General features: G+C 41.0%; 1 protein-coding gene and 2 long non-coding RNA genes across 4 annotated transcripts in view; 1 reads left to right on the plus strand and 2 right to left on the minus strand.

The window, feature by feature from the left end:
- Window positions 1-307: 307 nt before the first annotated feature.
- Window positions 308-26,204, minus strand: LOC137574558 (uncharacterized). The gene is made up of 4 exons (XR_011032052.1): window positions 26,134-26,204; window positions 25,907-26,078; window positions 13,280-13,402; window positions 308-513 (listed from the first exon to the last, which is right to left on the minus strand). It is a non-coding gene; the product is annotated as an uncharacterized lncRNA (long non-coding RNA).
- A 19,770-nt stretch (window positions 26,205-45,974) lies between these two features.
- On the plus strand, window positions 45,975-55,422 carry LOC137571860 (uncharacterized). The gene is made up of 2 exons (XM_068283888.1): window positions 45,975-46,352; window positions 54,060-55,422. Exon 2 carries the CDS (start codon window positions 54,088-54,090, stop codon window positions 54,982-54,984), a length of 897 nt encoding a protein of 298 aa, XP_068139989.1. The 5' UTR covers window positions 45,975-46,352; window positions 54,060-54,087; the 3' UTR covers window positions 54,985-55,422.
- Window positions 46,219-72,089, minus strand: part of LOC137572593 (uncharacterized) — a 38,526-nt gene continuing 12,655 nt past the window's right edge. The window contains exons 1-3 of one of the 2 annotated variants that reach the window (XR_011031752.1): window positions 47,203-47,312; window positions 46,457-46,626; window positions 46,219-46,345 (exon numbers count right to left, since the gene is read on the minus strand). This is a non-coding gene — a long non-coding RNA (uncharacterized lncRNA). Of the gene's footprint in view, window positions 46,346-46,456; window positions 46,627-47,202; window positions 47,313-72,089 lie in introns of those variants that run through there. The other variant, XR_011031836.1, reaches the window with a different exon arrangement.

The following is a 72,089-nucleotide window of genomic DNA, read 5'->3' on the forward strand; positions in this document are numbered from 1 at the left end:
GGTTATATTTTGGACATTTTTTATTTACGAGTGTAAATATAAAAGTTTTTAATACAAACATAAAAACTTTTTAAAACGTACTGTAGCTATTAACAATCTTTTATCATCTGGAATAAAGCCAAGTCTGTCTGATCATTCGATAGTTAGGTAAAATCAGCTGTCGGAAACCAGTCGGAATACATTCAACATACACAAAAAGCGAAACAAAAGTGAAGCTTAAAAATTTGTTTTATCTTTTCAAAAAATTTTTAAAAGCATTATTATTATGTAAAAAGGTGTCAAGATAGATACTGATTAATAGTTTAGAATGTTGGATTAATTTATTACATATATTAAAGACTGTTGGATACATTTATTGTACATATACATATATTATAGACTAGGAATACAGATTATATATGTATAAGTATCATATGCACATCTTGAGTTATTCCAAAGTTCAAAATCGTTGTGGTTTTATCGACAAGACTAACTGCTCTCTCTCTCTTGTCTCATTATTAAATGCATCGTATCCTGTTTTAAAACAAGAAATAACACATTAGCCATCCCATTTATTTTTTTTAATAAATATATTCAATTTTGATCAATTATTAAGAAGTGTATTTTTGACATGTTGATCAGGGTCTGATTTTTATGAACTTGCGGGAGGTAAATATTATGGTAAGGTATTTGCAACACATTTGTGCAGACGTTTCCTACGTTAAAGTTCAATATACATTCTTGAAAACCATGAAAAGAAAAACGATGACGCCATTTCCATCCGTTATTCTTCCCTTCCTAGCCATCAAGCTGGAAAAATGTTTTATCTAAAAAGTCTAATGTTGGCAATTTAACGGCTTACAATTTTGGGCAGAAGCAATCCGCTGCATGTATAATGCTATTTTATAGTCTGTTTATAAATATAACAACTATATAATATTGTTATCCGATTTCAATTAAATTTGACGCTGTTATTAACAGCTATGTTAATCTCACAAATGTACAAAATTGAGTAAAAAGTTTTTTTTATATATATATGTATTTATACCCTTGCAAAAAGGGTATATTAATTGTTATTGGTAATTGTTATTGGTCAGAAGTGTGCAACGTATAGAACAAAGTATCTCCGACCATACAAAGTATATATATTCTTGATCAGCACGACGAGACGAGTTCAACTAGCCATGTCCGTCTGTCCGTCCGTCCGTCTGGATCAACGCAAACTCCTCCTAGACCGTAAGAGCTACAGAGCTGAAATTTTGCACGTAGGCTTGTATATACTGCAGGGGTTGTATATCTCGGATTCAGCCGGATCGTTTTATATCATATAGCTCCCATACGAACCCCAAAGTCACGAACAGTGACTTTTCTCAATAACTTCGTTATTTTCTATGTTATTATCGTGAAACTACGTCATACAAATAATTATATGTGCATTATTTCTTTTGTCTTGTTTTACTGTTATAAGTTAGTTTTTGAAAGTTTGACGAATGCACAATTATCATGGTATTCTTTGTGCTTGCCATGCGTATAAAATTTTGTCATTCTAATCTCTTTCGTGGTACCGTTACTGTAAAATGATTTGGTTTATCGGGTTCTGCGAAGTAAATAATTATATGTGCAAAACACTTGTGGCTGATCATTCGTACGTAAAGTATTGCTGTTGAAGACTTATTTCTAAAAATTTGCTTAAATCTCTATTGTAAGTATATAATTTTTTTAAATTTATAAATAAAAAACCTTAATTAGTACATAATATATATTGTTGTCAGGCTAAAATGCCTCGTGGTACAAGTTTGTCCGACTACGAGCAGGGAATTATCCTCGGCATGCATGAAAGCGGCTCCAAGATCTCTGAGATAGCAACCAGACTTAACAGGCATAGAAACTGCATAAGTAGGTTCCTGAAAAACCCATCGAAATATGGTGCTACTCGACGCAGCGGACGCAAGACCAACATTGACGAACGATGTAAACGGCAGATTCGACGTCTTGCAGTCGAGGATTCGATGAGCAGCGGTCAAATAAGGGCTCAATTGGATCTTCAAATAACGAGGAGTAGAATCGTTCAGATTCTAAACGAAAATCGTTTAGTTAAACATACCTCAATGGTCCCTAAACCAAAGCTTCTGGAGCGGCATTTTAAGGCTCGTTTAGAATTTGCCAATAGATACCGATTCTGGGATAAGGAATGGCACAACATCATCTTTAGCGACGAAAAAAAATTTAATTTAGATGGCCCAGACAATTGCAAAAAATATTGGAGAGATACGCGCCAAGAACGACTATCTTGTTACAAGCGAGGTTTTGGCGGCGGCACCTTGATGGTATGGGCCGCGTTCTGCTATTTAGCAAAGACGCCTATGTGCTTCATATCTACTCGAATGAATGCCAATATGTATATAGAGCTTCTAGACGGTGTTTTGATAGACTTCGCTGGAAATCTTTATGGCGATAATTGGACTTATCAGCAAGACAATGCTTCAACCCACACGGCGCAGGTCACCAAAGACTTTTTTGAAGGAAGAATAATTCCTGTATTGAAGTGGCCCCCATTAAGTCCGGACCTTAATCCCATCGAGAATCTTTGGGGCATTCTGTCGGCTCGCGTTTTCAAAAATGGAAGACAGTTTGAGACTGTACGACACCTTAAATTGGCTATAGAACAGGAATGGGCTAATATTGACGCATCTGTTCTACAGTCGTTGGTCAATTCTATGCCAAATCGTATCAACTTAGTCTTAAATAATAAAGGAAAAAGTATTGATTATTAACATAGTTAATACTTCAAAATTACCAACGTTAATTACTTTTAAGAGACCAAAGTGAAAGAATGCACATATAATTATTTACTATGAATATAACTATAATTTAAAATTTTTTATTTTAGTTGAAATTAAGTTTAAATTTTTTTTTTATTTTTCTATCTTACATCATGCTATAAATAAAATCACATTCTCAGAAATAATTTAAAAATACTATACGACTTTTTATTTGCAAAAAATATGATGCACATATAATTATTTGTATGACATAATATTAGAGATTATTACGCGAGAGTTTATTACGCTTAAAAACGACTGTGCCAAATTTTATCAAGATCGGATGACTATATCATATAGCTGCCATAGGAACGATCGGTCGAAAACAGTGACTTTTGTAAATAACTTCGTTAATTTTACCGCGATTGCTTTCAACTTAAACATTTGTTAGTTTAGTATATCTGTTAATGACTGTGCCAAGTTTGATCAAGATCGGGTGACTATATCATATAACTCCCATAGGAACGATCGGGCGAAAACAGTGACTTTTGTAAATAACTTCGTTACTTTTAACGTGATTGTTTTCAAATTAAACATTTCTTAATTTAATATATCTGTTAATGACTGTGTCGAATTTGATAAAGATCGGGTGACTATATCATATAGCTCCCATAGGAACGATCGGTGGAAAACAGTGACTTTGATCAATATCTTCGTTATTTCCTATGATTGTAGGCCATTCTTTCGCAAACATAAGCTTTTTTAGATAAAACGTTCTTCCACATTGATAGCTAATAGGTAAGGAAAGAGTTACCAAAACAGTTGCAAGGGTATACAAACTTTGACGCGGTCGAAGTTAGCCCCGGCCCTCTGGTTTTATTTGCGATATATCCTAAAAGGACAATAAACAAATATTGTCAAAGGTTTTCATGAAAGAATCACTAGTCCAGTTAGAGAGTTTTAATCTTAACAAACTTCTATTGACCTTGATATTAGCTCTCCAAGTTAATCGCCTGTCAATGGTAAGGCCTAGGTATTTTACCTTATCCACACTCAGGAAAAATATCCCATTTAGGCTAACTTGGGGACAGTTGCGCGAATTGCGTCTGGGTCGAAGGCCTGTTTGATCCAGAATGACTGCGTAGGAGAACTGCTTATCTTCGATGGAGCAGAGCACGTTGTTGACTTAACGGTGACATTGCTTTGGGTTGCCATGATGCCGTCGAAAACTAAATTGATTTTCTGGAATCAATTATTTTGCCTTCGTCCAATAGGGGTAATAATCTAGCCAAAAGTATTGTATCGAACATTTTAGAGATGATTGCTAACAAACTAACTGAACGGTTCGAGGCGAGGTGATGCTCTTGTTTTCCGAATTTCGGAATCATTATTTAATCAGCGCACATCCATTGGGTTGGAAAGTAACACTCTTGTTGGTAAACATTTCATGGTAACTGCATTAACTCCGTCATAGTCAAGGCTCTCTCGATCGTTAGATATGACTCGTCTGATGGGAAGAGCCATTTGGCCTCAAAAAAGAACAAAGTGGCACCCGAGTCTTCGTTACTACATGTTATGAATGGGGTGAACGTGTTCGCCAGGTGCGTCGCAAATTTTTTAGCTGCCTCCTCGCTGGATCTGGATGGGGCCTTTTCTCACTGTCGGTCTCTTAAGGTGTTTGGTAGCTTGCCAGAGATTGTGATAAGGCTGCTTTTGCTTAAGTCTTGGTAAGTACTCTGCAGTGGCTTCGTTGCAAAGTTCGAAGTGCATCGCTTTCAGATTGAGGTCCCTTTTATCTAATGGATTGTGGCTACTCTGATATACACGTCTCCGGCGTTTTTTTTTCTTGTAGGGAGTAGTTGATCTCCTTAGACCAGGCTTTGAAGATGTCAAGCGATGACTTGTCCACCGTCTCGTCAATGTCCTCTCCACTGTTAAAACAGGTAATGGTTTCAGTGATCTCGTCAAGCATCGTTTAAATATGTTAATTGTGGAGTTTTTTCTGAGTAGCCTTGTGGTGCACATCATCGTCTCCACTGGGATGTTCACCCTGACCCTCACCGCACTGTGCACAGTGGTCGGTACTGTATGAAATTAGCTGCCAAAAATGTTTCCACTGACTACATCAAAGTCAAATTTTTATATTAGCTTTATAAAATTATAATAAGTAGTAAACAATTGTATTGTCATAAATTTTTTCTACATTAATTTTATAACCTGATGATAAGATTTGTAGTAAAATTGCACAATTTTCAATAAGGTGTTTTTCTATGCCATTTATTTCAGCAGACACTTGGGCTTCATTGAAAAATCTTCTTGCAGTGTCCCTATCATTTGAAGATCCACTCCCACCTGTTCTTGGTTTGTCGACAATTAAACCCATTTTGTTACAAAATTCGCACTGAATAATTTGTTTCCTTCGTAGAAATTGTTGTTTATTTTCTGTGCCCCTTACTTGCCACTGTTTTATTTCGAGTCTATATGAAACGTGAAGCATATATTAAAAAAATCGAATGTAGGCATGTAATGGAGATAATCCAAATTCGGAGCGATCTGTTTGAACTTGTTTTTGTAAGCAGTTGTCGATATCATTCATCTCTGTCGGCCTAGCTTGGCATATGTAGCATTTTGGAGATGAGGTTTCAGTAAGGGCATTGCACACTTTGCCATCTACCATAGTTAGCATAAGAATGTGATCGACAACAAATTTGCGGTTGGTAACTGTTTGGAATTCAGTAGGATCCAGTTCGTGAATTTTGTTTTTAATGTAAAGTTCTTCATTTTTTGTTAAAAGAACTGATTCCTTTTGAAATTGAATCCGTATACGGCGGCAAAAGCGGGTGGAGGAAGGTCGAGGGTTTTTCCAAATTATTTTGTGCTCCTCATCATCCTTTGATTTGGTAATTAATTGAAGAGGGACATATGATGTGATAAACAAATTGCTGTCTTCTGCATTATTATTTTCGAATGTTTGTTTATATTCGCTCTGCCCAGAGCTGCTATCAAAGCCCCATTTTCCTATTAATTTAAGATTATTTAAGCAATCACTGAGTTCATTAATAACCTCACTCTGCAATTCTAAAATCCGAGATGCAGTGTGGTCCAATAATTTTTGCAATTCAACTTCAGCAACAGATTCTGAAACTGTTATTTCCTCCGGATAGCTTTTCTGTTTTTCCTTCAAAATACTATCATAACAGGGTAAGAAGTTAATATCCAGTTTATTATTAACAAAGCTTCTAATAAGCAGATACTAATGTTTTGTTAAATTTGCTTCAGTTATAAGTGAAATTGCTTCACACGTCTTTGCAGGAAAGATCGATGAATTCGGTTGTCTACAAGCATTTCGCAAATCATCAGCTGCGGATTCATCAAATTCTGCTATATCTGCTAACCGTCGCCGCTTAGTTCTTGCTGAGCACTCAAAAAGACTTAAGATATAATCCAGTCTTGACACCTGAATTCATAAATATCAGATTCAAATGTATGTATGTTTAGCTTTATCAGCAAATGAACCTTTTTCCAAACAACACATATCAAAAATATATATGCGTGGGAGCTGACATTGATAATATGTTCCTGTATATACATATGTATGTATGTATGTATAAATTAAACGAATGCTTGATTAAAATTAAGAAAATAAAAATATTGAAACCAAAGAACAAACAATTGCAAATTTCAGTTTTTTTTTTTTTATTTTTGGCCTATGAAACCGACCACTGTGCGGCAGTTGAAAAAGTTATGTTTCAGGAGATCGATAGAATGTTAGAGCCAGGAGTTATTGAGAAGTCAACTAGTCCTTGGAGTTCGCCCATGCGTTTGGTTATAAAACCCGGAAAAGTTCGTTTATGCTTAGATGCACGACGTATTAACGAGGTTACCAAGAAAGACGCATACCCACTACCCAGCATCAACGGAATTTTCGCAAGACTACCAAAAGCTAACATCATCTCGAAGATAGATTTGAAGGATGCCTTTTGGCAAATAGGTTTGAGTGACGAATCAAAAGCAATAACAGCATTTACAGTAACAGGTCGTCCATTGTATCATTTTGTGGTCATGCCATTTGGTTTGTATAATGCCGCGCAAACAATGTGTAGACTAATGGATGAAATAATACCCCCTGAATTAAAATATTGTACGATTTATGTGTAGTGTCAGAAAGCTTTGAGGAACATCTTATTGTTTTAGCCAAGCTAGCTGAGCGATTTCGAATAGCGAACGTGACTTTATGGCAATGGAGGAATTTCAACTGACTCATCAAAAACAGACGCGATTCAGTGATGGCCAATTCCGAAAACAGTTAAACAAGTAAGAGCGTTTATGGGATGGTATAGACGATTTATACCTAACTTTTCAGATATTAGTTTTCCAATCACCGAGCTTCTGTCGTCGAAAAGAAATTTGTCTGGAACGAGCAAGCTCAGAAATCCTTTGAAAAGCTTAAATCTGCATTGCTACGTTAGTTCAGATGTCAGATGAAGGAGAAGAAAAACCAATTGTATTTATGTCCAAGAAACTGAGTTCAGCTCAACGAAACTACAGTGTAACTGAGCGGGAATGTTTAACAGCACTTGAAGCAATCGATAGGTTCAGATGCTATATTGAGATGCAGGAATTTGAATCGATTACTGATCATGCGAGTCTTTTATGGCTAATGAAGCAACCTAATTTGAAGGAACGGTTGGCTAGATGGGCCATGAAATTGCAAAGTTACAAGTTCACAATAAGCCATAAAAGAGGTCGGGACAATGTCGTACCTGATGTGCTTTCGAGAATGTATTCAGATGAAAAAAGCGCACTAGAAGAAGTTTATCCTGGTGTTGATTTAACCAACTGTTTTAGTGATAGTGAATATCACAATTAGAAAAAGAAGTTTTTAGGTAGTCTGGGAGAGTATCCAGATATACGAGTAGAAGATGGTTTTGTCTATATACGAACTGAACATGATAATGGAAATTCAGAAAATCAAGAATCGAGATGGAAACTGTGGATTCCATCTGGTTTGACGACTGAAGTCATATCCAGTGCCCATAATAGTGTTATATCAGCACATGGAGGAATGGCTAAGACCCTATAATTAATAAGGAGGTTTTTTTTATTGGCCAGGCATGGTGTCACAAGAGAGAGATTATGTATGTAACTGTGATGTTTGCAAGTCTACCAAATCCCCGAATTACATTTTAAGACCGCCGTTGGGAAAGCCAGCAGTTTCAATGCGTCCTTTTCAAAGGTTTTACATAGACCTGCTCGGGTCATATCCACGCAGTAAACGAGGGCATATTGGGTTGGTAATAGTTTTGGATCACTTTTTCAAATTTCATTGGCTGTGTCCGTTGAAGAAATTGACATCTCGTTTAATACAGGAGTTTCTTAAGGATCACATTTTCTTTATGTTTGGTATTCCGGAAATCCTAGTGAGTGATAACGGAGCATAATTCAAAGCGGTCGAATTTAACGCGTGGCTAACGAAGCTTGGTATTAAGCATGTTTATACAGCCCTATGTTCACCTCAAGCCAACGCTTCAGAACGGGTGAATCGATCAATCATAGCAGCGATTAGATGTTATCTTAATAATGATCAATACGATCAATTGCAGTTGTTGAGAAAAGGAATAAAACAGCAAATTGCATCAGCAGCAGATAAAAACGCCAAGCAATATAACTTGCCAAGAAGTATTCAGAAGAAACTTCAGCCAAAGTAATTTTCAGAAAAATTCGAATGCGAAATTCAATCCGCAATGGGTAAAGTCTAGAGTCAGGGAATGTTTAGGGAATTGATATTATGTTTTAGAAGACCTTCAAGGGTAATTGCAAGGAACATATCATGCCAAGGATATTAAACAATGAGGGTTTTCAGACTGATTCCCCTGATGTGGTTGTGGAGGTGCCTTGATTAGAACTTGCAGCTGGAAAAAAAACAAAGGATGGCCGAATTTAAATGATCCGCGAATGCACTGATTGATTGCAGAAAGAAAGTTCACCACAGTGGTACATTTCCTTTTTCCCATTATGGCAATAGCGGATAATGTCACTTTGACAATTGACTTCGGGTCTAAACAACGATCAAAGCGAGGCCTAGAGCATAGGCGAACCATCTTGATAAATTCTTTTGAAATTGGCAACCGAGCGGAACAGTCCTTTGCAAGAAGTGAAAAAAATTAATATTTCATTTCTTTATGTGTTAAAAATAACACAAGTAAATTTAAATCCGAATAAATACAAGCTATCCTTCATGGACTTGAATCGGCAATAAGAAGAAACCAACCATTGGTGTTATCTATATCGAGAAATAGTTCTTGAGTAAGTGCAAAATTTTTCTTTGGTGGATTAAAGTTTGATAATTTCGCAAATAAAATGGTCCGATCCGGCTGAATCCGAGATATACAACCACAAGATATACAACCCCTGCACTATATCAATATCGGGTGACTATCATATAGCTCCGATAGGAACGATCGGTCGAAAACAATGACTTTTGTAAACAACTTCGTTACTATTAACGCGATTGCTTTCAAATTAAACATTTCTTAATTTAATATATCTATTAAGCACTGTGCCGAATTTGATAAACATCGGGTGACTATATCATAGCTCCCATAGGAACGATCGGTGGAAAACAGTAACTAAGATCAATATCTTCGTTATTTTCTATGATTGTAGGCCATTCTTTCGCAAACAAAAGCATTTTTAGATAAAACGTTCTTCCACATTGATGGCTAATAGGTAAGGAAAGAGTTACCTTGATTAGAACTTGCAGCTGAAAAAAAAAAACAAAGGAAGGCAGCATTTAAAAGACCCGCGAATGCACTGCTTGATTGCAGAAAGAAAGTTCACCACAGTGGTACATTTCTTTTTCCCATTATGCCAATAGCGGATAATGTCACTTTGTCAATTGACTTCGGGTCTAAACGAAGATCAAAGGCATAGAGCATAGGCGAACTATCTTGATAAATTCTTTTCAAATTGGCAACCGAGCGGAACAGTCCTTTGCAGGAAGTGGAAAAAAAAATTAATATTTCATTTTTTTTTGTGGTTAAAATAACCCAAGTAAATTTTAAATCCGAGTAAATACAAGCCATCCTTCATGGGCTTGAATCAAAAAAAAAAAAAAAGAAACCATTGATGTTGGTGTTCTCTATCTCAAGATATACTTCTTGAGTAAGTGCTAATTTTTCTTTGAATCATTAAAATTTGGTAATTTTTGCAAATAAAATTTTGCACGCAGATTTTCAAAGTCTCGGTATGTTCGTTCATGATGGAAAAGAAAAAGGGAAATTAAAATGTATTGGTTTGATTAAGAAGAAGGTAATTATACAGCTTTAAAGAAGAGAGAAAAAAACGCATTAACGACATTCACATTTTATCATGTATGTGTATATAATTTTTTTTTGTTAGACAAACGTAAAGCCCAAATTTTGGTGTCAATGATTTCCAAAGCCAGAATTCCAAGACATTTACATATGTTGGATAGTGCAAGCAGCGAAGAAGTTATTCACCAAAGGGGACGATGCAATTACATTGGCAACCATCTGATCAGTCAAATTTCGATACGACACGCGGCAAGCGGTGAAAAGTGAAAACAGCGAAAACACGCAGCCCAAATAATAAATTGTATCCGAGTTAAAAAGTGAAAAAGTCTAGCCAGAGTGAAAATCAAGTAAAAAAGGGTTTACGCCAGAAAGCCATAGTGAAAACGAAAATTTTTAACTTCTTCTTTTGTTTAAAACTAGGTAATATACTATAATCGAAAGCTAGTTAGTGTACAAGTAATAATTGGTAATAAGAAAAAAAAAAAAAAGCAAAGGGAGTTAAGCAAGTGAAAAAAAAGTATACAAAGAAGGAAACGCAAAGCAACATTTCGAGCCACATTGTGGAAAACCAAAATTTTTTTTTTTAGTCGCGAGGTAACATACACTAATGGAAAAATGAAATCTAATGCAAAATTGAAAGGTCAAAAAAATCTATAACAGAGGAAGAAGAAAGTGAAAATTTAAAAAAAAAAAAAAAAAATTTTAAAAAACAAGCATGAGCAATTGCTTTACTTGGTAACGAAACGAAAAAATGTGAACATAATTAATACAAAAAAAAAAATTAAATTAAATATATAGCCTCTACAGCAATTCCTCGAAGGCCTTCGTCGGACGCTATAAGGGTGAGTTTTTTCTACTACATTTTTTTGTTACCAAAATATAAAGCGAAGTCGGAGACGTTAAGCAAGAGTATTCAATGCAAAGACAAAAGCGAAAACAATTGCCGTTGCTTATCTCCACTCCGTTTGCCCCTCTATATATTTTTATATGCTTCTAATGTGTTTCAAATAAAATCATGCGTAAAGAAAAGAAAAAAGAGAATGCACTGAAAAGTGAAAAGTATCAAAAGAGAAAAAGGCAAGAGTGAATAAATATGCATAATTGTTTATTGAAACATTTTGTATGTGAAGAGTTAAAAAAATTGAACGGTTAATTTTTATACGCTGCATATGTAAGCGTTGCGTTTTGCTTTTGACCAGTGGGTCGAAGTTTAAAAAAAAAAAAAAAGAGAAGTTAATGTTCATGAAATTATGCCGAGTATTTAGAATATTTTTTTTGGATATTGATTTAATTATCTTTGAATATAAATCGATATGCGTTAAAGTTTCGAGCTATATATATTATTTTAGTAATTACAAATTAATTTGTTGATCATTTATGAAATTGTAAATTTTCTTATATATATATTATGGAATGGTTTTGGTTTTTTTAATGTGAGTTAACTTTGTTCTCAGAATACTACAGAATGAAACATTAGATTCTAAGAAATGAATGATTGTGAGAATACATTAATTTAAGTGAATAATAATGATTTTTATAATGAGGTAATTTTCTGAACTTTCTTTTTGGGCAATCTAATGTGAATAAGGATGTTTGTTCTGGGATTTTCCCCTAGCGCTGAAAGGAAAATCATGGTAGGGTGGGTAGAGAGCGCGGCTGTAAATACACCTATACAGCCAACACTAGGACTATTTTCTTTTATTCTTCTCTCTCTATTCTATTTTGAGTTTCAGCACAGGGACTTTATTTAAAGTTGCTGACGTGTGAGTGTGTGAAACACATTCATCAAAGAACCACCCCAGCCGATTGTCTTGCTAGCCGCATTGAGAATCCCACAGATGAATCGTGTTAACACCAAGATAGGCCTCACACAATAACGTATAGTTGCCGAATGCAATGGTTGGTAAGCCTTTGTGGTGTCGTGGTTATAGATATTTAGTTACAGAAATTTTTGCCGCCCAACCATGGGACACATTCTAATTAGATACAATAATTTTTGCTGCCCATCGGCTACGTGAAGGCTTTGTACGTTACACGCCGCCACTAGCCAACGGCCAATTCTGGCCTTGTGGACCGCTTAGTAAAATACTTTCATACGCATATTTTGCATGTTTCTAGTCCGATTTCAATGAAATTTGGTAGTTTGGTAGAAATGGATAAGAATAATTAGTTTGCCGAATTTGAATGCGATAGTCAAAAAACTACAGGAGGCAATCGGTTTTTTCTTAATTATGGAGGCGAAAGTGGTCATGGCAAAATATGAAAAGATGTATACTCTGCGCGCATACTAAGCCAGTGTACATACTAAATTTGGTGACTTAAGCTTTGTTAGTTTTTAGTAAAATCAGTTTTGTTTAATTTGCGGAGTTGAAAGTGGGCGCAGCAAAATTTTTAAATAGCCAATAGCTGCGCGTCTATTAAGCTAGTCTACATACCAAGTTTAATGTCGGTAGCTTTCATGGTTTTTAAGGAAATAATTTTTTTTTTTTTAATTCCGGGGGCGGAAGGGGGCGTGGCAAAACGTTTGAAGAATCAGTTTCTGCACGCTAACTAAACGAGTATATAAACCAAATTTGATGTCCCTATCTATTATACTTTTTAAGAAAAACAGTTTGATGTGATTCCTGGGGGGGCGTGGCAAAAAGTTTGAACAATTAGTTTCTGCCTGCTAACTAAACGGGTATATAAACCAAATTTGATGTCTCTAGCTGTTATACTTTTTAAGAAAAATAGTTTTATGTGATTCCTTGGGGCGTAAGGGGGCGTAGCCAAAATACCAATTAACTCTATACATTTACAACTACACGAGTATACATATTAAATTTGGTGGCTCTAGCTCTTATAGCCTCCGAGATCTGCGTGTTCATACAGACGGACGGACGGACAGACGGACATGGCAAATCGACTCGGCTGTTGATCCTGATCAAAAATATATATACTTTATGGGGTCGGAAAAGCTTCCTTCTGCCTTTAACATACATTTTGGCGACTTTAATATACCATTTCACCCTATGGGTGTATGGTATAAAAAAATAAAAAAATTTTGTTTAATCGTAGCTAAATTGAATAATACCATTTTCACAAGATTTTTTTGAAAATACAAATTTTCTGCGAGCTACATAAAAAAAGATGAAGCCAAGTTCAGAAGTTGAATAATTTTTTTAGGAGTGACTGTTATTGGTGCGGGATTCATAATTATTATCGGTCCCGTAGAATCACTACCTAACGTATATGTAGGGACACATTTCCAAATTGGTTTAAATTTTTGATAAGTCCATGAGCGTTTGCATTAGATGTCGTTGATATGTTGACATGTTATAGAGGGGCCAGATAAAATCCACTCATCTGCAAGTATATTGGAATAAAATTATTAAAGTTTATGAACATTTCTATAATTATAATGTGCAATTTAAAATCGTTTTTACCAGAATCTTAGCAACAATTAAGGTTCTAGGTTTTAAACATTTTTTACTAGCATATTTGTACTTTACTCTGCCAATCTGATCGAATTAGATCACTAATTCTTAAGTGCTTTACAGAAAACAAAAAAGAAAATATATCAAAGAAGTTAAATTCGGCTAGGCCGAAGTTTATATACTCTTGCAGTCCTTGACAATAATAATTTTACATGTTCAAAAAAAAAATTCATCAATATAGAAACAAAACAATTTTACACTTCATACTACAATTTGTTCTTCTTCTTCTCTCATTTCCTAAGCAAAGCAACGCACGCATACACATACAGTTTATATAGCGTTGCTTCTGTGTGTGTATGCATGTGCTCTGTTGATTTGATGATGACGTAGTAGGCAGGAAGCAGCGCTGCTGGCAGCGATTGAACCGATTTATATTGACTGTAACTTGTGTTTTATTTATCCGATCGGAAATTTTGGAATCTGAGTTTTTATATCCAATACTATCATCGTAGTAAATTTCATGGGGATACTCCAATTTTTATAAAAATGTTTCTGCTTTTAAGATGGCTGAGTATTTGCACTTTATAGGTTCGGAAACGTCTCCTTCTGTGTATTACAAACATCTGACCAATTGTATAATACCCTCTGCAAGGGTATAAAAAAAGTGGAAGGAGTAAGAGTATCCTTATACAATTTACTAATGAGATAGTCTTCTTTTTAAAAGTCTCAAATTTCAACAAGATCAAAAAATTTCAATATTGCTCGAAATCATATTAGCGGACGTTGACGATACCATGCGCAGTACGTTCAAGTGGCCCCTACGACACCAGGACATAGCCTGTTACGAGCGAGCCCAAGCAGATAACTGCCCACCTCCCACCCGACCGACCGAGGGGTGCAGCCGTATAACGCACGGCACGAATCGCGTGGACAAATACACAATAGAAAAAACAGACAAACAAATAATACTATAGCTATCTATTAACTAAATGGTTCAGCATAGTTAGAAGAACAACGACTAAGGGATAAAGGTATCAAAGGATGTCTACTCCGTCTACATGGTACCGACAGATTCACCTGAGCTAATAACTCAGGCGAGTCGATATCACCAGGAGCTTGTGCATAAAAATGACACCAAGCATAATTCTACGGTTAGTTAGGGACGGAAGGTTAGTCAAGAGAAGTCTACTAGAATACGAAGGCAAATTGACATTGCGATCCAAGCTTAAGCCACGAAGAGCAAATAGCAAGAACTGCTTTTGAACGGATTCAAGTCTAATCTGGTGCGACTCATATTGAGGTGACCAAATGCATGATCCATACTCTAAAATAGGACGGACAAGTGAAGTAAAGCAAAGGCTTTTTCTAACCTACAAAAAGAGACTATTTTTTGTAGGTTAGAAAAGAAAAAATAGTCTCTTTTTGTAGGTTAGAAAAGCCTTTGTGAGGGGGTAAAAATTAGCATAAAACAAATTTGTATAAAAAATTTTCAAATGTTCCAAACTTTTTTTCTGTAAGTCAGCTCATTATTCCATAATGAATGTAAAAATAATTTAGACAATGAATAAATGAAAACAAAACCAAACGAGACGAAGTTATTAACTTGTACATGCATTGCTGCTGTAAGTGTGTCTGTCTGTGGGCCTACCAGAAGAGAAGCTGAGTCGAAATAGCCTTGTCTGTCTGTCCGTCGCGACGCACAGTTTTTTCATAATCGCAAAAATGATATATGCAGTCGATAGGGAATACTTCAGAGATTATGAATCCAAAAAAATTTAGAAATCGGTTGAGATTCGTGGGTGCTAGAGGCGCCCAAAGTTGAGACATTTTTAGTAAATAGGAAAAAATTATAATTTAAAAAAAAATCGCAACTTCAAAACTGAATATTGGTCGACTTGAACAATCGATCTTGGTTTGGTTTCATCTGAAAAGTATGTTCTTTATTAAAAGCATGTTTCATAAGTTTAAATAATTACTTAAATCGTTATTTAACTAAAAGCGTTTAAAAAATGTACTAAATATTGGCATTTTTTGAACTTTGGTGGAATACAACTAACAAGGATCAACTAGGATCAATGCCGGATTACTTACACTAGGTAGGTGAAATATTTACCAATCAGATATATAAGGTCCCAAAATCCGCTGCAGGTATAAGGAAGAAGAAGAGCGCATGCGTATTTGGTTGTGGCTTGTTTGTTATTAATTGATAACATTGCGTAATGCTGTTCTGCAAATACTACCTGTTTATATATACCTTTCTACAATGTTAGAATGCTATAATTAGCATTCTTCTTATTTATGGACCTGGGATTGACGAAGGAGAAGTACCAAGTTTAAAGGAGTTCCTTAAAAAGTCATCACGTGGTTGTTCTGATTTGGAAAAACTGACAAGGCAGGTAAATGTTATTTAAGTTGATGAAAAATTGGTCCTAGTTGCAGGTTGGTTGTTTTTATTTCCGTTTACCTTAAGCTGTGTATCCACATTCAAATTTGTATACACAGCTTAATTGGATGTAGTTATTAAATTTTTTACTTAATTAATACAAAAAGGGTAATACCGTTCTACCTAGTTAATTCAAAAAATATAACATGAGGAGCTAATTGTTCCTCTCGTTTCCGACAGTTTATTTTTAACTTCATAAGCGCAAACACCTTAAATACGGACTGAATAGTATTTGTCAATATAATTCAAGACAGTTTTATTTGTTTTTGTAAACATGTTTTTAAAGAATGAAAGAATTTTGAAAGTTTTCCAAGAGTGTGAAAACTTAAGTGATTTTGAAAAGGGATTGCTGAAGGAGATGGGCATTTCATTCGAAAACGCGAGTACGGAGCTCAAGGTAAAAATCAAATATACACATTGTAACTTAAGGCAAAAATGGATCGCAAGCGGCACAAATCTGGCAAATTTCGTGAAAAAACATGAAGTTTGGCTTGAGGAGTATACCGAATTCGGAGATTCGGGGGACGAAGATGTTCAACCATCAGCCGAGGAAGAGGAAGGCCGCATAAAGATGTGGAGGAAACGAAAGCTTCAGGGTGCTACTGAAAGCATTACAACGGAGCATTGTTCAGAAGCACTTTCTTCAAAGTATACAAAAAAACAAGAGAGGGCAAAGGCGAGCATTACGCAAGATGTGCAGATCGCCAGTCCTATTCGACTCAATAGGATTAAGGAAAGTATTCCAACCCCACCAAACTTAGTTCCCACTAAGTACACTGAGGAAGAAGCGTTCTTCTTATTTATGGACCTGGGATTGACGAAGGAGAAGTACCAAGATTAAAGGAGTTCCTTAAAAAATCATCACGTGGTTGTTCTTCCCGGATACAAAAAGATTGGATTTACCAATTTCGTTGCATTGCAGAATAAAGTGTATGGATTTTATTTTGAAGCTAGCTTACACACTTCCTCGGCCAGGAGAAACAAAAACGGATAAAACATCTCGTGAGGATATTCAGAGCAGGAAGAAGATTATACAAGCTGAATTTGTTTGGAAGCTGGGACTGAAAGTTGAAAGCCCAAATTACGGATACGGAAACAGGAATGATGGAAATACTTCAAGGAGATTTTTCGAAAATGATGAAATGACATCTTTTATAACAGGTGTTAGTCAAGAGATCATTGGCTGTTATCTTAAATGTTATAAATTGCAAGGAAATGGTAAATGGTGAAAAATTTTCCGAATATACTTCAAGGACTGCTCAACTTTTGAATAAATTGTATCCGCAAAAAAAACCCACGGTACATAGAATTTTGGCTCAGGGAAAGGATTTAATAGAATTTCAGTGTTTACCAATTGGAGAGTTATCCGAAGAAGCACAGGAATGTAAAAACAAGGACTACAAAAGGTATATATATAATATATAATAAGACGAAAATGGATCGAAAGCGGCTGTCTCGTACATTTTGGTGACTTTAGTATACCATGTCACCCTATGTGTTGATATAAAAATGGATTTTATTTTTCTCAGACTTCGGGAAATGTCAGGCGGTGTTCAGGCGTATCGGTCTGCAGAAGAACGCGATATAAAAGAGACCTACCGCTGGGGGAAGACAGCAATAATGCAGCATCAGACACCAAAGAAAAGTCGAGAGCCATAATTGACTCCCGCAAGTCTAAGCGTTAAAAATGTGCCGTCCAAGCAAGAGAGAGGCCAAATTAGCACTAGTAATTGTGGCTGCAAGAACTAAGTCAAAATAAAAGTCCTCCATGAAGATGTCAGCCTCTTTTTAGCTAGCCGAGATGCCGAACTTTTTGGCAGGGCGAGGCGAACAACAAACCTATAGGTACAGTCAAAGCTCTAGGTACAGTCAAAGTCGAAAAACTGATGCACCAAAAGCAAATCAAGATGGTCCGCAAGAGAATGACACGTTAGACAACCATAACAAAGAAAGCACCCAGACGCCATCCTAATAAAAAGCAAAGAAAGCATTTCCTACAGTGACTTGTTGAAGCTGACTACCACCCGCGCAAATGAGATAATTTTATGTTATTATTAAAACGGTATCTGGGGATCTACACCTCGAATTTGTTTTATAGAACTATAAACCTTCAGCAGCTAAAGAACGATATCAGGCTGGCACTGGGCAAGCAAGTCGACGCTGTGGATTGGAAAGCCACACCTGCGCTTCTAAATGCTCTTTCCAAAAAATAAGTGCCTTTGTAGAACCTGTAGCAATGAATAGCCTGCGGCCTACACTTAACAGCAAGCAATAAGCATCCCGGGACCATCGCTGCCAGAACGCCCACTTGAGCGACGAGACAGCTCTGGAGTCCCTTGGTGTGGCAGTGCCCTAATCGGCCCTCCGACCAACAGGTGCCCGGGTGTTATGGACCCGCCGTCGTTCGGGTCCTGGCTTATTGCCCCGAGTGGCCTGGAGTTTAATGTGGCTTCGACTGCCACTAGCACCGTCTCCATCTCCTCGCTGTTAGGCTGGCGTTGGCTACCGTCCGTAGGAGTAGGTGCTTTGCAGATTTGACACCTGCGCCCCAAAGACCCACGAAGTGAGGCGCCCATCCGCTTCTGCGTCGATCTTGTGACGAAGATCCAGCAGCTCCCTGCTCGCTCCGACAAAGTTCATCCCGTTGTGTCAGTGGACAACTCAGGGTACTCCTCTCCGGCCGTTAAACCTTTGGAAAGCCATAAGAAATGTGTTAGTACTTAAATCATACACTAATTCCAAATGAACCGCTTTAGAAGAAAAGCAAACTAACAGTGCAATATAAGCTTTGTATGGAGGTCTTCCTCTAATTCTCAAAGTTATGTGTACTGAACGACAAAAATCTACGCCGCAAATGTTGAGCTCAAGACGATAATTTATCTAAATAACCTAAGTCCACGGAGATTTGTTCTAACTACTTTTTGAATATGATATCGTAAATGACCGCCTCTGGCCTTGACCGCAAAATGTGTAGTTTAGCATGTGACGAATAAAGTATTAAAATGTTATTTGAAGCTGTTCGAAAAATCCGTGAAGGAGTTGGAAAGCCTTTACGAAATTTACTAGCTTTATAATTTGTAAGGTGAAAACAGTAGAAAAATAGTGCAGTTATATACAAAATAGATCGGCTCTGCATAAAGGCTGCCGTCAAATCAAATGTTAGCATTTAAACTAATGTGGTACTGTTCTTTTGGGTGTTCCAAATCCTAGCCTTCATCGTCCGAAGAACCTGTAATTTAAAATATGTGTTTAGAGGTGCCGTAGAGACCCGTTTGATGCTCCTGCTGCCCAATGTATGATCCGGAAGGCGCTACCTTTCTTTATTTTTTTCTTCCTTTTCGCATTTGCGAAAATTTGCATTTCTGTCTGTGTGGGTGCGTCAGACTTATCCCCAACCTTATTGCTGCAAGATATTTTGATATTCTTAGGTTCTTCCTTAGAGTGTAGAAAATGTGTAACTTGTATTTTAATAAAATAATGAAGTAAGTAAGGCGGCTTGCCGACTTCGGAATACCATGCACAAAGTGAACACAGTAAATTTAAAAAATCAAATGTATGTCTATTAAATTATTTCTACATGACTCACAGCTTCCGTGTTACAAGCAATTCCCCCATTTAGATTGCCTAACAAAATTAGTTTTTGCGAATATTTTGCGTGTTTCTAGTCGGATTTTAATCATTTAACTAAGTTGTGTGACGAATTTGATTACGATAGTCAAAAACTTGCAAGGCAATCGGTTTTATCTAAATTGACTTTTATTTAAAGTTTTTTTTTTTTTTTTTTTGGGAAAATCAGTTTTGTTTGATTTTCGGGGGCTGGAGTGGGCTTGGCAAAAGTTGTAAAGAAATGAAAAACCATTTTTAAAAATTCCGTGGGCGTGGCAAAAATTTTGAACAATTACTATCTGTGCACTAGCTAAGCCGGTATAATATGTATATACCAAATTTGATGTTTCAAGCTGTTATACTTTTTAAGAAAAAGAATTTTATGAAAAATTATGGGGGCGTGGACAAAATTCCAATTTACTCTTCATATTTTTGAATACTACACAAGTCTATAAACCAAATTTGGTGGCTCTATCACTTATAGTTTCCGAGACCGTGGTGCTCATACAGACGGATGGACGAACGGACGAGGGGACAAACGGACATGGCTAGATCGACTCGGCTATTGATCCTGATTAAGAATATAGGTATTTTATGGGGTCGGAAAAGCTTCCTTCTGTCTCGTACATTTTGGTGACTTTAGTATACCATGTCACCCTATGTGTTGATATAAAAATGGATAATATTTTTTTCAGACTTCGGGAAATGTCAGGCGGTGTTCAGGCGTATCGGTCTGCAGAAGAACGCGATATAAAAGAGACCTACCGCTGGGGGGAAGACAGCAATAATGCAGCATCAGACACCAAAGAAAAGTCGAGAGCCATAATTGACTCCCGCAAGTCTAAGCGTTAAAAATGTGCCGTCCAAGCAAGAGAGAGGCCAAATTAGCACTACTAATTGTGGCTGCAAGAACTAAGACAAAATAAAAGTCCTCCATGAAGATGTCAGCCTCATTGTAGCTAGCCGAGATGCCGAACTTTTTGGCAGGGCGAGGCGAACAACAAACCTATAGGTACAGTCAAAGCTCTAGGTACAGTCAAAGTCGAAAAACTGATGCACCAAAAGCAAATCAAGATGGTCCGCAAGAGAATGACACGCTAGACAACCATAACAAAGAAAGCACCCAGACGCCATCCTAATAAAAAGCAAAGAAAGCATTTCCTACAGTGACTTGTTGAAGCTGACGACCACCCGCGCAAATGAGATAATTTTATGTTATTATTAAAACGGTATCTGGGGATCTACACCTCAAATTTGTTTTATAGAACTATAAACCTTCAGCAGCTAAAGAACGATATCAGGCTGGCACTGGGCAAGCAAGTCGACGCTGTGCAGGAAGAAGTTAAAAACGAGCACAGAGATGTGCTAGGGTTAGGTTTTGCCGGTAGCAAAAATTGCTGCAAACTAACCAACTCCAAAAGGACAAACGTTACTCGATCTCGCAGATCTCGACATGGCTCTGATAACAAATGGTGATGATCACACACTCAGCCAAACCTAGTCGGTGGCTCAATGGAGACCTACTTAAACTACAATACTATTGTGCTCGAGTTCGAACCCCGACATAGGTGGGGTTTCCCCCCGATGAAGCAATACTGCAAGGTAGTTCCGTCGGGGAAAATGGAAACGATTGTGGATAAAGACACACTCAGCCAAGCTGAACGATACTCGATAATTAACCTGACAAATATAAACTTCAGTCCATTTCGTATGGCCTCGTAGAGACTGCGAATTGAGTATACCACCTGCGACGACAAATTTAAATATTTCCCGATCAATCAAGCGTCAGTATTGATCGATACTTCAGAGTTAAAATCTTAGTTATTCAAGCATTATCCACTTACTTGAGCCAGGCCATTAATGGGGTCGAATAGGTCGATAAGGTTTTCTTATAAATCTTGCAGCACAGCTGAGCTGTGGGTAGAACCCACAAAATTGTCGAATTAAAGCAAACAGCCGCGACACTCGCAGATGCGCCGTTGTAAATCGAGCACTAAAACTGACCACTGCATCCAGAAGCCTTTGTTGTTACCTACAACAAATGCTTTAGTGAATGCTTATTGGCATTGGCCTAGAACTATACGTACGAAAGGTATGCTCCCGCATCGACACGATCAAAAAGGTGATGGATATTGCATCTAACGTTACCAAAAGAAGCCGTATTGTCTGGTCGTCGCCCTGGATGTTAAAACGCATCCAACACAGCAAACTAAAGCTGAGTCCTGGACCCCATTTCCGCTCGACCTACATGCGATCACTTCAAGCTTTTTCACAAACAGACAACTGCGATTCAACACAACATGTGTGCGTGCCTAAAACGCAAAACACTTCAACGTGGCAGTTGCGTTGGGATGTATCGTGTCGGTAATAAATCAGCCTTTGAAAGGGCTAAGGCACGGCGAGATATATAAATATATAATATTTTTTATATCGGTGGTACATATTAACTATGAAAAATCAGAAGAGTTTTTATGATAAACTTTTATAAGTAATTAGTGGACAGTGAAATGACGTGAACTCGACAGAATATAGAATGCGCTCGCTTTCAATGATAATTTGCAAATATAATTTTGTTGAATAATTTTAAGTAACGAGGCAGCTCGAACTCGGTCCATGCGACAACACACACAGCGCTTATCTGCGCCAACACCGGCCTTCTTGGAGGGGCCTTCGAAAAATCGGCAAGAGTACCAACTTGTGGATCGCTCGCTTATAGGTAGACCCTTCCGATGTTCCAACGTCGATGACCCTGATTCCGATGTCCAGCCCGATGCTTGTGATTACAATTCGAGCCGTCAGCGCTGTCGGGCCTCTGCTCGTGCGTCTTGGCTCGTGTTTGGAGCCGTAGCACATACTCCCGGGACCATCGCTGCCAGAACGCCCACTTGAGCGACGAGACAGCTCTGGAGTCCCTTGGTGTGGCAGTGCCCTAATCGGCCCTCCGACCAACAGGTGCCCGAGTGTTATGGCCTCGCCGTCGTTCGGGTCCTGGCTTATTGCCCCGAGTGGCCTGGAGTTTAATGTGGCTTCGACTGCCACTAGCACCGTCTCCATCTCCTCTGCTGTTAAGCTGGCGTTGGCTACCGTCCGTAGGAGTAGGTGCTTTGCAGATTTGACACCTGCCTCCCAAAGACCCACGAAGTGAGGCGCCCATCCGCTTCTGAGTCGATCTTGTGACGAAGATCCAGCAGCTCCCTGCTCGCTCCGACAAAGTTCATCGCGTTGCGTCAGTGGACCACTCGGGGTACTCCTCTCCGGCCGTTAAACCTTTGGAAAGCCATAAGAAATGTGTTAGTACTTAAATCATACACTAATTCCAAATGAACCGCTTTAGAAGAAAAGCAAACTAACAGTGCAATATAAGCTTTGTATGGAGGTCTTTCTCTAATTCTCAATGTTATGTGTACTGTACCACAAAAATCTACGCCGCAAATGCTGAGCTCATTTGCCCACCATTTGCGTCATAAGACGTGGCTTGCATTTGAAACATAATAGAAAAGACATAACAGGACATAACTTTAAACAAATTGCGAGCGTTTTGATAAAATGAGTGGAAATTTCGCATCATATGCAATCAAACGCGGTCGATTTGTTTTTACAACTACGGATGAAACGGAACATATAATAAAACGTTCTAATTACAGCGTGGGCCATTAAAAATGAAAGGCTTTGTTTTTGAAATAGCAAAGTAAAAAGTGGAATTTTTAAATTCATTTATCTAAATAAGCTAACTCCACGGAGATTTGTTCTAACTACTTTTTGAATATGATATCGTAAATGACCGCCTCTGGCCTTGACCGCAAAATTTGTAGTTTAGCATGTGACGAATAAAGTATGTTGTTTGAAGCTGTTCGAAAAATCCGTGAAGGAGTTGGAAAGCCTTTACGAAATTTACTAGCTTTATAATTTGTAAGGTGAAAACAGTAGAAAAATAGTGCAGTTATATACAAAATAGATCGGCTCTGCATAAAGGCTGCCGTCAAATCAAATGTTAGCATTTAAACTAATGTGGTGCTGTCCTTGTGGGTGTTCCAAATCCTAGCCTTCATCGTCCGAAGAACCTGTAATTTAAAATATGTGTTTAGAGGTGCCGTAGAGACCCGTTTGATGCTCCTGCTGCCCAATGTATGATCCGGAGAGCGCTACCTTTCTTTCTTTTTTTCTTCCTTTTCGCATTTGCGAAAATTTGCATTTCAGTCTGTGTGGGTGCGTCAGACTTATCCCCAACCTTATTGCTGAAAGATATTTTGATATTCTTAGGTTTTTTCTTAGAGTGCAGAAAATGTGTACTTTGTATTTTAATAAAATAAGGAAGTAAGTAAGGCGGCTCGCCGACTTTGGAATACCATGTGAACACAGTAAATTTAAAAAACCAAATGTATGTCTATTAAATTATTTCTACATGACTCACAGCTTACAAGCAATTCCCCCATTTAGATTGCATAATAAAACTAGTTTTTGCGAATATTTTGCGTGTTTCTAGTCGGATTTTAATCATTGAACTAAGTTGTGTGACGAATTTGATTACGATAGTCAAAAACTTGCAAGGCAATCGGTTTTATCTAAATTGACTTTTATTTAAAGTTTTTTTTTTTTTTTTTTTTTGATAAAATCACTTTTGTTTGATTTTCGGGGGCTGGAGTGGGCTTGGCAAAAGTTGTAAAGAAATGAAAAACCATTTTTAAAAATTCCGTGGGCGTGGCAAAAATGTTGAACAATTACTATCTGTGCACTAGCTAAGCCGGTATAATATGTATATACCAAATTTGATGTTTCAAGCTGTTATACTTTTTAAGAAAAAGAGTTTTATGAAAAATTCTGGGGGCATGGACAAAATTCCAATTTACTCTTCATATTTTTGAATACTACACAAGTCTATAAACCAAATTTGGTGGCTCTATCACTTATAGTTTCCGAGACCGTGGTGCTCATACAGACGGACGAGGGGACAAACGGACATGGCTAGATCGACTCGGCTATTGATCCTGATTAAGAATATATGTATTTTATGGGGTCGGAAAAACTTCCTTCTGTCTCGTACATTTTGGTGACTTTAGTATACCATGTCACCCTATGTGTTGATATAAAAATGGATATTATTTTTCTCAGACTTCGGGAAATGTCAGGCGGTGTTCAGGCGTATCGGTCTGCAGAAGAACGCGATATAAAAGAGACCTACCGCTGGGGGAAGACAGCAATAATGCAGCATCAGACACCAAAGAAAAGTCGAGAGCCATAATTGACTCCCGCAAGTCTAAGCGTTAAAAATGTGCCGTCCAAGCAAGAGAGAGGCCAAATTAGCACTAGTAATTGTGGCTGCAAGAACTAAGACAAAATAAAAGTCCTCCATGAAGATGTCAGCCTCTTTGTAGCTAGCCGAGATGCCGAACTTTTTGGCAGGGCGAGGCGAACAACAAACCTATAGGTACAGTCAAAGCTCTAGGTACAGTCAAAGTCGAAAAACTGATGCACCAAAAGCAAATCAAGATGGTCCGAAAGAGAATGACATGCTAGACAAACATAACAAAGAAAGCACCCAGACGCCATCCTAATAAAAAGCAAAGAAAGCATTTCCTACAGTGACTTATTGAAGCTGACGACCACCAGCGCAAATGAGATAATTTTATGTTATTATTAAAACGGTATCTGGGGATCTACACCTCAAATTTGTTTTATAGAACTATAAACCTTCAGCAGCTAAAGAACGATATCAGGCTGGCACTGGGCAAGCAAGTCGACGCTGTGGATTGGAAAGCCACACCTGCGCTTCTAAATGCTCTTTCCAAAAAATAAGTGCCTTTGTAGAACCTGTAGCAATGAAGAGCCTGCGGCCTACATTTAACAGCAAGCAATAAGCAATATTCATGGTGCAGGAAAAAGTTAAAAAAAACGAGCACAGAGATGTGCTAGGGTTAGATTTTGCCGGTAGCAAAAATTGCTGCAAACTAACCAACTCCAAAAGGACAAACGTTACTCGATCTCGCAGATCTCGACATGGCCCTGATAACAAATGGTGATGATCACACACTCAGCCAAACCTAGTCGGTGGCTCAATGGAGACCTACTTAAACTACAATACTATTGTGCTCGAGTTCGAACCCCGACATAGGTGGGGTTTCCCCCGATGAAGCAATACTGCAAGGTAGTTCCGTCGGGGAAAATGGAAACGATTGTGGATAACGACACACTCAGCCAAGCTGAACGATACTCGATAATTAACCTGACAAATATAAACTTCAGTCCATTTCGTATGGCCTCGTAGAGACTGCGAATTGAGTATACCACCTGCGACGACAAAGTTATATATTTCCCGATCAATCAAGCGTCAGTATTGATCGATACTTCAGAGTTAAAATCTTAGTTATTCAAGCATTATCCACTTACTTGAGCCAGGCCATTAATAGGGTCGAATAGGTCGATAAGGTTTTCTTATAAATCTTGCAGCACAGCTGAGCTGTGTTGTCGAATTAAAGCAAACAGTCGCGACACTCGCAGATGCGCCGTTGTAAATCGAGCACTAAAACTGACCACTGCATCCAGAAGCCTTTGTTGTTATCTACAACAAATGCTTTAGTGAATGCTTATTGGCATTGGCCTAGAACTATACGTACGAAAGGTATGCTCCCGCATCGACACGATCAAAAAGGTGATGGATATTGCATCTAACGTTACCAAAAGAGGCCGTATTGCCTGGTCGTCACCCTGGATGTTAAAACGCATCCAACATATAATATTTTTTATATCGGTGGTACATATTAACTATGAAAAATCAGAAGAGTTTTTATGATAAACTTTTATAAGTAATTAGTGGACAGTGAAATGACGTGAACACGACAGAATATAGAATGCGCTCGCTTTCAATGATAATTTGCAAATATAATTTTGTTGAATAATTTTAAGTAACGAGGCAGCTCGAACTCGGTCCATGCGACAACACACACAGCGCTTATCTGCGCCAACACCGGCCTTCTTGGAGGGGCCTTCGAAAAATCGGCAAGAGTATTAACTTGTGGATCGCTCGCTTATAGGTAGACCCTTCCGATGTTCCAACGTCGATGACCCTGATTGCTATGTCCAGCCCGATGCTTGTGATTACCATTCGAGCCGTCATCCACTTCTTCAGCGCTGTCGGGCCTCTGCTCGTGCGTCTTGGCTCGTGTTTGGAGCCGTAGCACATACTCCCGGGACCATCGCTGCCAGAACGCCCACTTGAGCGACGAGACAGCTCTGGAGTCCCTTGGTGTGGCAGTGCCCTAATTGCCTACCGTCCGTAGGAGAGGTGCTTTGCAGATTTGACACCTGCCTCCCAAAGACCCACGAAGTGAGGTGCCCATCCGCTTCTGCGTCGATCTTGTGACGAACAAAGTTCATCGCGTTGTGTCAGTGGACCACTCGGGGTACTCCTCTCCGGCCGTTAAACCTTTGGAAAGCCATAAGAAATGTGTTAGTACTTAAATCATACACTAATTCCAAATGAACCGCTTTAGAAGAAAAGCAAACTAACAGTGCAATATAAGCTTTGTATGGAGGTCTTCCTCTAATTCTCAATGTTATGTGTACTGTACCACAAAAATCTACGCCGCAAATGCTGAGCTCATTTGCCCACCATTTGCGTCATAAGACGTGGCTTGCATTTGAAACATAATAGACAAGACATAACAGGACATAACTTTAAACAAATTGCGAGCGTTTTGATAAAATGAGTGGAAATTTCGCATCATATGCAATCAAACGCGGTCGATTTGTTTTTACAACTACGGATGAAACGGAACATATAATAAAACGTTCTAATTACAGCCATTTAAAATGGGTGGCTTTGTTTTTGAAATAGCAAAGTAAAAAGTGGAATTTTTAAATTCATTTATCTAAATAACCTAACTCCACGGAGATTTGTTCTAACTACTTTTTGAATATGATATCGTAAATGACCGCCTCTGGCCTTGACTGCAAAATGTGTAGTTTAGCATGTGACGAATAAAGTATGTTGTTTGAAGCTGTTCGAAAAATCCGTGAAGGAGTTGGAAAGCCTTTACGAAATTTACTAGCTTTATAATTTGTAAGGTGAAAACAGTAGAAAAATAGTGCAGTTATATACAAAATAGATCGGCTCTGCATAAAGGCTGCCGTCAAATCAAATGTTAGCATTTAAACTAATGTGGTGCTGTCCTTGTGGGTGTTCCAAATCCTAGCCTTCATCGTCCGAAGAACCTGTAATTTAAAATATGTGTTTAGAGGTGCCGTAGAGACCCGTTTGATGCTCCTGCTGCCCAATGTATGATCCGGAGAGCGCTACCTTTCTTTCTTTTTTTCTTCCTTTTCGCATTTGCGAAAATTTGCATTTCAGTCTGTGTGGGTGCGTCAGACTTATCCCCAACCTTATTGCTGAAAGATATTTTGATATTCTTAGGTTTTTTCTTAGAGTGCAGAAAATGTGTACTTTGTATTTTAATAAAATAAGGAAGTAAGTAAGGCGGCTCGCCGACTTTGGAATACCATGTGAACACAGTAAATTTAAAAAACCAAATGTGTGTCTATTAAATTATTTCTACATGACTCACAGCTTACAAGCAATTCCCCCATTTAGATTGCCTAATAAAACTAGTTTTTGCGAATATTTTGCGTGTTTCTAGTCGGATTTTAATCATTGAACTAAGTTGTGTGACGAATTTGATTACGATAGTCAAAAACTTGCAAGGCAATCGGTTTTATCTAAATTGACTTTTATTTAAAGTTTTTTTTTTTTTTTTTTTTGATAAAATCACTTTTGTTTGATTTTCGGGGGCTGGAGTGGGCTTGGCAAAAGTTGTAAAGAAATGAAAAACCATTTTTAAAAATTCCGTGGGCGTGGCAAAAATGTTGAACAATTACTATCTGTGCACTAGCTAAGAGTTTTATGAAAAATTCTGGGGGCATGGACAAAATTCCAATTTACTCTTCATATTTTTGAATACTACACAAGTCTATAAACCAAATTTGGTGGCTCTATCACTTATAGTTTCCGAGACCGTGGTGCTCATACAGACGGACGAGGGGACAAACGGACATGGCTAGATCGACTCGGCTATTGATCCTGATTAAGAATATATGTATTTTATGGGGTCGGAAAAACTTCCTTCTGTCTCGTACATTTTGGTGACTTTAGTATACCATGTCACCCTATGTGTTGATATAAAAATGGATATTATTTTTCTCAGACTTCGGGAAATGTCAGGCGGTGTTCAGGCGTATCGGTCTGCAGAAGAACGCGATATAAAAGAGACCTACCGCTGGGGGAAGACAGCAATAATGCAGCATCAGACACCAAAGAAAAGTCGAGAGCCATAATTGACTCCCGCAAGTCTAAGCGTTAAAAATGTGCCGTCCAAGAAGAGAGAGGCCAAATTAGCACTAGTAATTGTGGCTGCAAGAACTAAGACAAAATAAAAGTCCTCCATGAAGATGTCAGCCTCTTTGTAGCTAGCCGAGATGCCGAACTTTTTGGCAGGGCGAGGCGAACAACAAACCTATAGGTACAGTCAAAGCTCTAGGTACAGTCAAAGTCGAAAAACTGATGCACCAAAAGCAAATCAAGATGGTCCGCAAGAGAATGACATGCTAGACAAACATAACAAAGAAAGCACCCAGACGCCATCCTAATAAAAAGCAAAGAAAGCATTTCCTACAGTGACTTATTGAAGCTGACGACCACCAGCGCAAATGAGATAATTTTATGTTATTATTAAAACGGTATCTGGGGATCTACACCTCGAATTTGTTTTATAGAACTATAAACCTTCAGCAGCTAAAGAACGATATCAGGTAGGCACTGGGCAAGCAAGTCGACGCTGTGGATTGGAAAGCCACACCTGCGCTTCTAAGTGCCTTTGTAGAACCTGTAGCAATGAAGAGCCTGCGGCCTACATTTAACAGCAAGCAATAAGCAATATTCATGGTGCAGGAAAAAGTTAAAAGAAACGAGCACAGAGATGTGCTAGGGTTAGATTTTGCCGGTAGCAAAAATTGCTGCAAACTAACCAACTCCAAAAGGACAAACGTTACTCGATCTCGCAGATCTCGACATGGCCCTGATAATAAATGGTGATGATCACACATTCAGCCAAACCTAGTCGGTGGCTCAATGGAGACCTACTTAAACTACAATACTATTGTGCTCGAGTTCGAACCCCGACATAGGTGGGGTTTCCCCCCGATGAAGCAATACTGCAAGGTAGTTCCGTCGGGGAAAATGGAAACGATTGTGGATAACGACACACTCAGCCAAGCTGAACGATACTCGATAATTAACCTGACAAATATAAACTTCAGTCCATTTCCACAAAATTGTCGAATTAAAGCAAACAGCCGCGACACTCGCAGATGCGCCGTTGTAAATCGAGCACTAAAACTGACCACTGCATCCAGAAGCCTTTGTTGTTATCTACAACAAATGCTTTAGTGAATGCTTATTGGCATTGGCCTAGAACTATACGTACGAAAGGTATGCTCCCGCATCGACACGATCAAAAAGGTGATGGATATTGCATCTAACGTTACCAAAAGAAGCCGTATTGTCTGGTCGTCGCCCTGGATGTTAAAACGCATCCAACACAGCAAACTAAAGCTGAGTCCTGGACCCCATTTCCGCTCTACCTACATGCGATCACTTCAAGCTTTTTCACAAACAGACAACTGCGATTCAACACAACATGTGTGCGTGCCTAAAACGCAAAACACTTCAACGTGGCAGTTGCGTTGGGATGTATCGTGTCGGTAATAAATCAGCCTTTGAAAGGGCTAAGGCACGGCGAGATATATAAATATATAATATTTTTTATATCGGTGGTACATATTAACTATGAAAAATCAGAAGAGTTTTTATGATAAACTTTTATAATTAATTAGTGGACAGTGAAATGACGTGAACTCGACAGAATATAGAGTGCGCTCGCTTTCAATGATAATTTGCAAATATAATTTTGTTGAATACTTTTAAGTAACGAGGCAGCTCGAACTTGGTCCATGCGACAACACACACAGCGCTTATCTGCGCCAACACCGGCCCCCTTGGAGGGGCCTTTGAAAAAATCGGCAAGAGTACCAACTTGTGGATCGCTCGCTTATAGGTAGACCCTTCCGATGTTCCAACGTCGATGACCCTGATTGCGATGTCCAGCCCGATGCTTGTGATTACCCTTCGAGCCGTCATCCACTTCTTCAGCGCTGTCGGGCCTCTGCTCGTGCGTCTTGGCTCGTGTTTGGAGCCGTAGCACATACTCCCGGGACCATCGCTGCCAGAACGCCCACTTGAGCGACGAGACAGCTCTGGAGTCCCTTGGTGTGGCAGTGCCCTAATCGGCCCTCCGACCAACAGGTGCCCGAGTGTTATGGCCTCGCCGTCGTTCGGGTCCTGGCTTATTGCCCCGAGTGGCCTGGAGTTTAATGTGGCTTCGACTGCCACTAGCACCGTCTCCATCTCCTCTGCTGTTAGGCTGGCGTTGGCTACCGTCAGTAGGAGTAGGTGCTTTGCAGATTTGACACCTGCCTCCGAAAGACCCACGAAGTGAGGCGCCCATCCGCTTCTGCGTGACGAAGATCCAGCAGCTCCCTGCTCGCTCCGACAAAGTTCATCGCGTTGTGTCAGTGGACCACTCGGGGTACTCCTCTCCGGCCGTTAAACCTTTGGAAAGCCATAAGAAATGTGTTAGTACTTAAATCATACACTAATTCCAAATGAACCGCTTTCGAAGAAAAGCAAACTAACAGTGCAATATAAGCTTTGTATGGAGGTCTTCCTCTAATTCTCAATGTTATGTGTACTGGACCACAAAAATCTACGCCGCAAATGCTGAGCTCATTTGCCCATCATTTGCGTCATAAGACGTGGCTTGAATTTGAAACATAATAGACAAGACCTCACTGTCTGACGGCAGACTTCTAACGCGTTCACAACCCATAGCTATTCACGCAGCTATGCTCACTAAAGCTCTACGGCCAACATGACAATTCAATAAATGAAGATTACGGACATAACTTTAAACAAATTGCGAGCGTTTTGATAAAATGAGTGGAAATTTCGCATCATATGCAATCAAACGCGGTCAATTTGTTTTTACAACTACGGATGAAACGGAACATATAATAAAACGTTCTAATTACAGCGTGGGCCATTTAAAATGGATGGCTTTGTTTTTGAAATAGCAAAGTAAAAAGTGGAATTTTTAAATTCATTTATCTAAATAACCTAACTCCACGGAGATTTGTTCTAACTACTTTTTGAATATGATATCGTGAATGACCGCCTCTGGCCTTGACCGCAAAATGTGTAGTTTAGCATGTGACGAAGATGACTCGATGATCTCAACTAGAGGTTTCTCGTCAACCCTAAGAGTCAGCATGACAGCAGATTTTTTCATTTTCAGATTGAGACTAACTAAGAAATTCTAGACCTTTTAGCCAAATAGAGTTAACTAAATCGTTAACATCACAGCCTTGTAATACTATGGCTTTTATTTTGCTGGTACACGGTGCCAAACTACGTTCTCTGACCAGTCTTGAATTTCAGACACCGTGTTCGAGTCGAACATAGCCAGACTATCCAATGTGGAGTTGTTTCCGAATCCGACCAAAGGGATGCACGCTTAATTGGTACCTTTATGATATTACTGATTCGGTGACAGACATCTGCGAAATGGTGAGCGACGCTTCTTTAGTTATTGAAGTTAGCAATGAAGTTCTGAAACCTTCCGCAGTCTTGAATCGAACGTAGATACAATAGCCATATGCTCTTATTGAGGCATCCGCAAATCCATGAATCTCTATCGGTGATTGAGGTTCTTTATGGATTAGTTGTCGGTTTCTGACATATGTCACAAAAAGTTTAGATATATGTTTCTTTACTCCACATCTTTCGACAATCTTCTTTTGAGCGACAAAAACCGTGGTATAGTAACTTCAAATTAAAGCCTAAGTGAAAACGAACAGGCGGTCAAATTTTCAAATTATCAGCGCTGGAGATAGAATTTTGATGGTCTTGTCAATTGAACATAATATTTAGCTCAAATTGACTCTCCTCCTCTGAAGAGTACCGGCCTTATACAACCCATCCGAAGATTTGTGAATAGTTTAAAAGTCCTGGACCTTGTTATATTTGTCCTATTGATAAAGGGTCGTAAAAGGAATCTGCTTCAATAAGCAAATCTTTTTTTTGCGGCTCTTAAAACTGTGGGTCAGCTAATTGCAGGTTACTACGTATTTTCCACCCAGTGAAATTAACGGTTTGAGGTTGCTGATATGACGAAATGGACTTCAGAATTCCGAAATCTGACGAAACCTCACTGCGATTTACTCGCGACTGCACCACCGTGTGTACCAATTTCTTGACTTGTACATTGGAATCAGAAATCTCAAAGTCGATTGGACACTCTTCTCTGGGTAACTGCAATCGTTGAGCCATTTCTTCGGTTATCAAGTTGGTCATAGAACAACTATCGAGCAAAGCTCTATTCAGCACGAAATCACGAGCTTTTGTTCTAACGCCAACGAGTGCAGTAGCAATAACCACATTCTTCGGAGCCGCCACATGCATAATATGTGAGGTGGAAGGTTGTTCGTATTGTAAAGGTGGTGGTAACGCTAAACCACTGTTGATGTGCAGCAACGTATGATGCTACTTGTGCCCCTTCCGAAGAGAGTTAAGACAAAGCTGGGCGGATTTTGGAAATCAAACCGTTGTTTCACCGACAACGCTGAAAACGACGGACAACTAGTAATATTATGGTCTTCGCAAATGCAATAACATTTTGGGACTTATCGTCAAGTTTCTTATTTGCCACAAAACACGACAAGGTGCTACGATAAGGTGCGCCGATTTAGTGCGATTTAAAATGAGGCAGCCGTTGTCTTAAACTTTTTTAAGACTTAAGATCGCCCTATTGCACTTGTTCTCGGTGACTTGGAATGCTTTAATAGTTCCTAGAGCTTCACCGGAGAGACACAAGATCAAATAATTAAATTTCTCTATCTTAAGAATTGACCTGTCATTATGAAAATTCGTAAACTCTGAGTACTTCGCATGAAACTTTGGCAGTTCTAAATTCGGAAGATAAGATCGAGCCGGCGGTTCGACGTATATTCCTCATGCTCTTTGGTAACGGACGAATTTTTTAATGCTGACCTAAGTTGTGCTTTCGCCCAAATATCCAAAGCTTCTAGCGCTGACCTGTACTCATCTTCGGAGTCAAGTATCTCCATTCGAGTTTAATATCTCAGCGCGGTCTCGATATAAGTATTCAACATTTCTAATCTATGTTTAAACTCTACTGCTTGAAACGAAATACTTCTACCCTTTAATTGGTCACTGACGCGTTTTATCGTTTTTTATACTTTTTACGTATTGAGCTCTTCACCTGTTTGCATCATCGTAATCTTTGGGGATACTCCCAATTGGAGAAGCCATTTTCGCAAGATAAATAATTAAAATAGGGATTCCGGAGGAGAAGAATAACCCAATCTTCATTCGTTGAATTAAAAATATGAACTGATTTTATTAACAAAAGTATGGAGTTTATATAGGGAATCTTAGGCTCTAGGAGGTAACAAATGTTCTTAAAATATCTTATTCTAATGAGACTCAAACCCAAGATTTCGGGGGTTGAAAATTATTATTATTTTGGTCACGGCTTCGGCTACTTGACATCCTGCCGTTGTGATCTTTTGGGTTAGTTTAGAATTACAAGTGTTTTTCTACAATGTGTGTGGCTGATTGTAATTCTAGTCATATGCTAGATTACTTGTCTGTGACAAAAGTATGTTTTCTTTAGTGCATCTGATTTGGTGAAGCCGCGTCAGATGAACACGATGTTTATTCTTAAACAATGTTAAATGTTATACATATATCGATGTCAATATTTCTAAGTATCGTTTGTTAGTATTAAGTGAGTATGTGTAAATATCGGAATGTGGCCTAAGGTCACACTGGAAGTAAGCTCCTTCTTCTTCCGGTGACGCTTGAACGACCTAGACGCACCACCTACCATACCCTGCCGATAAAAATAAATCTTCCGACATCCGTGAATTGGATATCGTTTAGAATAAATAATTGGGTTTTTACAAAGGCTCCTTTTCTGACAGCAAAGGAACATCTCAATATGATAAAGAAAGTTTTTGACACAGCAGCATCGTTTCACTTTCTAAAAAACTCTGTTGATTTTATCTATACGTATATTTAGCATGTTTTCAGTATGATTTTTAATCAAATTTGGAAGGTTGGAACATATTAAAAGACTTAGCTATTGAATTCGAAAGTCAAAATAATAAAAATTTCTAGATTATTAAGGCGAAAGTAAGCGTGGCCAAATTTAAAAAAAAAAAAAAAATTATCTGCACGTATTCTAAACAAATCTAGTTCTAGTTTTGTTAGTATTCGTGAAAAAATTTGTATTTAATTTTTGGGGGCGGAGATGGATGTGGCATTGAAATTGGAATACGTCTTCCCCAGGTAACCAAAAAACACCAAGTGCCTTGGTTAAATCTGATTCTGAAGTTGTCATTGGATATAAAACCTCAGATCCCAAAATTTGAATCTGACGTAATAAATAGAACACACGTTATAGTCAATATAAATCGGGTCAATCGCTACCGGCAGCGCTGCTTGCTGCCTACTACCTCATCATCAAATCAACAGAGCACATCCATACACACACAGACGCAACGCTACATATGTAGCTACTTTGCTTAGGGAATGAGGGAAGAAGAAGGACAAATTGTAGTGTCGTCGAAACGTCTTAGTCGTTGTCTGGACAGATGACTGGCATTACCAGCACTACCAGACGATATAAATTTGGCATATAATCGACGTACAGTGTTGTCCCCAGGCGATGTTTTAACTTTATTTTTATTTTTCCAAGCACGTTTAGTTAACACAAATGAGAAGTTATTTTGAATGTACAGCTGAACAATTTCAGCGCGTTGTTTACACACGTATTCTGTAGTTAAAATTGTACTAAAATGACGCTTCCAACGCGGAATGACATTTGTTAATCTGACATCTCTGTAAAAATTTATGGGGTTACCAGACGCTTCCACTTTAAATGGCACATATAGTTGGGCTTGCTTCACTTTAGCTCTCCCTCTAATTTTTGGGCTTCGACCGCTCACACTTGACATTCGCCCAGCAGTCATACGTCACAGAGAGCGCATGAATTAGTCATCGGTATCCGCGCTGACTGATGCCCACGTACAGTGTCCGGTGCTCATTTTTCTGTGGCTCTTACGCATGCTAAACAAATGCATATGCCTCTCTTACTATTAATGACATTTTGGTTGGAATTATGCCTGCACTTATATTGGGTCGTGGTTCCAGTTTAATTAAAAAAATTGAAGAGACGAACACATAAGCGTCGTAAAAGTTCAGTTTTAAAATTGAATTTAATTCAATAATTATTATTTTGCTTAACCTATGTTAACATACATATTACTAATAAGATCTATTGCTAGTGGAAAATGACGTAATGATTTGCGATTTCTCTTCTAATTCTATTTGGTGAAAAACGGACATTAAATCTAGACATGAAAAATATTTGGCTCTGCCTAGCTGATCAAGAATATCGTCTATTCGTGGTAATGGGAATTTATCCGATAACAGTTTTTTGTTTGTTTGATGATAGTCTATTACTAATCGGCATCGTTTCTTTTCTGATCCTGGTAAGCTTTTTTTCGGCACCAGTAGTAACGGGCACTGAGGGTTCCACTATTTTGTCTTTAATGAGTTTATCGACTTGTCTTGATATTTCTTCCTTATAAGTGTGTGGTATTCTGTAATTTTTAGTGTATACTGGCTGTTTGTCATTCAAACTTAGTTTTCGTTTGTAAAAATTATTTTTTGTAAATGGTTCGTTTTCTACACCAAATATATCTGAATTTTTGGTGCAGTGCTCTTCAAGTGAGTTTTTGAACATACATAGGTGGGAAGTTTGGCTTCAGTTTTTGCATTACTGATTGACTTCTTTGGTCATAAGTTTTCTGTACTACTTCGTGTGGAATTATAAATTTTTGTTGGAGTTCTATAAGGGTTAGACCTTTGAAAATAATTGAACCTTCACCGATTCCTGATATTTCAATCGTGTTTTTGATATGTCTGCACCAGTATCTAACAAGAAAGTGTATATGTTGTCTGTATTTACATTTTTGATTATAATAAAAATACTAAGGCTAAGGTTGAATGTGTATACATTCACAGTTTCATCTGACTATCTGTAGGGACTTATTGGTTTTCCGAATTACTTTGGGTAATTCGTACACTACCATTTCCATTACTGGAATTACCTCGCTTGGAATTGTTTCTTCGTGGTTATTGTATCGTGAGTTGCCACGATATCCACCTGTATATTATTACCCCTATAACCATTATTTTGATAATTACCTTTGCCTCGGTAATTATTTTGTCCATTTCTGTTGTATTGATGCTGACGGTAGTGCAGCACTGAGTTCGTCTGTCCTGTTTCCGAAGTGCAACTGTCTACGAACTTTGTTGTAAGTTCGTTCATGTCACGGAATATGCCTGTTTTTAGTAGCAGTTCTTTGTTAGAGCATCTGTAGCGATTGAACGTGTATATTTTTTAGCCACTTCGACGGGTGTACTATCGTGTATAAAGGCTCCTTCCAGAGATTCAGTAAACTTTTCGACCTCTTGGGCGTACTGGCTTGCTCGGTCGAAAACAGTGACTTTTGTAAATAACTTCGTTACTTTTAACGCGGTTGCTTTTAAATTAAACATTTCTTAATTTAATATATATATTAATAACTGTAACAAATTTGATAAAGATCGGGTGACTATATCATATAGCTCCCATAGGAACGATCGGTGGAAAACAGTGACTTTGATCAATATCTTCGTTATTTCCTAAGATTGTAGGCCATTCTTTCGCAAACATAAGCCTTTTTTAGATAAAAAGTTCTTCCACATTGATGGGTTAGGAAAGAGTTACCAAAAAAGTTGCAAGGGTATTCAATCTTTGAATTATCCCCGGCCCTCTGGTTTGTTTTTAAACCTTTAACCACATTGTTAGTAAAAGTCTATCAAAGAGTTAGTAATTCACAAGCTGCACTTTCGTGCATCAACTTGCTGATAGAGGCTTATAATTATAATTATTAAATAAGGCAAGTTAAGGCTTACGCATTTCTGCGGCCCATTGTCTATTTGGCGAAGTTCAGCTTTCAGTTGATCAATACGCTCTATGCAGCGTAGTCGGTCCTCCTCCGTCTTTAAGGTGGCCAGTAAGTCTACTTCCAGTTTCTTCTGCAGCAGTAGCTTACGTACCTGGCCTCTTCTTTTTGTTTTCTTCTTGATTGGTGTTGGTTTTTCCTTTCGAGCCCTGTACTCAGCTCAATCGTTGGGAAACAACTCTAACGCTTCTTCTAGCGTTGGTGCGTCCGTTTCCGTCAGATTCCGAAACGGGAATGTCATCGATGTTGTTCTGCTTGTTGTTGCTTGCTTCTACATATTTAAGTGCACACTTATATTTTATTGCATACATATTTAATTGTTTATACTTGCAACAAAGTGTTACAAGTTGAACTCTTTGTATTAATTGATTTTAGATATGAATATACTACAACTAAACATTTGACTGTTTGAATAGTCAGAATAGAGCCTCCCCTCAGCCCATGAAAAGAACTTTAAACTTATTTATCGCAATCCAAATTCGGCATCAACACTCTACTAGTAAAATTTACTGGGCTTCCGGAATTTAATAAAGTAAAAATATTATTAACATCAGTACTTCCCCCTTTACAAGATATTCTTAAACTTACTAATGGAATAAATAACTTAACTTCAATGGTGTCCGGGTCTTCACTAGCGCTCATAGCGGCAATCTAGGTTCGCATTGGACAATTCCGATATTAATAGCCCAAAGTCATATCATTTTTCTTGCTAACTAGAAAGGGTTTACTTAAAGCTTCTGTTGCTGTCGCCTCGCTAAAACGGGAGATTCCCAAACTACAAAACATAGGCGACCAACAGCAACGCATATTAAAGATAATGCAACATCGGCATCTTCCTGGAATTACGATTCTTAAGAATATACTCGAAGATGCACCAATACACACTTAGTGCTACTCTTACACATTTTACCAACACCCGCCGAAACAGCGCCAGCGCACTTAAACCACTTAATCTTAGACTCGGCCATCACGACCATAACACAACCTCGTGTACTAGCATAAAAGTCGTTTATTTATTTATTACAACCAAATGATATATTACAAACAAAAACAATTTGTTTCCTTATTCGTATAACCTTATCATGTTAGCAATTTTAATACCCTTGCAGGGGGTATTAAAAAATTGGCACAGAACGAGAAAGTATACATATTCTTGATCAGCATGAGAAGCTGAGTCGATTTAGCCATGTCCGTCTTTCTGTCCGTCCGTCTGTTCGTATGAACACCTACAGATCTCGGAGACTGTAAAAGTTAGAGCCACCAAATTTGGTATGCAGACTTTTGTAGTATGTAAAGTGATCAAGTTTTATTTTTAAATTAATGATACACATACTGTTCATGTAGCGTTGCGTCTGTGTGTGTATGCATGTGCTCTGTTGATGACGTATGACGCAAGCAAGCAGCGCTGCCGGCAGAGCTGGGAGCAGCGCCGATTATTATATTGACTGTAACTTGTGTTATATTTATCCGATCCGATTCCAATTTTGGGATCTGGGGTTTTATATCTAATATTATCACATATGTAAATTTCATAGCGATACTCCAATTTTTATGAAAATGTTTGTTCTGGAGCTATATGATATAGTAGTCCGATTCTAATAATTCTCATACTTGATCTGCGCCAGATAATAAAAAGCACAGAAAAAAATTTCAGCCCGATATCTTTTAAGGTGGCTGAGTAAAACGCATACGCACGGACGGACAGACGGACATGGCTATGTCGACTCCGCTTCTCATGCTGATCAAGAATATATATACTTTATGGGGTCGGAAACGTCTCCTTCTGTTCGTTACTCCTTCTGTGCGTTACAAACATCTGACCAGTTTTATAATACCCTTTGCAAGGGTATAAAAACGTTTATCTCAAAGACTATTCTAGCTAGAGACTCCATACTTGATATGAATATTTGTTTTGTAAATGCGCTCATTTTGTATTCGTAAAGATTTTGCCACTCCCCTTACCGCCCCTGTAATTTGAAAAAACTCGATTATTTCCGATAATTTTCTACCTTATGCCAAATTGGGCACACTTAAATTTGATATTAATATTCAGCAACATACCAAAATTTATCCACATCGTACAAAATAGAGTCAAGTTATGCATACAAAAATTTTTCGAAAAGGATGGAGTTGGTCGTTGGCTGGTGGGGGTGCGCTAGAGCAAACGAAATCTACACTTTTCTGGATGCAGTTTGAGGTTGTATTTTCATATAATATCAAAAATATCCTTTAAGTTTTTAAGCACGTGTTTCTAAGAAAAACCGTGACTATTAAGTCATCCATTTAAAGGAATGCTTGTGACGGACTTAATCCAGAAAAAGCAATTGTCATCATTGGTGCTATTTTCAGACCATGTGGTAGTCTAGTAAACTAATAAGATCTATTGCTAGTGGAAAATGACGTAATGATTTGCGATTTCTCTTCTAATTCTATTTGGTGAAAAACGGACATTAAATCTAGACATGAAAAATATTTGGCTCTGCCTAGTTGATCAAGAATATCGTCTATTCGTGGTAATGGGAATTTATCCGACAACAGTTTTTTGTTTGTTTGATGATAGTCTATTACTAATCGGCATCGTTTCTTTTCTGATCCTGGTAAGCTTTTTTTCGGCACCAGTAGTAACGGGCACTGAGGGTTCCACTATTTTGTCTTTAATGAGTTTATCGACTTGTCTTGATATTTCTTCCTTATAAGTGTGTGGTATTCTGTAATTTTTAGTGTAAACTGGCTGTTTGTCATTCAAACTTAGTTTTCGTTTGTAAAAATTATTTGTTGTAATTGGTTCGTTTTCTAAACCAAATATATCTGAATTTTTGGTGCAGTGCTCTTCAAGTGAGTTTTTGAACATACATAGGTGGGAAGTTTGGCTTCAGTTTTTGCATTACTGATTGACTTCTTTGGTCATAAGTTTTCTGTACTACTTCGTGTGGAATTATAAATTTTTGTTGGAGTTCTATAAGGGTTAGACCTTTGAAAATAATTGAACCTTCACCGATTCCTGATATTTCAATCGTGTTTTTGATATGTCTGCACCAGTATCTAACAAGAAAGTGTATATGTTGTCTGTATTTTAATTTTTGATTATAATAAAAATACTAAGGCTAAGGTTGAATGTGTATACATTCACAGTTTCATCTGACTCTCTGTAGGGACTTATTGGTTTTCCGAATTACTTTGGGTAATTCGTACACTACCATTTCCATTACTGGAATTACCTCGCTTGGAATTGTTTCTTGGTGGTTATTGTATCGTGAGTTGCCACGATATCCACCTGTATTATTATTACCCCTATAACCATTATTTTGATAATTACCTTTGCCTCGGTAATTATTTTGTCCATTTCTGTTGTATTGATGCTGACGGTAGTGCAGGACTGAGTTCGTCTGTCCTGTTTCTGAAGTGCAACTGTCTACGAACTTTGTTGTAAGTTCGTTCATGTCACGGAATATGCCTGTTTTTAGTAGCAGTTCTTTGTTAGAGCATCTGTAGCGATTGAACGTGTATATTTTTTAGCCACTTCGACGGGTGTACTATCGTGTATAAAGGCTCCTTCCAGAGATTCAGTAAACTTTTCGACCTCTTGGGCGTACTGGCTTGCTCGGTCGAAAACAGTGACTTTTGTAAATAACTTCGTTACTTTTAACGCGGTTGCTTTTAAATTAAACATTTCTTAATTTAATATATATATATTAATGACTGTAACAAATTTGATAAAGATCGGGTGACTATATCATATAGCTCCCATAGAAACGATCGGTCGAAAACAGTGACTATGATCAATATCTTCGTTATTTCCTAAGATTGTAGGCCATTCTTTCGCAAACATAAGCCTTTTTATATAAAACGTTCTTCCACATTGATGGGTTAGGAAAGAGTTACCAAAAAAGTTGCAAGGGTATTCAATCTTTGAATTATCCCCGGCCCTCTGGTTTGTTTTTAAACCTTTAACCACATTGTTAGTAAAAGTCTATCAAAGAGTTAGTAATTCACAAGCTGCACTTTCGTGCATCAACTTACTGATAGAGGCTTATAATTATAATTATTAAATAAGGCAAGTTAAGGCTTACGCATTTCTGCGGCCCATTGTCTATTTGGCGAAGTTCAGCTTTCAGTTGATCAATACGCTCTATGCAGCGTAGTCGGTCCTCCTCCGTCTTTAAGGTGGCCAGTAAGTCTACTTCCAGTTTCTTCTGCAGCAGTAGCTTACGTACCTGGCCTCTTCTTTTTGTTTTCTTCTTGATTGGTGTTGGTTTTTTCCTTTCGAGCCCTGTACTCAGCTCAATCGTTGGGAAACAACTCTAACGCTTCATCTAGCGTTGGTGCGTCCGTTTCCGTCAGATTCCGAAACGGGAATGTCATCGATGTTGTTCTGCTTGTTGTTGCTTGCTTCTACATATTTAAGCACTTATATTTTATTGCATACATATTTAATTGTTTATACTTGCAACAAAGTGTTACAAGTTGAACTGTTTGTATTAATTAATTTTAGATATGAATATACTACAACTAAACATTTGACTGTTTGAATAGTCAGAATAGAGCCTCCCCTCAGCCCATGAAAAGAACTTTAAACTTATTTATCGCAATCCAAATTCGGCATCAACACTCTACTAGTAAAATTTACTGGGCTTCCGGAATTTAATAAAGTAAAAATATTATTAACATCAGTACTTCCCCCTTTACAAGATATTCTTAAACTTACTAATTGAATAAATAACTTAACTTCAATGGTGTCCGGGTCTTCACTAGCGCTCATAGCGGCAATCTAGGTTCGCATTGGACAATTCCGATATTAATAGCCCAAAGTCATATCATTTTTCTTGCTAACTATAAAGGGTTTAGTTAAAGCTTCTGTTGCTGTCGCCTCGCTAAAACGGGAGATTCCCAAACTACAAAACATAGGCGAACCAACAGCAACGCATATTAAAGATAATGCAACATCGGCATCTTCCTGGAATTACGATTCTTAAGAATATACTCGAAGATGCACCAATACACACTTAGTGCTACTCTTACACATTTTACCAACACCCGCCGAAACGGCGCCAGCGCACTTAAACCACTTAATCTTAGACTCGGCCATCACGACCATAACACAACCTCGTGTACTAGCATAAAAGTCGTTTATTTATTTATTACAACCAAATATATGATTACAAACAAAAAACAATTTTTCCTTATTCGTATAACCTTATCATGTTAGCAATTTTAATACCCTTGCAGGGGGTATTAAAAAAATTGGCACAGAACGAGAAAGTATACATATTCTTGATCAGCATGAGAAGCTGAGTCGATTTAGCCATGTCCGTCTTTCTGTCCGTCCGTCTGTTCGTATGAACACCTACAGATCTCGGAGACTGTAAAAGTTAGAGCCACCAAATTTGGTATGCAGACTTTTGTAGTATGTAAAGTGATCAAGTTTATTTTTAAATTAATGATACACATACTGTTCATGTAGCGTTGCGTCTGTGTGTGTATGCATGTGCTCTGTTGATGACGTATGACGCAAGCAAGCAGCGCTGCCGGCAGAGCTGGGAGCAGCGCCGATTATTATATTGACTGTAACTTGTGTTATATTTATCCGATCCGATTCCAATTTTGGGATCTGGGGTTTTATATCTAATATTATCACATATGTAAATTTCATAGCGATACTCCAATTTTTATGAAAATGTTTGTTCTGGAGCTATATGATATAGTAGTCCGATTCTAATAATTCTCATACTTGATCTGCGCCAGATAATAAAAAGCACAGAAAAAAATTTCAGCCCGATATCTTTTAAGGTGGCTGAGTAAAACGCATACGCACGGACGGACAGACGGACATGGCTATGTCGACTCCGCTTCTTATGCTGATCAAGAATATATATACTTTATGGGGTCGGAAACGTCTCCTTCTGTTCGTTACTCCTTCTGTGCGTTACAAACATCTGACCAGTTTTATAATACCCTTTGCAAGGGTATAAAAACGTTTATCTCAAAGACTATTCTAGCTAGAGACTCCATACTTGATATGAATATTTGTTTTGTAAATGCGCTCATTTTGTATTCGTAAAGATTTTGCCACTCCCCTTACCGCCCCTGTAATTTGAAAAAACTCGATTATTTCCGATAATTTTCTACCTTATGCCAAATTGGGCACACTTAAATTTGATATTAATATTCAGCAACATACCAAAATTTATCCACATCGTACAAAAAAGAGTCAAGTTATGCATACAAAAATTTTTCGAAAAGGATGGAGTTGGTCGTTGGCTGGTGGGGGTGCGCAAGGGTGCGCAAATGCTTATGTAAGCGATATACTGAGTTAAACTTGTAAAAAGCATTTGAACATTAAAATATATTTGTTTTACTGGTGCAAGGCATACTTAAGTCGGCGATATTAATATTATGACGTTTACTACACCTACAATTTTAAAGCTATTGTTGCTAATGAAATATTAATAAGTTTGTTACACCCATAAACGACTGTGCAAAATTTGATCAAGATCGAGTGACTAAATCATATAGCTCCCATAGGAACGACGCACAGTTGGGCCTCTGCTCGGATAGCGTTGCAAAAATACGTTTTTTCATGATCGCGTTTGGCAAAAATTATATATGCAATCGATAGGAAATACTTCAGAGATTATGAATCCGAAAAATTTTTTAAATCGGTTGAGATTTATGGGTGCTAGAGGCGCCCAAAGTTGAGACATTTTTAGTGAAAAGGAAAAAATGATAATTTTTAAAAAAAATCGCAACTTTAAAACTGAATATTGGGCGATTTCAACAATCGATCTTGGATTTTTTGGTTTTATCTGAAAAGTATGTTCTTTATTAATAGCATGTTTCATAAATTTTAATAATTACTTAAATAGTTATTGAACTAGAAGCGTTTAAAAAATGTACTAAATATTGGCATTTTTTGAACTTTGATGGAATAAAACTAGCAAGACTCAACGAGTATCAATACCGGACTACATACACTAGGTAGGTGAAATATTTACCTATCAGATGTATATAGTCCCAATATGCGGAGACCTGCGACAGCGATGCGTATCGAAACTATAGAAAATCAACACAAAAAAAAGAACGTCTTCCGTATATTACGAGCGTCGTCATAACCGTATTCTACTGTAGGTTTTACTCTTTGACGGCTATGGGTAGAAATATCAAAGGAGCTAACTTCGGCTATGCCGAAGTTTATATACCCTTACAGTCGTTGGCAATAATAATTTTACATGTTTAAAATTCAAACAAAACATTATTACTTTTTTTACTACAATTTTTTCTAATCAAAGAAACGCTCGCACGTACAGTTTATGTAGCGTTGTGTCTGTGTGTGTATGCATGTGCTCTGTTGATTTGATGACGACGTGGTAGGCAGCAAGAAGCGCTGCCGGCAGCGATTGACCCGATTTATATTGACTGTAACTTGTGTTCTATTTATCCGATCGGATTGAAATTTTGGGATCTTATGTTTTATATCCGAACCTATCACATTAGCAAATCATGGTAATACTTCAATTTTTATGAAATTTTTTTGAAAATGTTTACTCTAGAGCTATATGATATAGTGGTCCGATCCTGACAATTTTCATACTTTATCTGCCCCAGATAATAAAAAGCACACAAATAATGATGATGCTCAATCACCCAAATCAGTTATTTATTGATTGTTTAATAGTTTTAAGACCTGTCGATTCGTAGAGGCTAGCTGTTCTGGTGAAGTATGGTAGATCTAACAAGAGTTTTAGAAGCTTATTTTCGCACACCTGCAATTTACTGATGTGCATAGCAGCACAGATGCCCCAAGTGGAAGGACCAAACAGTAGAATGGGCATGAAAATATTTTTTAAGATGATTAATTTTATAGCTTAGACTTTCGGTTTATTGTTGAGTATAGAAGGCAAACTAATTTATTCATTTTGTTAATTGTAAGCCCGATGTTGAATTTGAATGTGAGCTTTTTATCAAACGTAATTCCCAGGTAGCTTACTGAATCTACCCATTGAATCGTGCTGTTGCAAATATTTAAAGAGTCATTGGGGAGAAAACAGGGTTTTTTTTTTTGGTAAAGAAAGATAAAGCGTTCGTTTTGATTGAATTGACTTTTATTTTCCATTTGTGGTAGTAAGATTCAAGTATATTGAGTGCTGTTGGAAGAGAAAACTTAATGTCAGCATACTGGGCATTAGCACAAAAAGTGGCTGTATCATCTGCGAACAGGGATAGCTCACAGTTTGAAGTTTTAGGTATGGTTTTTTGATCCTCGGCGTCTACGGTCACACCAGGAGGAGTGACTTGATTTTTTCCAATGGGCACCGCCATCACTAAGAATCGAGCCTTTCACCCGAACACCCGTTCTCTTGCATTTTTTACGATTTGTTAATCACTTTCAACCCGAATCATTTCCGTGTGTGCCGGGTTACCTGTGAATATTATAGAAATAATAAAACCTACGTTTATTTAACCGAAGTTTTTCGTGCGTTTTAATTCACCACTCGCTCACCACAAACTGAAGAAATTGGCACCCGCCAACTCCTTGTATTTCATTTGGATCCTTCCGCCCCCCACGAACATTGGTCCTTCGAGCCGGATATCCTTCCGCTCCTCCAGCTTGCATCGGCGGAATTCCTGATAAGTACAAAATTTCATTATTCATTTCATTTACATACTACTAAAAGTGTGAGGTTTTCCCGCTTCTCCATAGCGACCTACACACTTTTACATATTGTATGTACATACCTGACCTGTTCCAAGGTTTCATGGTAGTTCCTAATCCTTAGCGTGATTGTCCAACGTTCTCATTTTACATTCCACGATTATCCATTTTTATTTATGTTTTTTTTTTCCTCGCACTTGTCCAAATCCACCTTTTTTACATATGCATTCACATGTACATGTAATTTCCACAGCTGTTTGCCAAATCCGCGTAAAAGTTTAAAAAAAAAAAAAAAATTATTAAAGTGTTATAAAAAATAGGGAAAAATAAAAATCAAAGTGTTCACCGCGTTTTCTTATGTGTTGGAATAATTATCTTTAATGCCAAACTTATTTCCGCACGCGCGTATCTACGTACATACATACATCGTCACCTGTTGATGTACGCGCATATGTACATACATATCCATATACATACAATCCCTTCGCACATTTACCACGACACAAAAGGCAAAAAAAATATTCTTTTTTTTTAAATAGCACTTCACGTATGCACCGCGATTTCTTGCGCGTTCGAATTAGGTGCGAAATTAATTTCCTCACGCGCGTCTTTGGATACCGGTGCACTTGCTTACATACGTACATACATACATATGTATATGCTTACATAGTCATACATTGCACATACATATGTACATATCCACAACACATAATACATTTCGGTGTCGCGCATTGATTTAACACAACCCCACATCCAATTAAATTACAATTACTTACGTTTTTTTTTTTGTTGTTGTGAACAACGCGTGTGCATACATATCTATACTCACCTGTGTACTTATGCATGTACGTACACACATAGATCAAAGCATCTGTCCATATGCATTGATCGGTTGTTTTATTTGCGCACAACACTCGCGGTGTGTAAAAGCGTTCTTTTGTTCTTGGTTTTCCGCACAACCACAAAAAAAAAATTATTCACATACATAATTAAACAACAAAATCAAAAACCAAATATATAAACAGCGGCCGACAGCTGTTTTCGGAGTAGTGGTGACACGTGAGTCGAGTCGTGATATCGATAGGCGGCTCAAGCGCGCCAAATTTAAATCACATTATTTCCGATTCTCCTTTTTCGCCTAATTATATATCCGCCCATATTTATAAAACAATACATATATATTTTTCCAGCACTATCGTGCCCACATTTATATATCCGTCCATATTTATAAATTATTTATATAATTTTTCCGGCCAACTTTTTGCGCTCATATATATATATCCGCCCATATTTATAAATAAATACATATATATTTTTTCCAGCACTATCGGGTCCATATTTATATATCCGCCCATATTTATAAATGAATACATATATATTTTCCAGAACTATCGGGCCCATATTTATATATCCGTCCATATTTATAAATTATATATATAATTTTTCGGCCAGTATTTTGCGCTCATATATATATCCGCCCATATTTATAAATAAACACATATAAATTTGTTCCAGCACTATCGGGCCCATATTTATATATCCGTTCATATTTAAAAACTATATATATATTTTTTCCGGCCAGCCTTTTGCGCTCATATATATATCCGCCCATATTTCTAAATAAATACATATATATATATTTTTTCCAGCACTATCGGGCCCATATTTATATCTCCGTCCATATTTATAAATTATATATACAATTTTTTCCGGCCATTATTCTGCGCACACATATGTATCCAGATCCAGATTTATATAAAAACGTATTTTCCTTTTATCCTATACATCTTTATTTATATATTTCATCCGTGTTTTGTTTTATACGTACTCCCATCGGTAATTTTCAATCCCCATTCGTGCGTTCGTATATTATTCCGCATCTATCTCCATTAAAGGGGCTTCGTTTCCGAGCCACACGCGAGAAAATTCTCCCGCAATCCTGCGGTGCACAGTGAGGAAGTTCTTGCGTCCCCATACAGTCCACTTCTCACTTCCAAAACAAAAAAAAAGGGACGCGCACAAACGCGGTGTTCGTCGGTAAGGTCGTCCCCTGAGTATGTCAACGGAGCCGTCCAAGACTGCGCCGAAGTCCAACAGTCTTTCGTCTCCCTCTGCAACTCCGGAGAAGGTTCGGCCTCCGACAACTCCGGTGACCGTGAAGCGTACGGATATTTCGCGCAAGTTCTCGTCAGTTCGCAGCCGCAGCGAATCCCCAAGGTCCCGTCCGTCTTCGTCCAGCTTACCTGAGGGTCGCAGATTCTCGGTTAAAGACTCGAGGGAACACAAAGGTCGTTCCAAGCTTTCAACTCAGACCCAGATTCCGCACGTTGTTGTGACGCACTGTTCTGACGCTCCCGTCACCCGATCCGTATCACAACAGCGTAGAGAACACTCCAGAATGTCCCTTTCCGATTTCGTTATAGCGTGCGACGCATTGACTCTGTTTGAAGCTCGCGAGAGTGAAGCTCTAACTTCTGAAGTGCCCTTGTTTTCCATTAAAATGCACTTAGAGCAGCTCAAATCCCTTTGGTCAACTGTCGAGATGGAATACTCCCGTTGTCACAAGGCCTTGACAATCCAAGCCGACGAGGAAAGCTTGGCAAACATAAGCCACATCAAGGCGAAGCACGAATCCGCTTACGCGGCATATGTGCGATGCGGGACGTTGTTCGGAGAACGCATCGAACAGCTCTCGGCACAGATGACGACTCCTAGGCGTCAGCCAACCGCTCCGTCGGGGCCACCGGGGCATAGAGTTCCTCCGTGTGAGGTAGAGACATTTGATGGCGACAGCCTAGCATGGCCCACATTCCGCGATTTGTTCGCCGCCATTTATATCGCCAATCCGTATTTGTCACAAGTGGAGAAGCTCTATCACTTGAACGCCAAGACGCGAGGGGAAGCGAGAACCATCGTGGCTAAGTCCCCCTGACGAATGAGGGTTTCCAGGCCGGGTGGGAGAACCTCACCGCACGGTACGAAAACAGCCGTCTGCTGGTCATGACTCAAGCCAGACAACTCCTTCAGATTCCCGCGGTGGCACAAGAGTCGGGCAAATCCTTGCGAGAGCTGCAGACCGCGTTTCAAGGGTGTCTTACCGCACTTGAGCGTTCGGGTGTTAGTACTGAGAATTGGGATGTCCTACTTATCGCCATCTGCACTAGTAAATTGCCGAAGGCCACAATCCTCCTGTGGGAGCAATCAGTGCCCCATAAGACTGTCGTCTCAACGTGGTCCGATTTGAACCAATTTCTTACCGATCGGTATCGTGTCCTGGATGCCACCGAAGAACATAAGTCGGCCCCAAGTGTCCAAGCCATCCCCATTGGTCCCCGCAAATCCTCTGCAACGATGAAAGTCCAAGCGTTTCCAGCGAAAGCTCAGCTCAAATCGGCGTCTTGCAAGCTGTGCCATCGGGAAAATCACCCAATACGGCTCTGCCCTAGTTTCCTTGATATGCCTGTTCAGAGGCGGCTGGAAACCATTAGACAGCAGGGACTTTGTCTGAACTGTTTTGCCCGCGGTCATCAAGTGAAGGGCTGCTCCAGTGCGCATAATTGCCATACCTGCAAGGAACGTCATCATACGCTGTTGCATCCTAGTGATGTGTCCGTGCCCTCGCCATCCGCTGCGCAAGTCCCACCATCCAGCGCCACAGAGCGCCCGTCCGCGAGCGACCAGCTCACAAATGCTCAAAGTTATTTTGCATCTACCCCAGGCAGAGGCCTTTTAGGCACTGCGATTGTCACTCTGCACCATCGTGGTGTGGATCATCATATTCGGGCGTTGATCGACTCGGGAGCCGATTCAACTTTTCTCTCCGAACGTGTCTTCAGCATGGTCCAGCCCCCCTTCTACCCAGTAGACGCCGCGGTTACTGGCATGGGCCAGAGTGATGGAGGCTGCGCCGACAAGGTGTGTCTGCTAATGCTGTCTCCCCCGTGTGACAGATTGAACAAGATTGAGGTCTCCGCCCTGGTCGTATCCAAATTGTCAGGGGCCATTCCAACAGCTCCATTCCTTAATACGGTTCCGACGCAGTGCCTCGATCGCCCCCTGGCTGACCCGTACTACAACAAGCCCGCGCCTATTGACATGATCATCGGTGTAGACCTGTTTCCCCACATCCTCGGAGAACGGATCAAAAAGGATATTGGTGATTTTGTCGGGCTAGAAACCATCTTTGGATGGGTTCTGTGTGGGGCTATCACTCCTGACCCCCCCGGTGTCTAGATCCGTTTTCGCGGCACAGACGCGAGTTAGTCCCGAAGCAAAGCTTGATGTACTCCTCACCAAGTTTTGGGAGGTGGAAGACCTTCCCGCAAAGCCGGAAAAGGAGGATGACGCATTCTGCGAGCGGAACTTCCAGGAGACCACCCAAAGGGGAAAGGACGGCCGATATGTTGTGTCCCTACCGTTCAAAGATCCGAATAGCGTTGACTTGGGCCACTCAAGACCGATCGCGCTGGCTCAATTCCTGCGGAATGAAGCACGCCTTCTCAAGGATCCGGTTCTAAAAACGCAGTACGATGCCATTATTCAAGAGTACGAGGAATTGGGTCATATGATTCGGGTGACGCCGCCTCAAGATGGGAAAAACTTCTATCTCCCCCATCATGCGGTGTTTAAGCCCGATAGCACCACCACTAAGGTACGCGTGGTATTTAACGCGTCGAGCCCCTCCACACAAGGCATCAGCCTCAACGATGTCTTGCACACCGGTCCTACTCTTCAGGCCGACCTCACGCTTCAGGTACTGAAATGGCGGTTCTTTCAATTCGTTTTCAATGCCGACATAACGCAGATGTATCGACAAATCCGAGTCGATCCCAGGCATATCCCCTTTCAGCGGATCCTCTACCGAGACCGCTGCGGCAATATTCAGGATTACGAGTTACAAACTGTCACGTTTGGGGTTAACTGCGCGCCATTCTTGGCGATCCGAGTCCTTTTACAACTGGCACAAGACGTGCAAACGATGTATCCTCAGGCGAGCGAAATCCTTCGGAACTACATGTATGTTGGTGATGTCCTTGCCGGCGCTCACACTGAAGCCGACGCTCGTCTCGCCATACGAGAGCTTCAAGCGGTCCTCCAATCTGCGGGATTCCCGCTTCGGAAGTGGACTTCCAATAAGAAGGAAGTCCTTCAAGCCATTCCTAGAGAGCACCTGCTGCGAGAGGACTTTCTCGAGCTGGAAGACGCGAGCACCGCAAAAACCTTGGGTATTCGATGGCAAGCTGCTGAGGACGTCTTCTTCTTCACCACAGCGGACCCCCCCTTGAAGGAGTCGATCTCCAAGAGGCAGGTTCTGTCCCATATCGCTAAGCTCTTCGACCCCGCTGGGTGGCTAGCCCCATTTGTCATCCGAGCGAAGATATTCATGCAGCAAATCTGGCTTACCGAACTGGGCTGGGATGATGTTCTGCCGCCTCTCCTGCTGCAGCAATGGCATGAATTCCTGCAGGATTACCCAGGCCTCAGTCGACTCCGCATTCCCCGTTGGCTAAACACCAGCGATAAGCTCTCGTGGGAGCTTCATGGCTTCTGTGACGCGTCACAGAAAGCGTATGGAGCGGCCCTATATGTGCGGGTTCGGTACGGCAATCAAGTAGACGTCCATTTATTAACGGCTAAGACCCGTGTAGCTCCAGTCAAAACAGTCTCGCTGCCTCGGCTAGAGTTGTGCGGAGCGGTTCTGCTAGCCGATCTCTGGGCGTCGATCGTTCCTGAACTTCCAGTCCGACCTGCAACCTCCCAGTTTTGGACCGACTCTACCATCGTGTTGGCTTGGCTCAATAAACCTCCGTGCAGTTGGTCCACCTTCGTGGCCAATCGCGTATCCAGGATCTCCGAAAGCACTAGTGGCCAAAGCTGGTCACATGTGCGCTCCGAGGACAACCCCGCTGATCTGGCGAGCCGTGGAGTCTCCGCGGCCGAGCTATCGGCCAGCAGCCTCTGGTGGCATGGGCCGGACTGGCTCCAGAGAGCCCCCGAGTATTGGCCAACTCCCCATAACGAACTCCCAGACACCCAGCTGGAGCAACGGGTCCAGTGCCACACCACCGCGACCACCCTACTCGAGGACGTCAGCGAACGTTTCTCGAATTATGGTAGGGCTCTACGAGTCATCGCGTACATCCTACGCTTCGCCACCAAGAGGATTTCGACGCCTTCCACGGTTCGCCTCAACAATGACGAACTTCTTTCCGCCGAGCGCGCCTTGATTCGGACCTCTCAGCGGCGGGAATACCTCGCGGAGATACGGGCCCTGGGCGAAGGGCGACCCCTGCCATCATCCAGCACTCTACTCAATCTGAACCCATTTCTCGACCAGCATGGGTTACTCCGCTCCTGCGGACGACTCCGGGCCGCTGAGTCCCTCCGATATGATGAACGTCACCCTATTCTCCTCCCATATAGTACTCATTTCACTCGCCTGCTTGTCGCATTCGCCCACCGCATCACGTTGCATGGCGGCAATCAACTGATGGTGCGGTATTTGCGCACCAAATTCTGGATCCCACGGATAAAGAACATGGTAAAGTCCCACATCAAGGGGTGCAAGGTCTGCATCATTCATCGTCGACGACTACAGACCCAGATGATGGGTGATCTCCCTCGAGAACGCATCACGTATTCCAGGCCCTTCACCCACACGGGCATTGATTTCGCAGGGCCGTTCGAGATCAAAAATTACACCGGGCGTGCGTGTCTCATAACTAAGGGTTATGTCTGCGTCTTTGTGTGTTTCAGCACGAAGGCAATCCATCTCGAGGCTACCTCCGACCTCACCACTGAAAGATTTCTGGCAGCCTTCTCTCGGTTTGTCGCACGGAGACAATGCCCACAGCGCATTTACTCCGACAACGGCAAAACCTTCGTAGGGGCCTCAAAGGCGCTCGAAAAAGATTTCCTGAACGCCACCAAGCTTGAAATAATGAAGGCATTCCCCCAGCACATCCTATCCTGGCAGTTCATTCCGCCAAGCGCGCCCCATATGGGAGGACTGTGGGAAGCAGGGGTCAAAAGTTTTAAGACCCTGTTTTACAAGTCCTCGTCCACTGTCAAATACACCTTCGAGGAACTTTCCACTCTCCTGTGTAGGATCGAAGCGTGCCTAAACTCCAGGCCAATCTCTCCCATGAGTGAGGACCCAGAGGATCTACTGGCCCTAAGCCCGGGACATTTCCTGATTGGAGGACCACTCTTAGCCATTGCGGAACCGGAAATTCTGGTCGAGCCTATGTCGCTGATCAACCGATGGCAGCGACTAAAGGCAATCCAGCAGGCTTTCTGCCGCCGCTGGAAGAGTGAGTACCTCAAGGAGCTTCACAAACGAAACAAGTGGAAATCACCGACTCGCAGCATCCAGACCGGCGACCTCGTGATCGTGTCCGAAGATCATCTCCCCTCCAACGAGTGGCGCTTAGGGCGAATTGAGCGCACTCTGCCCGGGGCTGACGGCCTCGTCCGAGTGGCTGATGTCACCACCGCGCGTGGGTCTATCCGAAGACCCGTAGCGAAGCTCATTCTGTTGCAAGACAGCAGGAGTCCTGAGTCTAAAACCTTATCGTGACTCCTAATCCCTCTATGTTTCCTCCGAATGTCCTTGTCTCCGTGCATGTTTCTCGTTCCCGTGCATAGACTAATCCACTCCCCCATACGTAATTTCTTTCGTTACAGTTCATTCAGCTCGCCCTTTCATAGCGACATGGCCCCCACGCGTCTGCCGCACCACCGCAGCAAACGAGCTCCACAGGGCACGAACGTGTACCGATGCCGGGTCTGTCGGGGGGTTCATGCACTCCGGCAGTGTCAGCGCTTCCTAAACCTCCGAGGGGAAAAGCGGCTTCGGGCGGTGCTCATCAATAAATATTGTCCCAATTGCTTGGCACACGAGCATTCATCCGACGCGTGTCGGACTCGCCATGGTTGCCGACGATGCGGGCAAAGGCACCATACCCTGCTCCACATGGCCGACCAACCGCCGAGACGACGTGCCTCCGCCCGGCGTCGCAGCCGATCACCCCCCTCCGGGCGTGCTGCACCCCCGCTACAACCCCGTTCCCGATCATCGTCCGACCGCTCCGCTTCCCCAGAAGGCGCACCCGAGATTTCGTTATCCTCCCTGCTCCACGCCAGGACGACGACTGTCCTGCCAACCGCAGTCCTCCGGTTGGGCAATGGCTCGAAATCCTTCGAGACCCGCGTCCTTCTTGATGCGTGTGCGGCTGAGAGCCGCATCAATCTCTCCTTTGCCCGGTCCCTGGGGTTAGCTGTGACCAAGGTCGGGGTCGACCAAGCCTGTACGGCCGTCCTCGAGTCGAGGTCCGACAAGACGTTCCGACGGAACGTTATATTCCGGGTCGAAGAGGACTTGCTCATCCGCACTCCCATCCGGGAAGTGGCGGCGCCGGTCCGAGAGAAGTTCGCCACCCTGATCCTGGCCGACCCCTACTTCTATCGGCCGGCGTCGGTATCCGTGGTGCTCGGGGCAGACCTCTATCCTGAGGTCATCCAACCAGGCTGTGTGCCCGGTCATAGCGGTACTCCCGCAGCCCAGAGCACCGTGTTCGGATGGGTCGTCTCCGGCTCCTGTGGGATCTAGGCGCTCCAGGACGTTGCCGTCCCCCATCCTTTATATGTCCAGGGTGGCAATTGCAACATGTTGCAAGGGGGGCGGTATGTTCACGCCACCGGGTGAACAGCAGTGAGCGGCGAAGAGCAGTGAGCGGTGAGGAGTGAGGAGGGTTTTTTGATGCTCGGCGTCTACGGTCACACCAGGAGGAGTGACTTGATTTTTTCCAATGGGCACCGCCATCACTAAGAATCGAGCCTTTCACCCGAACACCCGTTCTCTTGCATTTTTTACGATTTGTTAATCACTTTCAACCCGAATCATTTCCGTGTGTGCCGGGTTACCTGTGAATATTATAGAAATAATAAAACCTACGTTTATTTAACCGAAGTTTTTCGTGCGTTTTAATTCACCACTCGCTCACCACAAACTGAAGAAATTGGCACCCGCCAACTCCTTGTATTTCATTTGGATCCTTCCGCCCCCCCACGAACAGTGGGTATAAACATTGAAGAGGATTGGCCGTAAAACAGAGCCCTGAGGGAAGCCAGAAGCCAGAACGCAATAATATAGCGTTGGATGGTAGGTTTTTAAGGCAAACGTGTAACGTGTGTAAGCCATCAGGCCCAGGAGATTTTTTAGTTTTGATGCCATTTAGAATGCTTTTCAGTTTGCTAGCTCTAATTTTCATAATTTGGGAATTTGAATTAGTGACGGAGGCGAGGCTATTTAGGGCACTGTTGACTTCATCGATTGTTCTCTGATTAGAAAATGAGGACGTAAGACTACGTAAGACTAGACAGAACAAACTGTTTTCTATTCTTGATTGCCTTAGTATTGTTCCAGAAAGGTTTGCTAGATTTGTCTAGTCTGCCAAGTTTTGAGTTCCACTTTTCATTATTGAATATAAAAAGTTATTTTCGGATAGAGTGGCATATGTGATTATAACGTGTTTTAAATTTCATGTTTCTAATTTTGAAGAGATTAGTTATGTGATCGGGAAGTTTAAGCTTTACATCTTCAACACATCTGTGAGAGTGTATCTTATGAAGGCTAGGTAAATGAGGTTGGTGAAGAAATCGACCATGGAGTCGATGGTACCGGTTGAGATTCGTGAACAATCGATGCTTGCAACTGAAATGGTCAGCTAATCATTGACTAGTTTCTGAAATAACGCCCGATTAGATTTGCTGAAGATTGGATTTTCTCACTGAGTACCACGTTGTCCGAGTATTTTACAACCACTGGAAGGTGGTCAGAAGAAAGGTTTTTCTGAGCGACTTGGTTACTTTAAAGATTAGGAATATTAGTTACGCAAAAGTCGAGAGTGGTGGGCTTACTTTTATGGCACGCCGGAATGTAGGTAGGGTCATTTGGATAGAGAATGTGATGTTTGCTAAAGTTTTAAGCTCGTTGAAAATGTTTCCCCAGCTGCTGGCTCGAGCACAGTTTCAGTTTATATGTCGTGAGTTTAGGCCGCCAAAGACAACATATTTAATATCTAGCTGTAGAAATTTGTTAAGGTCTTTTTTATATATTTGTTTCATATGACTAGAATCTCCTGTTGAGTTACAGGTTCTGGGTATGCATTTAGCTGTGTTGCCAGGAAAGTACACGGCAAACAAGTTAAGATATTTGTTAGTGCTTAAAGTAATTTGGATGCCTACGTTTTCAATGGGATGCGTGTTCATATTGGAGATCTGTTTGTGCTTCACATTCTTACTGACTATAACAGCGACTCCGCCACCTTTACTTCCAGTCCTATCACATCACGTTGCATGGCGGCAATCAACTGATGGTGCGGTATTTGCGCACCAAATTCTGGATCCCACGGATAAAGAACATGGTAAAGTCCCACATCAAGGGGTGCAAGGTCTGCATCATTCATCGTCGACGACTACAGACCCAGATGATGGGTGATCTCCCTCGAGAACGCATCACGTATTCCAGGCCCTTCACCCACACGGGCATTGATTTCGCAGGGCCGTTCGAGATCAAAAATTACACCGGGCGTGCGTGTCTCATAACTAAGGGTTATGTCTGCGTCTTTGTGTGTTTCAGCACGAAGGCAATCCATCTCGAGGCTACCTCCGACCTCACCACTGAAAGATTTCTGGCAGCCTTCTCTCGGTTTGTCGCACGGAGACAATGCCCACAGCGCATTTACTCCGACAACGGCAAAACCTTCGTAGGGGCCTCAAAGGCGCTCGAAAAAGATTTCCTGAACGCCACCAAGCTTGAAATAATGAAGGCATTCCCCCAGCACATCCTATCCTGGCAGTTCATTCCGCCAAGCGCGCCCCATATGGGAGGACTGTGGGAAGCAGGGGTCAAAAGTTTTAAGACCCTGTTTTACAAGTCCTCGTCCACTGTCAAATACACCTTCGAGGAACTTTCCACTCTCCTGTGTAGGATCGAAGCGTGCCTAAACTCCAGGCCAATCTCTCCCATGAGTGAGGACCCAGAGGATCTACTGGCCCTAAGCCCGGGACATTTCCTGATTGGAGGACCACTCTTAGCCATTGCGGAACCGGAAATTCTGGTCGAGCCTATGTCGCTGATCAACCGATGGCAGCGACTAAAGGCAATCCAGCAGGCTTTCTGCCGCCGCTGGAAGAGTGAGTACCTCAAGGAGCTTCACAAACGAAACAAGTGGAAATCACCGACTCGCAGCATCCAGACCGGCGACCTCGTGATCGTGTCCGAAGATCATCTCCCCTCCAACGAGTGGCGCTTAGGGCGAATTGAGCGCACTCTGCCCGGGGCTGACGGCCTCGTCCGAGTGGCTGATGTCACCACCGCGCGTGGGTCTATCCGAAGACCCGTAGCGAAGCTCATTCTGTTGCAAGACAGCAGGAGTCCTGAGTCTAAAACCTTATCGTGACTCCTAATCCCTCTATGTTTCCTCCGAATGTCCTTGTCTCCGTGCATGTTTCTCGTTCCCGTGCATAGACTAATCCACTCCCCCATACGTAATTTCTTTCGTTACAGTTCATTCAGCTCGCCCTTTCATAGCGACATGGCCCCCACGCGTCTGCCGCACCACCGCAGCAAACGAGCTCCACAGGGCACGAACGTGTACCGATGCCGGGTCTGTCGGGGGGTTCATGCACTCCGGCAGTGTCAGCGCTTCCTAAACCTCCGAGGGGAAAAGCGGCTTCGGGCGGTGCTCATCAATAAATATTGTCCCAATTGCTTGGCACACGAGCATTCATCCGACGCGTGTCGGACTCGCCATGGTTGCCGACGATGCGGGCAAAGGCACCATACCCTGCTCCACATGGCCGACCAACCGCCGAGACGACGTGCCTCCGCCCGGCGTCGCAGCCGATCACCCCCTCCGGGCGTGCTGCACCCCCGCTACAACCCCGTTCCCGATCATCGTCCGACCGCTCCGCTTCCCCAGAAGGCGCACCCGAGATTTCGTTATCCTCCCTGCTCCACGCCAGGACGACGACTGTCCTGCCAACCGCAGTCCTCCGGTTGGGCAATGGCTCGAAATCCTTCGAGACCCGCGTCCTTCTTGATGCGTGTGCGGCTGAGAGCCGCATCAATCTCTCCTTTGCCCGGTCCCTGGGGTTAGCTGTGACCAAGGTCGGGGTCGACCAAGCCTGTACGGCCGTCCTCGAGTCGAGGTCCGACAAGACGTTCCGACGGAACGTTATATTCCGGGTCGAAGAGGACTTGCTCATCCGCACTCCCATCCGGGAAGTGGCGGCGCCGGTCCGAGAGAAGTTCGCCACCCTGATCCTGGCCGACCCCTACTTCTATCGGCCGGCGTCGGTATCCGTGGTGCTCGGGGCAGACCTCTATCCTGAGGTCATCCAACCAGGCTGTGTGCCCGGTCATAGCGGTACTCCCGCAGCCCAGAGCACCGTGTTCGGATGGGTCGTCTCCGGCTCCTGTGGGATCTAGGCGCTCCAGGACGTTGCCGTCCCCCATCCTTTATATGTCCAGGGTGGCAATTGCAACATGTTGCAAGGGGGGCGGTATGTTCACGCCACCGGGTGAACAGCAGTGAGCGGCGAAGAGCAGTGAGCGGTGAGGAGTGAGGAGGGTTTTTTGATGCTCGGCGTCTACGGTCACACCAGGAGGAGTGACTTGATTTTTTCCAATGGGCACCGCCATCACTAAGAATCGAGCCTTTCACCCGAACACCCGTTCTCTTGCATTTTTTACGATTTGTTAATCACTTTCAACCCGAATCATTTCCGTGTGTGCCGGGTTACCTGTGAATATTATAGAAATAATAAAACCTACGTTTATTTAACCGAAGTTTTTCGTGCGTTTTAATTCACCACTCGCTCACCACAAACTGAAGAAATTGGCACCCGCCAACTCCTTGTATTTCATTTGGATCCTTCCGCCCCCCACGAACAGTGGGTATAAACATTGAAGAGGATTGGCCGTAAAACAGAGCCCTGAGGGAAGCCAGAAGCCAGAACGCAATAATATAGCGTTGGATGGTAGGTTTTTAAGGCAAACGTGTAACGTGTGTAAGCCATCAGGCCCAGGAGATTTTTTAGTTTTGATGCCATTTAGAATGCTTTTCAGTTTGCTAGCTCTAATTTTCATAATTTGGGAATTTGAATTAGTGACGGAGGCGAGGCTATTTAGGGCACTGTTGACTTCATCGATTGTTCTCTGATTAGAAAATGAGGACGTAAGACTACGTAAGACTAGACAGAACAAACTGTTTTCTATTCTTGATTGCCTTAGTATTGTTCCAGAAAGGTTTGCTAGATTTGTCTAGTCTGCCAAGTTTTGATTTCCACTTTTCATTATTGAATATAAAAAGTTATTTTCGGATAGAGTGGCATATGTGATTATAACGTGTTTTAAATTTCATGTTTCTAATTTTGAAGAGATTAGTTATGTGATCGGGAAGTTTAAGCTTTACATCTTCAACACATCTGTGAGAGTGTATCTTATGAAGGCTAGGTAAATGAGGTTGGTGAAGAAATCGACCATGGAGTCGATGGTACCGGTTGAGATTCGTGAACAATCGATGCTTGCAACTGAAATGGTCAGCTAATCATTGACTAGTTTCTGAAATAACGCCCGATTAGATTTGCTGAAGATTGGATTTTCTCACTGAGTACCACGTTGTCCGAGTATTTTACAACCACTGGAAGGTGGTCAGAAGAAAGGTTTTTCTGAGCGACTTGGTTACTTTAAAGATTAGGAATATTAGTTACGCAAAAGTCGAGAGTGGTGGGCTTACTTTTATGGCACGCCGGAATGTAGGTAGGGTCATTTGGATAGAGAATGTGATGTTTGCTAAAGTTTTAAGCTCGTTGAAAATGTTTCCCCAGCTGCTGGCTCGAGCACAGTTTCAGTTTATATGTCGTGAGTTTAGGCCGCCAAAGACAACATATTTAATATCTAGCTGTAGAAATTTGTTAAGGTCTTTTTTATATATTTGTTTCATATGACTAGAATCTCCTGTTGAGTTACAGGTTCTGGGTATGCATTTAGCTGTGTTGCCAGGAAAGTACACGGCAAACAAGTTAAGATATTTGTTAGTGCTTAAAGTAATTTGGATGCCTACGTTTTCAATGGGATGCGTGTTCATATTGGAGATCTGTTTGTGCTTCACATTCTTACTGACTATAACAGCGACTCCGCCACCTTTACTTCCAGTCCTATCACATCACGTTGCATGGCGGCAATCAACTGATGGTGCGGTATTTGCGCACCAAATTCTGGATCCCACGGATAAAGAACATGGTAAAGTCCCACATCAAGGGGTGCAAGGTCTGCATCATTCATCGTCGACGACTACAGACCCAGATGATGGGTGATCTCCCTCGAGAACGCATCACGTATTCCAGGCCCTTCACCCACACGGGCATTGATTTCGCAGGGCCGTTCGAGATCAAAAATTACACCGGGCGTGCGTGTCTCATAACTAAGGGTTATGTCTGCGTCTTTGTGTGTTTCAGCACGAAGGCAATCCATCTCGAGGCTACCTCCGACCTCACCACTGAAAGATTTCTGGCAGCCTTCTCTCGGTTTGTCGCACGGAGACAATGCCCACAGCGCATTTACTCCGACAACGGCAAAACCTTCGTAGGGGCCTCAAAGGCGCTCGAAAAAGATTTCCTGAACGCCACCAAGCTTGAAATAATGAAGGCATTCCCCCAGCACATCCTATCCTGGCAGTTCATTCCGCCAAGCGCGCCCCATATGGGAGGACTGTGGGAAGCAGGGGTCAAAAGTTTTAAGACCCTGTTTTACAAGTCCTCGTCCACTGTCAAATACACCTTCGAGGAACTTTCCACTCTCCTGTGTAGGATCGAAGCGTGCCTAAACTCCAGGCCAATCTCTCCCATGAGTGAGGACCCAGAGGATCTACTGGCCCTAAGCCCGGGACATTTCCTGATTGGAGGACCACTCTTAGCCATTGCGGAACCGGAAATTCTGGTCGAGCCTATGTCGCTGATCAACCGATGGCAGCGACTAAAGGCAATCCAGCAGGCTTTCTGCCGCCGCTGGAAGAGTGAGTACCTCAAGGAGCTTCACAAACGAAACAAGTGGAAATCACCGACTCGCAGCATCCAGACCGGCGACCTCGTGATCGTGTCCGAAGATCATCCCCTCCAACGAGTGGCGCTTAGGGCGAATTGAGCGCACTCTGCCCGGGGCTGACGGCCTCGTCCGAGTGGCTGATGTCACCACCGCGCGTGGGTCTATCCGAAGACCCGTAGCGAAGCTCATTCTGTTGCAAGACAGCAGGAGTCCTGAGTCTAAAACCTTATCGTGACTCCTAATCCCTCTATGTTTCCTCCGAATGTCCTCGTCTCCGTGCATGTTTCTCGTTCCCGTGCATAGACTAATCCACTCCCCCCATACGTAATTTCTTTCGTTACAGTTCATTCAGCTCGCCCTTTCATAGCGACATGGCCCCCACGCGTCTGCCGCACCACCGCAGCAAACGAGCTCCACAGGGCACGAACGTGTACCGATGCCGGGTCTGTCGGGGGGTTCATGCACTCCGGCAGTGTCAGCGCTTCCTAAACCTCCGAGGGGAAAAGCGGCTTCGGGCGGTGCTCATCAATAAATATTGTCCCAATTGCTTGGCACACGAGCATTCATCCGACGCGTGTCGGACTCGCCATGGTTGCCGACGATGCGGGCAAAGGCACCATACCCTGCTCCACATGGCCGACCAACCGCCGAGACGACGTGCCTCCGCCCGGCGTCGCAGCCGATCACCCCCTCCGGGCGTGCTGCACCCCCGCTACAACCCCGTTCCCGATCATCGTCCGACCGCTCCGCTTCCCCAGAAGGCGCACCCGAGATTTCGTTATCCTCCCTGCTCCACGCCAGGACGACGACTGTCCTGCCAACCGCAGTCCTCCGGTTGGGCAATGGCTCGAAATCCTTCGAGACCCGCGTCCTTCTTGATGCGTGTGCGGCTGAGAGCCGCATCAATCTCTCCTTTGCCCGGTCCCTGGGGTTAGCTGTGACCAAGGTCGGGGTCGACCAAGCCTGTACGGCCGTCCTCGAGTCGAGGTCCGACAAGACGTTCCGACGGAACGTTATATTCCGGGTCGAAGAGGACTTGCTCATCCGCACTCCCATCCGGGAAGTGGCGGCGCCGGTCCGAGAGAAGTTCGCCACCCTGATCCTGGCCGACCCCTACTTCTATCGGCCGGCGTCGGTATCCGTGGTGCTCGGGGCAGACCTCTATCCTGAGGTCATCCAACCAGGCTGTGTGCCCGGTCATAGCGGTACTCCCGCAGCCCAGAGCACCGTGTTCGGATGGGTCGTCTCCGGCTCCTGTGGGATCTAGGCGCTCCAGGACGTTGCCGTCCCCCATCCTTTATATGTCCAGGGTGGCAATTGCAACATGTTGCAAGGGGGGGCGGTATGTTCACGCCACCGGGTGAACAGCAGTGAGCGGCGAAGAGCAGTGAGCGGTGAGGAGTGAGGAGGGTTTTTTGATGCTCGGCGTCTACGGTCACACCAGGAGGAGTGACTTGATTTTTTCCAATGGGCACCGCCATCACTAAGAATCGAGCCTTTCACCCGAACACCCGTTCTCTTGCATTTTTTACGATTTGTTAATCACTTTCAACCCGAATCATTTCCGTGTGTGCCGGGTTACCTGTGAATATTATAGAAATAATAAAACCTACGTTTATTTAACCGAAGTTTTTCGTGCGTTTTAATTCACCACTCGCTCACCACAAACTGAAGAAATTGGCACCCGCCAACTCCTTGTATTTCATTTGGATCCTTCCGCCCCCCCACGAACAGTGGGTATAAACATTGAAGCGGATTGGCCGTAAAACAGAGCCCTGAGGGAAGCCAGAAGCCAGAACGCAATAATATAGCGTTGGATGGTAGGTTTTTAAGGCAAACGTGTAACGTGTGTAAGCCATCAGGCCCAGGAGATTTTTTAGTTTTGATGCCATTTAGAATGCTTTTCAGTTTGCTAGCTCTAATTTTCATAATTTGGGAATTTGAATTAGTGACGGAGGCGAGGCTATTTAGGGCACTGTTGACTTCATCGATTGTTCTCTGATTAGAAAATGAGGACGTAAGACTACGTAAGACTAGACAGAACAAACTGTTTTCTATTCTTGATTGCCTTAGTATTGTTCCAGAAAGGTTTGCTAGATTTGTCTAGTCTGCCAAGTTTTGAGTTCCACTTTTCATTATTGAATATAAAAAGTTATTTTCGGATAGAGTGGCATATGTGATTATAACGTGTTTTAAATTTCATGTTTCTAATTTTGAAGAGATTAGTTATGTGATCGGGAAGTTTAAGCTTTACATCTTCAACACATCTGTGAGAGTGTATCTTATGAAGGCTAGGTAAATGAGGTTGGTGAAGAAATCGACCATGGAGTCGATGGTACCGGTTGAGATTCGTGAACAATCGATGCTTGCAACTGAAATGGTCAGCTAATCATTGACTAGTTTCTGAAATAACGCCCGATTAGATTTGCTGAAGATTGGATTTTCTCACTGAGTACCACGTTGTCCGAGTATTTTACAACCACTGGAAGGTGGTCAGAAGAAAGGTTTTTCTGAGCGACTTGGTTACTTTAAAGATTAGGAATATTAGTTACGCAAAAGTCGAGAGTGGTGGGCTTACTTTTATGGCACGCCGGAATGTAGGTAGGGTCATTTGGATAGAGAATGTGATGTTTGCTAAAGTTTTAAGCTCGTTGAAAATGTTTCCCCAGCTGCTGGCTCGAGCACAGTTTCAGTTTATATGTCGTGAGTTTAGGCCGCCAAAGACAACATATTTAATATCTAGCTGTAGAAATTTGTTAAGGTCTTTTTTATATATTTGTTTCATATGACTAGAATCTCCTGTTGAGTTACAGGTTCTGGGTATGCATTTAGCTGTGTTGCCAGGAAAGTACACGGCAAACAAGTTAAGATATTTGTTAGTGCTTAAAGTAATTTGGATGCCTACGTTTTCAATGGGATGCGTGTTCATATTGGAGATCTGTTTGTGCTTCACATTCTTACTGACTATAACAGCGACTCCGCCACCTTTACTTCCAGTCCTATCACATCTGTATATGTAATACTATTACTAATAGTTTTGTAAATCAAAACGATCAGTTTGAGTAAGCCAAGTTTAGTTACAAGCATATCTTAGTATCTCGCTCACTCAAGCATACGAGCACCCTAGCGCCCACACCAGCCAACGACCAACTCCGGCCTTATGGAAAAACGTTTATTTGCACAACTCGACTATTTTTTATCCGCAAAAGTACGCCGCAACTCTGATTTCGGTATCTTCAAGCCAACGCCATCACCATCTTGTTCAACCATTGTAGGGCATTGCCCCTAGTTTTTCCAATGCAAAGAAAATGACGTTGATTCTCGCTAAGTTGCAGACACATTATTTAATTGTGCAATCCAATTATTAATTTTCTGCTTAGCTACTCTAGTCACAGTATTCTGATGGTCCATTACTGTTGCCATCTCTAATACCCGCGCATGCTCCGAACTATACTCGCCGTTTTCTTCGTCTGCTTTTGAAGCATGTTTGTCGCCACTGTCATTGTCGTCGCGTCTATTGCTATCTCGCTCTTACATGGCGTCTCGTCGACTAAAATTTTCACTTATTTAACAATGCTTTTATTTATGTTTTAAAACGTTTACTTTTGTTTTCGAACTGGACTATGTGGCAATCATGTTGTTGTGGAATTATGCATGATAAAAACCTCTAGTGATTTGCAAAAACGCAAATTTAACCATTAAACCTTTTATTATTATTTTTATGCAGGATATCAGTAACTAAACAACTTGTTTTACGACATTATTTTTTTTATAAAAACTTTGAAAGTTTAGCTAGCACATCTGTGAGCAGATTCAAAAACGCTCCAAATGTTAGTCTGTGGCACCTAGATTTAAGCTTTTAGTGAAATTGCCGCTGAAGTGATTTCTGTAGCACACCTAATAAATTTGTATATATATTGTTGTTTTTTATACCCTAGCAAGAAGGTAAATTAGTTTTGGACAGAAGTCTGACGCATATAAGGAAGCATCTCCGATCATAGTAAACTTACATACATACATATGTATATAAAAATAATCAAGAGATTAGCACAAAGAGACGAGTTCAAATAGTCATGTCCTACCGTCCGCCCGTCCGTCTATCAGTATGTATATAGGTAAAGTGATCGAGTTTATTTCAAATTTTTGCCACGCCCAGTTCCGGCGCCGCAATTAAAAAAAACAACGTTTATCTCGAAGACTATTTTTGCTAGGTATTCCATATTTGGTATGAATATTTGTTTAGTAAATGCGCTCATTTTGTATGTGTAAAGATTTTGCCACGCCCCTTACCGCACCTGTTATTAGAAAAAATTATATTATTTCCGGTAATTTTTTACCTCGTGCAATCAAATTGGGCGCACTTAAATTTGATACAAATATACAGCAAATACACCAAATATACCAAATTTGATCAAAATCGATCAAAATATGATCAAAAAATAGCTTAGTTATACATTCACGTATGTACATATGTATAAACATTATTATTACCTGGAGCTAAGTTCTGTACGAAAAGCAGGAGAAGCAGTTGGAGTATGGCTATTAAATCCGAATTTAGATACCAAAATTTTAATCAGTGCGGACTCTGCTCCCAGCGCTGCTTGGTGCCGGCAGCGCTGCTTGCTGCCTACTATATCATTGGACATCAACAGGGCACATGCATACAAACACAGACGCAACGCTACATGAACTGTATACATATGTTTGCGTGCCGTGCTTTGCTTAGAATGAGGAATGAGGAAAGAAGAACAATTGTAGTAGAAACAGTAGAGATGTTTTGTTTGTGTATTAATGAATTGAGTTGCAGAAAATTAATTTTGAACATGTAAAATTATTATTGCCAAGGACTGCAAGGGTATATAAACTTCGGCATATCCGAAGTTAGGTTCTTTGATATTTTTAATACAGTTTGTGGGAACCAGCACCGAGATGCTAAGCGGCAATCGACGCCTACAACTCTAACTCTCTCTCTCTCTCTCTATGATCCATTATTACCTCTCTCTCTTGGTTCTAATTAGTATATATGTATTTAGTATATTTGTGACAATCAAAGCGGCCGCATCGAAGCGGGAGAAAATACCTGTGTTTATGAATTTGGAAGTAACGTGTTTTATTGGAAAGTACCGGGTTATTACATTGGCGACGAGGTAAAAAAAACAAACAATTAATTAAAAACAATATTGAATAGGATTTCAGCACCGCAAACTAAAACACCATCTTCATCTGTTGAATTCAAAATATGAACTGATTTTATTAACAAAAGTATGGAGTTTATATAGGGAATCTTAGGCTCTAGGAGGTAACAATTGTTCTTAAAATATCTTATTCTAATGAGACTCAAACCCAAGATTTCGGGGGTTGAAAATTATTATTATTTTGGGCACGGCTTCGGCCACTTGACATCCTGCCGTTGTGATCTTTTGGGTTAGTTTCGAATTACAAGTGTTTTTCTACAATGTGTGTGGCTGATAGTAATTCTAGTCATATGCTAGATTACTTGTTTGTGACAAAAGTACAGTTGTATTATGTTTTCTTTAGTGCATCTGATTTGGTGAAGCCGCTTCAGATGAACACGATGTTTATTCTTAAACATTCTGCAAAGGGGGGGCCAAATGTGACGTTTTGGACTTTAGTTTTATTAAGTTGTCTTAAACAAATTATTATTATTAATATTATTATTAGTAAGCTAACTAACATTAAAGAAGCATGACCAGCTACATGATGGAAGTTTAAACCTAGTAATTCAATATGATGTTCCTTTAATGATTTTAATTGACTTCCTATTCTTTCTAATTCTGCCGAATGATTTACCATGTTTGCTTCTACTGGATTCCATACTACATTTGCCATGTTGCTAATATCGCCTACGTGCGAAGTTTCAATAGTTATGTGCGATTCTGACTGGACGCTATGATGGGCCACTAAAATTTTATCTTCTGCCCTAGCTGTGCAACCTGATCTGAGGCTCAAAATTCCTTGTTCTGGTATCTCCAGCACCTCCTGCTGTTTGTTACCGCATTGAACTCTGGCTTTAGTTTTAGGTGGGACTTTGAATAACCAACTACTACTGTTATCTAATTCTACCCAATAAGATCTTTTTTCCACAATCGTTGTGTATAAGCAATTCGATTTGGTATTCTGTTTAAAAGGTGTCATCTCACAGGTATCGTCATTGGCACTACTCCATGGCCAACTTCCTTCGCATGTTCTCCTGTTTGACTGCCAGATCTCACATTTTTGCATAGCTGATTCAGACATTAAATGATACGAGTCTATCTCAAAATTATATATTATGTACTGACTATCTATATGGATCATTACCATTTGATTAGTGTTTAATCGTACTGGCACCGGAATAACTTTGTAAAGAAAGGATGGATGTCTACCTCCAAATATTCCTGGAGCTGTCGGACTCTATCCATAAATATCTCCTGGTTAAGCTTAGGGTTTTCATTACTGGAGGTCGCATTCCCGCGCGACTCTCCTATGCTATCATCAGCTATCTCTGACATGTTTGCCTCCGCTTCAACGCACACCGACTTACTAGTGCCTGGTTTTTCTGACTCTCCTATGGCTATAATTTTGGCAACTATCGTTAAAGCTTCTTCATGTATTTTATTTTTGAAATAATCATGCTCGAAATTTGGAGCAGACTGGATCAATTTTTTGTTATTAGGTATCCATTGATTCCTTATCTCTTTTACTTCCTCTACAACTTTGCCAGTTATGCTTCTAGGATCTAGCGCTTCTAACTGCCTTAACCTGACATGTAACTCTGCCTGCTTCTCCAACACTTTTGCAACCTTATTAGTGAACATTTTTGTTTTATAGGATATATGAATGTATATTACTTTTTTTTTTTTTTACATAGATCCCTGCCTAGTTTTGCGTGTGGTTTTCAGGTCACACTCTAATTGAACAGCTTTAATGCCGCACAATTTTACATAGTTTGTTTTATAATTTATATAAAAAAAATATGCATCGCAGTGCATTAAAAAAAAATTATGCGACGCAGCGCACAGTTTTATTATTAATTTTTGTTGGGCGCTCTTTGTAGCGCTATCGGTTCACTTCAATCTCGGTTGCTGCAACTGCTTTTTTTTTTGTTTTTCCCGCATCAGCTGGTCGTCGCCGTTTAGAACGCTGATGCTCCCTCGAAGGCGTAAAAGACGGCCTGCCTTTCACGCTCGTTGTCAGCTGCTGATGTCCAGGGCCAATGGGCTCAGGCGGTACCGGTGCCGGTAAGTGCACCAGATTTCCTTGTTCTTCAGTAGTCTCTTCTTTGCAACTATCCTGTTGCCTTGCAAATGCGTCGTTCATCTGCTTCTTGTTGCCGACTTGCAACTGCCTCGTTAATCTGCTTCTTGTTGCCAGTCGACTACTAACCCCCTATAGTGTATATATAGGCTAGGATGTTTTTTTTTTTTTAAACTTTCGATATTAGGGCTTCGAACACGCCACACACAAAAACACTCCGGCGCCGAAATTATAACAGTTGCTCCGCTAGCCAAACTGCCTTTAAATTCGAACGCACGCACTTTTAATTTCTTAGGCAATAATATTTTGCTATTATTTTATACTCTGTCTCTTACCACTGGTGGGGGAAAACAAGAGTTATTTATTTTGCTACCTTTAGCTGGTCTTAGCATTTACACTTGCATAAGATCACAAACTCTTAAGGAGCTGATTCACTCTCTGAGTCTCTTACCACTGGTGGAGGAAAACTACAGAGTTCCTTTTTTCTCGAAGGACCAAAATGAAGAGGATTTCAGCACCGCAAACTAAAACACCATCTTCATTCGTTGAATTCAAAATATGAACTGATTTTATTAACAAAAGTATGGAGTTTATATAGGGAATCTTAGGCTCTAGGAGGTAACAATTGTTCTTAAAATATCTTATTCTAATGAGACTCAAACCCAAGATTTCGGGGGTTGAAAATTATTATTATTTTGGGCACGGCTTCGGCCACTTGACATCCTGCCGTTGTGATCTTTTGGGTTAGTTTCGAATTACAAGTGTTTTTCTACAATGTGTGTGGCTGATAGTAATTCTAGTCATATGCTAGATTACTTGTTTGTGACAAAAGTACAGTTGTATTATGTTTTCTTTAGTGCATCTGATTTGGTGAAGCCGCTTCAGATGAACACGATGTTTATTCTTAAACAATATAGTTAAATAGTGAAAAGGAAAAAAAAAGGAAAAGAGAAACATTAGCAATATAAAAATGCAGCGTGGCTGTACCAGTGCAAGTCCAATGCCTTGCTACGATCCGTTAGTTTTTTTATTTCTTTTTTCCTTTCGTTTTGCGTTCTCTGTGCTTACGAGTTCAGAGAGAAAAACAGAAGGAGAAATATTTATACCATACACCCATAGGGTGTATATGGTATATGGTGTATGGTATATTAAAGTCGCCAAAATGTATGTAACAGGCAGAAGGAAGCTTCTCCGACCCTATAAAGTATATATATTCTTGATCAGGATCAACAGCCGAGTCGATCTAGCCATGTTCGTCTGTCCGTCCGTCCGTCCGTCCGTCTGTCTGAACACGCTGATCTCGAAGACTATAAGAGCTAGAGCCACCAAATTTGGTATGTATACTCGTGTATTATGCACATGTACAGAGTTAATTGGAATTTCGGCCACGCCCCCCTACGCCCCCCAAGAATCACGCCCACTTCCGCGTGGCAAAATATGAAAATATATATACTCTGCGCGCATACTAAGCCAGTATACATACTAAATTTCATGACTTTAGCTTTGTTTGTTTTTGATAAAATCAGTTTTGTTTAATTTGCGGGGGCGGAAGCGGTCGTGGCAAAATTTTTAAATAACCAGTTTCTGCGCGTCTATTAAACTAGTCTGCATACCGAATTTGATGTCTCTAGCTATTATACTGTTTAAGAAAAACAGTTTTATGTGATTCCTGGGGGCGTAAAGGGGCGTGGCAAAAAGTTTGAACAATTAATTTCTGCGCGCTAACTAAACGGGTATACAAACTAAATTTGATGAATCTAGCTGTCATACTTTTTAAGAAAACTAGTTTTATGTGATTCCTGGGGGCGTAAGGGGGCGTGGCCGAAATTCCAATTAACTCTACATATGTACATAATACACGAGTATACATACCAAATTTCGTGGCTCTAGCTCTTATAGTCTCCGAGATCTGCGTGTTCATACGGACGGACGGACGGACAGACGGACATGGCTAGATCGACTCGGCTGTTCATCCTGATCAAGAATATATATACTTTATAGGGTCGAAGAAGCTTCCTTCTGCCTGTTACATACATTTTGGCGACTTTAATATACCATTTCACCCTATGGGTGTATGGTATAATGAGCAAGTAAGTCGACTCGTCGACTTGGGTATACCATACACCAGGTGAAACAAATATTTCGAATTTCGAAAACCAAATGTATGTCTATTAAATTGTTTTTACATGTTTTATAGTATGTGCTATCTCGCTCACTCTACGAACACACGAGCACTCTAGCGCCGCTACTAGCCAACGGCCAATTCTTAGTAAAATACGTTCATACGCATATTTTGCATGTTTCTAGTCCGATTTCAATAAAATTTGGTAGTTTGGTAGAAATAGATAAGATTAATTAGTCTGCCGAATTTGAATGCGATAGTCAATAAAATACAGGAGGAAATCGGTTTTTTCTTAATTATGTAGGCGGAAGTGGGCGTGGCAAAATATGAAAATATATATACCCTGCGCGTATACTAAGCCAGTATACATACTAAATTTTGTGACTTAAGCTTTGTTTGTTTCTGATAAAATCAGTTTTGATTAATTTGCGGGGGCGGAAGTGGGCGTGGCAAAATTTTTATATAGCCAGTTTCTGCGCGTCTATTAAACTAGTCTGCATACCGAATTTGATGTCTCTAGCTATTATACTGTTTAAGAAAAACAGTTTTATGTGATTCCTGGGGGCGTAAGGGGGCGTGGCAAAAAGTTTGAACAATTAATTTCTGCGCGCTAACTAATCGGGTATACAAACTAAATTTTATGTCTCTAGCTGTCATACTTTTTAATAAAAACAGTTTTATGTGATTCCTGGGGGCGTAGGGGGGCGTGGCCGAAATTCCAATTAACTCTGTACATGTGCATAATACACGAGTATACATACCAAATTTGGTGGCTCTAGCTCTTATAGTCTCCGAGATCTGCGTGTTCATACAGACGGACGGACGGACGGACGGACAGACGGACATGGCTAGATCGACTCGGCTGTTGACCCTGATCAAGAATATATATACTTTATAGGGTCGGAGAAGCTTCCTTCTGCCTGTTACATACATTTTGGTGACTTTAATAACCATTTCACCACTAACCATAGAACACATAGATGGGACAAACTCATGTTTTTTGATTGCAAACGCTAGCCTAGTCATGGAACCCCCAGAGAACTTCGGGAAAACCCGAACGCTCGTACTCTCAATGAGCGCGTAAAATGGGGAGAGGGCCAAGCAGCTACGAAAATAATTTAGTGTAGCACAGACTACAGAACGACGAGGGCAGGCCTATGTCGCTTGTGATTTCGTTCTGTCAATGTATGTGTACACTCGTCGGTACATGCTCAGGCTTCGTAGT

The sequence above is a fragment of the Drosophila tropicalis genome, unplaced genomic scaffold (assembly GCF_018151085.1).
Source record: "Drosophila tropicalis isolate 14030-0801.00 unplaced genomic scaffold, ASM1815108v1 contig_1, whole genome shotgun sequence".
Classification (NCBI taxonomy): Eukaryota; Metazoa; Arthropoda; class Insecta; order Diptera; family Drosophilidae; genus Drosophila; species Drosophila tropicalis.

Coding starts and splice junctions, on each gene's coding strand:
- LOC137571860 (XM_068283888.1), top strand. CDS start 54,088: ATGGCCCCCACGCGTCTGCCGCACCACCGCAGCAAACGAGCTCCACAG.